General features: G+C 34.9%; 5 protein-coding genes, 1 non-coding gene and 1 pseudogene across 8 annotated transcripts; 2 read left to right on the plus strand and 5 right to left on the minus strand.

The window, feature by feature from the left end:
• Window positions 1-13,836: 13,836 nt before the first annotated feature.
• LOC137712114 (blue copper protein-like) lies at window positions 13,837-14,463 on the minus strand. The gene has a single exon (XM_068451257.1). It carries the CDS (start codon window positions 14,461-14,463, stop codon window positions 13,837-13,839), a length of 627 nt encoding a protein of 208 aa, XP_068307358.1.
• A 1,843-nt stretch (window positions 14,464-16,306) lies between these two features.
• Window positions 16,307-19,883, minus strand: LOC137713230 (probable protein phosphatase 2C 68). Of its 3 annotated transcripts, none has more exons than XM_068452510.1 (5): window positions 19,267-19,883; window positions 18,103-18,467; window positions 17,120-17,356; window positions 16,699-17,005; window positions 16,307-16,475 (listed from the first exon to the last, which is right to left on the minus strand). In XM_068452510.1, exons 1-4 carry the CDS (start codon window positions 19,565-19,567, stop codon window positions 16,742-16,744), a joined length of 1,167 nt encoding a protein of 388 aa, XP_068308611.1. In that variant the 5' UTR covers window positions 19,568-19,883; the 3' UTR covers window positions 16,307-16,475; window positions 16,699-16,741. The 3 variants fall into 3 exon arrangements, with proteins under 3 accessions (XP_068308611.1, XP_068308610.1, XP_068308609.1); XM_068452509.1 differs by lacking the exon at window positions 16,307-16,475 and adding an exon at window positions 16,487-16,594; XM_068452508.1 differs by lacking the exon at window positions 16,307-16,475 and having other exon boundaries at window positions 16,487-17,005.
• A 3,878-nt stretch (window positions 19,884-23,761) lies between these two features.
• Window positions 23,762-25,202, minus strand: LOC137713779 (uncharacterized). The gene is made up of 2 exons (XM_068453130.1): window positions 24,751-25,202; window positions 23,762-24,038 (listed from the first exon to the last, which is right to left on the minus strand). Exons 1-2 carry the CDS (start codon window positions 25,135-25,137, stop codon window positions 23,949-23,951), a joined length of 477 nt encoding a protein of 158 aa, XP_068309231.1. The 5' UTR covers window positions 25,138-25,202; the 3' UTR covers window positions 23,762-23,948.
• Window positions 25,203-25,806: 604 nt separating this feature from the next.
• Window positions 25,807-30,807, minus strand: LOC137713444 (DNA polymerase delta small subunit-like; annotated as a pseudogene).
• Window positions 30,808-31,237: 430 nt separating this feature from the next.
• Window positions 31,238-31,310, plus strand: TRNAA-UGC (transfer RNA alanine (anticodon UGC)). The gene has a single exon. It is a non-coding gene; the product is annotated as a tRNA-Ala (tRNA).
• Window positions 31,311-32,329: 1,019 nt separating this feature from the next.
• Window positions 32,330-37,786, plus strand: LOC137713253 (probable plastid-lipid-associated protein 13, chloroplastic). Its single transcript, XM_068452544.1, has 7 exons — window positions 32,330-32,746; window positions 33,355-33,476; window positions 33,561-33,644; window positions 33,788-33,884; window positions 34,466-34,682; window positions 36,234-36,286; window positions 37,482-37,786. Exons 1-7 carry the CDS (start codon window positions 32,465-32,467, stop codon window positions 37,554-37,556), a joined length of 930 nt encoding a protein of 309 aa, XP_068308645.1. The 5' UTR covers window positions 32,330-32,464; the 3' UTR covers window positions 37,557-37,786.
• A 4,563-nt stretch (window positions 37,787-42,349) lies between these two features.
• On the minus strand, window positions 42,350-43,031 carry LOC137712059 (VQ motif-containing protein 17-like). Its single transcript, XM_068451206.1, has one exon. It carries the CDS (start codon window positions 43,024-43,026, stop codon window positions 42,502-42,504), a length of 525 nt encoding a protein of 174 aa, XP_068307307.1. The 5' UTR covers window positions 43,027-43,031; the 3' UTR covers window positions 42,350-42,501.
• Window positions 43,032-55,333: the final 12,302 nt, after the last annotated feature.

Below are 55,333 nucleotides of genomic sequence, written 5' to 3' on the forward strand. Positions count from 1 at the left end.
GTATCATAGTCAATCCCTGGCCGAAAGTGTGCCGACGAGGTCATCAGTCCCCTAAGGGGGTGGATTGTGACATTCCGCATCGCCCAGGGGTGTGGATCTTGTAAGCCTTACATGTATATTCTCATCTCTACCTAGCACGAGGCCTTTTGGAAGGTCACTGGCTTCGGGTTCCATTGGAACTCCGAAGTTAAGCGACTTCGCGCAAGAGCAATCCTAGGATGGGTGACCTACTGGGAAGTTCTCGTGTAAGTTCCCAGAAACAAAACCGTGAGGGCGTGGTCAAGGCTCAAAACAGACAATATCGTGCTACGGTGAGTCAAGCTTGGGATGTGGTGGAGGCCCGGGCCAGGATGTGATAATAGGCCTCGCTAGCCGGCCTTAGCGAGTCCCCCCGAAACCTATGAGATTGCTAAGACCGTGCTCTCTCTCGTCCTTATGTGCTAGCCTCATTTCTCTAGGCATCGTTTGATCGACTCCTCTATTGTGTCTTCTTTTGCTTAACCCCACCCCCCCCCCCCCCCCCGGCGTCAGCCACCACTCTCCGTCGCGTCATCGTTTGATCGACTCATTTCTCGCGTCCTCATTTGCTTGACCCATTCAACTTTAGCCACCACTCCCTGTAGCGTCGGCTGATCGACTCATCTCGCGTGCTCATCTTACTTGAAGAGCTCACCAGACCATCCCACCGACCACTGAAACTCAAGTCACAGTCTTGCAAATAATTGTTGATGTTTACGAAATCATAGATTTTGTATTTCACAGATGTGAAGGTCCCCAATTTTTTATTCTTTTACCTCATGATTTCGGTTTTTCTCTTTGGTACTTGCTCTAACCCTCACAAGATTTGCAATTTCTGCTAATGGTGATTGGAATTTGTGCTGTTGTCTTGGAAATCTTTTTTTTTTTTTTTTTAACCAATTTATCTGTGAATTTGGTGTTATGATTTGTGTAAATTGCTCTTATTGTGTTGTTGGCGTTTAGCAATTTCTGCAATTTTTTTAGCAAAATGGGTATATTTCGATTTCCAATTTCTGCAATTTCATTTACGATTACTGTTAGCTCGACATTTCTTCATATCATCCAGTTTGCTTCTGTTTTGTATCCAATTCATTATTCGTATATGTTTTTTAGACCAAAATTCGGATAATATTTTTTTCATTATCCTGCCTCTTAGTCCGACACTGCACCAAACACTTCACTAATTTAGTTTAGCTTAGTCTAGTCTAAGCCAGTCCAACTTAGTCCTTAAAGCTAGTCCAATCCGAGATAGTCCAGTACAACAAAATATGTATTAGTAGAGCACATGCAGGCACTTAAAAATGCATGAGAAAGTTTGTAATACGGTGTGCTTTTGTTTTTATGTATTGATCCTACCATTGTCAACTCTACAAGCAATCTTACACTCTAAGTAATCTCGAGAGATGAGAGAGAAGTTAGAGAGAGAGAGAGAGATCTATGAAAAAATGCACTAATATTTCATTAACTGTGTATTATGATAATTACACTCAGGTATTTATAGTTTAACCTTATAACACCACTTCACTAATCTAAAAACACATGGCACTATCTTAGTCGTCCATTCCATCATATAATCTATCATCCTCCCTCAATCACATGCTGGGAGCAACCAAGTATGAGATTGGAACAATTAAAATGAAACTGTGGAGAACACAACACTTTGGTAAACATATCGGCATATTGATCACTGGAATTGACAAACTGCAACAATATTGTACCTTGTTGTACTCTTTCACATACAAAGTGACAGTTAATTTCAATGTGTTTTGATTTGGAATGGAAAACGGGATTAGTAGTAAGCGCCATAGCAAAAATATTATCATAATGTAGTAAGGGAACATCAGACTGTGACAAGTGAAGATCGTGAAGCAATTGTTGAATCAATACCACTTCTGCAATAGTAGTGGCCATAGCCCTATACTCTGCTTCAGTAGAAGACCTGCTCACAGTATGTTGTTTCTTGGAACTCCAAGAAATAGGATTTGAACCAATAAACACCACAAAACCAGTGGTTGATCTTCGATCATTAGGATCACTGGGCCAATCAGCATCAGTGTATGCTTTTAAATGAAGGGAACCAGGTGTAAAACATAAACCGAAATCCATAGAACCCTTAAGATATCTCAGTATACGTTTAACTACAGTGAAGTGTGATTCAAGAGGTTGGTGCATAAATTGACAAACTTGGTTCATTGAGAAGGCTATATTGGGCCTAGTAAACGTGAGGTATTGCAGAGCACCTACAAGACTTTTGTAAGTTGTAGCTGAAATAGGAGGACTGCCATGATTCAAAAGCTTCTAATTAGGATGGCAGGGAGTAAGACACGGTTTGCAATCGTCCATATGAGCCTTCTGTAACAACTCCTTCACATACTTATGTTGATGAACAAAAAGACCCTTTGCCTGATATTCAATTTGTAACCCAAGAAAGAAATGTAAAATACCAAGATCTTTCATATCAAACTCTTTGGTCAACTAGGATATCACAGATTGAACAGTTACATCATTATCACCAGTTAACATGATACCATCCACGTAAAGAAGAAGAACAACAATGAAGTTACCAGTAGACTTGACAAAGAAAGATGGATCTGCATAGGATGTCTTGAATCCTAACCAAAGAAGAAACTTAGAAAATCTCTCATTCCAAGCCCTTGGAGCTTGTTTGAGACCATACAAAGACCTTTCGAGCTTGCAAACATAATCAAGATGCATTTGGTCAACAAAACCCTGAGGCTGAGACATATATACCTCTTCATCAAGAAATCCATGCAAGAAAGCATTCTTGACATCTAATTGCTTGAGTTTCCAACCAAAAGAAGCAACCAATGCTAAAATCAACCGAACTGTAGTATGTTTCACAACTGGACTAAAGGTCTCATAATAGTCCAAACCGGCTTCTTGAGAAAAACCTTTGGCTACCAATCGAGCCTCATATCGTGCCACTGACCTATCTGAATTTTTCTTGAGTTTATAAATCCACTTACATCCAACACAATTTTTGTTTGCAAGTAAAGGAACAAGTTTCCATGTATGATGTTGTAAAAGAGCATTCATTTCTTCCTTCATAGCAGCTTGCCACTGCACAGACTTAGAAACATCTTGAAAAGTAGATGGTTCTTGGAGAGACACTGAATCAGTGCACTATTAGGCAATATAAGCTTTCTTTTGTAAATGCCAGACTTAGACCTAGTCTGCATTGGATGACAGTGAAGAATCACAGATTGAAGATCAGTAACCTGAGAAGTAGTAACATCTGGATTGTCCTCAGTATGTATCACTGAATGAACCAAAGACTCCCTTATTGCAAAAACAACTAAATCACAAGTGCTAGAACCATTTAATGAAGAACAGACAAGGTCACATTGTTGAGTTGATGAAGGACTGGACTGAGTAACATGGGAACCAGGAGCAATGAAAGATGGACCCACACTAGAATAAGGAATTGGAATAGAAGTAATAGGAGTAAATTTGGTAGGATGACCAACTAAAGAAGATTGTTTAGTTGTAGGTGAAGTGGGCTGAGATGCAACAGAAAATCCAGGAAACTTTTGTTCATCAAACATTACATGTCTTGACACAATGAGTTTATGGGTGTGGATATCATAACATATGTATCATTTATACTAAGATGCATACCCAAGAACAAGCACTCAGTAGTTTTGGGTTCCAACTTAATGGATCTATATGGTTTCATAGATGGATAGCAAGCATACCCAAACACTCTGAGATAATGAAGTGTAGGTGAGGATTTGTATAAAACTTCAAATGGAGAGTTCACGTGCAATATAGCAGTTGGCATCCTATTAATAAGAAAAGTTGCAGTGGCACAAGCATGGAACCAAAACTGAGAAGGAAGAAAAGCTTGTTGAAAAAGAGTGATGGCAGGTTCTATAATATGTCTATTCTTTCTCTCAACCAACCCATTTTGTTCAGGGGTATATGGACAAGACTTTTGATGAACAATACCCTTGTCTTTTAAAAAACTTTGAAATTGATGACTGATGTATTCCCCAACCCCATCACTTTGGAATATTTTAACCTTGGCATCAAATATATTGGATATGAAAGCCAAGAATTGAACAAATGTATGAAAAACAGCTGTTTTATTCATCAATGGAAAAATCCAAATGTACCTCGTACATTCATCTATGAAGGATACATAGTACTTAAATCCTTCTATAGACATATTAGGTGATGGACCCCAAACATATATGTGAATGACTTCAAAAGGAACAACAAATTTTGAAGCAACACTAGGTAGTTTAGTGAACTTTCCTTGCAAACATGCAACACAGATTTTGGATGGTGAAGTACTAAGTACAGACACATTACATTTATTTAAAGTAGTTGACACAACGAGATTAGTTGGATGACCTAATCTAGAATGCCACAACTCCAAAGAGACTTTCTGACCAAGAAAAGCAGCAGGGAAGGAAGCTGGAAAAGAAATGAACCTTAAGGGTTTGAAAACGAGAAGAGGATATACAACATTGTTAGTCAGTCATTTGTAGAGGATTTGCCCTGTGACCTTGTCCTGTATACAAATGGAAAATTCATCAACAATATAGCGACATTTGTTATCTCGACATAACTGATACGTTAAACATAAGTGTTGTGATAATTAAGGCACATGCAACATAGATTTAAGATGAAACTTATGTTGTGATGTAGAAATACAAGAATTGCCAATATTTGCAATGATTAAACCTTTACCACCAGCGCCAGTAACAGTCTCAGATAATGGATAGGGAACTGCTTCTTGTAAATTTGAGAGATTAGAGGTCATGTGATTGGTAGCACCAGAATCGACCAACCAAAACTCTTGTTGAGGTGCTGAAGAAGATGCCACAGTTCTAGCATTCATAACAACAAGTGGTGATGGATGCTGATAAGAAGTCCTAGGTTGTTGTGGATGTGATGCATAGGTTTGTGGAGAAGTAAACGGTTGAGAAGAAGGCATCACAGAAGACTGATAGTATTGAGGATAGTTATAAGACTGTGATGAACACTGAGTAGAAGCATTTTTTCGATCAAAGCAAATGGCAGCAGTATGGCCAACCCTGTTGCAGATTTGACAACCCCATTGAAAATAGTTCGAAGCAGAATGACCCTTTTGATCACATATTTGACATATTTGAGAAGGACACAAAATGAGACCCAGCTAACCCAAATTGTGACTAGAGAGGAGTCTGAGAATTAGAGTAAAATTTCTTCCCTTTCCCTTTGGATTTATAATTATTGCCTCAAAAATTGTTATAGGAACCAGAGGTATGTTGAGTAGCATAAGCAACTGGTGCAGGAAACATCTGAGGATATGAAAAAGCTGACAGGTTTTGCATGGATTGCATAGGTTGCAGGGGTGACAGATTTTGCATAAGAGGCATAGACTGCATAGGTGATAGGAATGGCATAGACTGCATTGGATACTGAGTAAAGCTAGAATGAGGCATAACAGATGATCCAGAAGCAGAACCTAATTCATACACCAAACCAGACCCATGTGCCAACATTGCAGTCATTAATGGAACTTGTTTGATAGCTTCATCTAGAGTAGATTCTTCAGCCTTCAACTAAGAGCGCAATTTAGTCAAAGATACCAAATTCTCTCTGCCCCTTATAATAGCCTTAATGGTATTGTATTCAGATGGAAGTCCTCTCAATGCAACAATGGCAATATCCTCATCTGATATAGTAACACTAACTGCAACCAATTGATCCCTGAAATCTTTGATGCGCTGCAAGTATTGATCAATGGTTTCAGGTCATTTTTTAATATTCTGTAGATCAATCTTCATTTGAACAATACTAGTACGATTGGTACTAGCAAACCGCTGACGTAAATTAATCCACATCTTTTTAGAGCTTTGACAGCCAATTATACAGGATAATATAGAGGAAGACAAGGTTGCAGCAAGAAGAGTCATCAAAGCCTTGTCATGAATTTTCCATACTTTGTATGCATCAGAAATCGTTGGAACCGTATCCACAATCCCATCTTCAGAATCAGTCTCACCAAATTTCTCTGGACATGGAATACTGCCATCAATGAAACCCATAATTCCATTTCCTTCCAACAAGTCCATTTGAAAATTCCAAGTAACATAATTGGTGTCATCTAATTTCACAGTTACAGTGTTCCCCACACTTGGAATTAAGGACGAAATCGATGATTGAGTTAGCACCAACAAAGTAGGATTCACCATTGTAAAAATCAAATTGATGGAGTGCGAAGCAATCGAAGAATCAACAAAGAAATACAATAGTGAACGGACACAATCAAGAACAACAATCAACAAATACTCGCAAGGCAGAACCAATAGCAATCCCCAATCAACAACTGTGAGAATCAACAGCTCTAAGCAAGTAATCAACAAATAGACAAGATGTAGAAAGAAAACACCTCGCAATCAACAAAACTTGGAGTGACGAAAGCAAGTCACAGCAAGCATCAACTTTGACAAAAAATCCACAAATTGGTTAAGGTTTCAACCATCGACTGCAAACAGAAAACTTAATCACCGACAGAAATCACCAACGAACAGGAACAACGACATCACAACCAAAGAACATAGGTAGTGAAAGCACAAGGATCTTCAACCGACGGCGGTGGCCATGGTCGACTCTGATACCATGTCAACTCTACAAGCAATCTTACACTCTAAGTAATCTCGAAAGATGAGAGAGAAGTTAGAGAGAGAAAAATCTATGAAAAATGCTCTGATATTTCATTAACTGTGTATTGTGATAATTACACTTAGGTATTTATAGTTTACACCTTATAACACCACTTCACTAATCTAAAAACACATGGCACTATCCTAGTCGTCTATTCCATCATATAATCTATCAACCATAAGTTCATAACCAAAATTTCTTTTTCTTCTCACTCTTTATATTCTTATGGAGGATGGAGAGTCCTATTCTTGTGGACGATGAACTCTTTGTTGTTCTACATGGCTTTTAGAGTACAACGGTGTTTCACGAATATGAATTTTGAGCTATCTGTTATCCGGGTTCCAAATTCAACCGTTCTTTTTGGAATCATTCAAGTATGCAACATATATACCTAATGTATCTGTTTCAGTTTATCAAACTGTGGATATAGTCTTAAGGGGATGACTCGTTGAAGATGTAAAGTCTCGCGATGGAAATCTTACAAAATAAAATACAATTTATGCTTTCGACCAACAAAAAAATAAAAAAAACAATTTATGCTGAGTACTGGTTCCTCTACTAATTGAGTGGAGACATTTTGTATAAAACTCCACACCTTGTTTACATATTTTTACCTGAGTTTTCTTTGTCATTTATACGTTTTTTATTTTCACAAGTTTCTGCAATTTTAAGTACAGTTGTAAACTGAGCAAATATATGGGCAACAAGGTTGATCCAATTGTGCAAATTTGAAGCCCTTTTTTTTTTTTTTTTATCCTAGACGGTATCTGTGACCATAAAGAATGACAATTCTTTGCAGTTGAAGCCGTTGTACAAACCGTTCATTTTAACAGAATGGTTAAAAACTCAAATATTTTTTCTATTATCAAGAAGTGTGGGGTTGATATTAGGAAGAATCTGTATGGAAATATTGTACTCAGTGGAGGCTCCACTATTTTCCCTGGAATTGCTGATAGGATGAGCAAAGTTATTACAGCCTTGGCTCTAAGTAGCACCAACAAATTTTGTATTACAGAAAGGCTTCTTCTATTTAAGCAGTTGCGGAATTTCCTTTTGTATTCATTTTCAAATTCGATTCATGTCAACTCCTCTGTGTTATGACGGGACACGAGCATGGAGGCGAGCAAATTATGATTAATATTCATTTTTTTTGTTACTGATTTAGTTTGGTTGAAATAAAAAAATCCCCTTCACTACTCTTTTTGTTGTTGTATATGCCTCATCTTATAGCTTATCCCCTTCACTAGGTTACCTTTCAATGTGTCCGAGTCTGTTTCTCAATTTCCTTTACAACTTTTACATTCTGATGTGTGGTGTTCTCCAATTATTTCTAATGAAGGTTTCTGCTACTTCCCTTTTGTAGTATCGATTCCCTTTGTAGAACCCCTTCAATAATACATGGCCCGCAACTGCACGAACTTGCTCGAATAGGTTGAAAACTTGCATGATGGCTTGTATTTGTCATTTATTTTCTTGTTATTGTCATTATGCTTTGTTTATTACTCATGTTATTAATGTTCTTGAACATTTGCTAGTATATTCCTTTGTTTATGTACTGTGCTTTATTTTTTGTGCATTTCCCTTTACTCAAAGATTGTTGACTGGTTAAAGGTCTCCTTTGATCCGTCCGTGATCCTTGTTCTTTGGTATTTAACACGATAAAATTATAAAGTATTTTTCTTCAAGGCATAGAAAAGAGCCTAAGTATAGATTTAACCCCTTCAAAATAACAATACTTTGAGAGAAGGGCAGTTTCTTGTGGCGCAAGCAAATGACTTATTAACAACTTAAAAATAAACAGTCTATTGATCTTGGCCAGCAATGACATGCCTGGAAAAAATCACCATTTTTACAAGAGACTATTAGCCTACTCAAGGCTTGACTAAGGCACCTTGTGCCAACAAGATCACCACTCGCATCCCAACTGTCTGTATCCTTACATTTGGTCAACTGTTTTTTTAATCCAAACTTCCAAACCCTTATTTTTCACTTGTTTGGCATCAACTGTAACAACGGCTATTTGACCGATTGTAAGAATCAACCCCCTGTTATTATCGACGTCTTATGACATTTTATACTCCCACACCAACATTAAAAAGCTGTCTCATTCCCATTTTCTTTGTACTTGGAAACAAAACATTGGTTCTTAATTTCTGTTCTTACCTAACTTCTTGTGTTACTTCAACTCCACACTAATGGCTTTATCTAGGCTTCCTCCAAAACGAGGCCAGGTCAACGTTAAGATAGTGTCCAGTCTTGTAAAGTTGGTGGTAAGAGTAGCTTCGAAAGTCGGGAGAGGGTTGAGCTGCCGGAGAAAGGTGGCGACACAGGTTGTGCAGGCGCCTGTGCAGCCAGATAGCGATCAAATTAATCGCGTATAGTTCATACAGCGTTGATGTCTTTAGCTGCGCTGCATAATGTTATAGTAGTGTACTGCAGTACTATATGTATTAGTAGAGCACATGCATGCTCTTAAAAATGCATGAGAAAGTTTGTAATACGGTGTGCTTTTGGTTTGATGTATTGATCCTACCATAAGTTCATAACAAAAAGTTTTTTTTCTTCTCACTCTTTATATTCTTATGGAGGATGGAGAGTCCTATTCTTGTAGACGACGAACTCTTTGTTGTTCGGCTTGGCTTTTAGAGTACAACGGTGTTTCATGAACATGAATTTCGAGCTATTTGTTACCCGGTTCCAAATTCAACCGTGCTTTTTGAAATCATCTAAGCATGCAACAGATATAACTAATGGATCTGTTTCAGTTTATCAAAATGTAGATGTACCCTTAAGGGGATGACTCGTTGAAGAATGTAAAGTCTCACGTCGGAAATCTTACAAAATAAAATACAATTTATGCTGACTGGTTCCGCTACTAGTTAAGTGGAGACATTTCGTACTCCACACCCTGTTTACTTATTTTACAAGTTTCTGCAATTAAAAATGCATGAGAAAGTTTGTAATATGGTGTGCTTTTTGTTTTATGTATTGATCCTACCATAAGTTCATAACCAAAATTTCTTTTTCTTCTCACTCTTTATATTCTTATGGAGGATGGAGAGTCCTATTCTTGTAGATGACGAACTCCTTGTTGTTCTGCATGGCTTTTAGAGTACAACGGTGTTTCACGAACTTGAATTTCGAGCTATCTGTTATCCGGGTTCCAAATTCAACCGTGCTTTTTGGAATCATTCAAGTATGCAACAGATATACCCAATGTATCTGTTTCAGTTTATCAAACTGTGGATATAATCTTAAGGGGATTACTTGTTGAAGAATGTAAAGTCTCGTGACAGAAATCTTACAAAATAAAATACAATTTATGCTGAGTACTGGTTCCACTACTAATTGAGTGGAGACATTTCGTATAAAACTCCATACCCTATTTACGTATTTTTACCTGAGTTTTTCTTTGTCATTTATTCGTTTTTTATTTTCACAAGTTTTTGCAATTTTAAGTACAGTTGTAAACTGAGCAAATATATGGGCAACAAGGTTGATCCAGTCGTGCAAATTTGGAGCCCTTTTTTATCCTAGACAGTATCTGTGACCATAAAGAAGGACAGTTCTTTGCATTTGAAGCCGACAAACCGTTCATTTATCGGAAGGGTTAAAAATTCAAATGTTTTTTTTTTTATTTTTTTTATCATGAAGTGTGGTGTTGATATTAGGAAGGATCTGTATGGAAATATTGTCCTCAGTGGAGGTTCCACTATGTTCCCTGGAATTGCTGATAGGATGAGCAAAGAGATTACAGACTTGGCTCCAAGTAGCACCAACAGATTTTGTATTATAAAAAGGCTTCTTCTATTTAAGCAGTTACAGAATTTCCTTTTGTATTCATTTTCGAATTCGATTCAGGTCGATTTCTCTGTGTTATGACGGGACATGAGCATGGAGGCAAGCAAATTATGATTAAGATTCAATATTTTCGTTACTAGTGCTTTGTTACTGATTTGGTTTGGTTGAAATCAAAAATACCCTTCACTCCTCTTTTTGTTGTTGTACATGCCTCATAGCTTATCTCGTAATAAAAATTAAATCGATATATATGTAATCAGAATAATCTTTATGTAGGAGCAATATTAAAAAAATATGAGAAATATAAAAGAATTCTAATAATAATACTCATAAAGAAAAGCACAACATCTATACAAGATTAATATAAACAACTAGAGAAAAAGTAAGAAAGACTAAAAAACTTGGAGATTGAGGCTTGCATAAATGCAATGTCCTAAAGACAGAAGTTTGCCCCTACTCTTGTGCTTATAGTTCGATAGATGTCCGTCACCCATAATTCAACACTCTACAATCCAAAGTCAATGCACTTCAATCTTAGGACTCTGGTGAACTTTATATATTTCGTACTCTCAATACACAACCCAGATTTTGACTAAAACATTGGAGAAAACTCTTTTCTTAATTCTATTTTTTAAAGACAATAGTTCTTGAGTATTTATAGAACCCAATATACTGTTTGCCGAAAAGATGTATCTTTTAGGTTTTAGGTAATTAAGTAATACCCTTTAATAGATACATTACTAAAAGGGATGACTCCCCTTGCAGCACCCTTTGATACATGACTTTTAACACTTAACTAACTCTTATTTTTCATTCATAATTTTTTTAATTAAATATTATAATATATAATTTCCAACAATCCTCCACATGAATGAAAAATTAGAAGAATTTGAGAGTACAGGTAGATACATTGGGAGAGATGTTTTTTGGACTTGAACCTACCCTAATGAATACTTATTGGGTTTACTTGGTAATGTAGTGGATGTGGAAGATCTTGAACTATTCACCGCAACAGTAAATTAAGACAATAAGGGATAGATATCTCTTATCTTAATATATTACGATTCATACGGTTGTGTTCATATGGGTCCTGAACAAATCTCGGATTTATGAGAGCTTTAGAGAATTTAGCCATCTCATTCTCATAAAAGCGACCCTCTTTTACTCTCACATAGGTGACCATTGATTAAAAATAGTCTAATTTATTCCTCTTATTTATGAGATATCATTGTCATTAAGTATAAATATACACCCTAAAACTTCTGCAGACAACTTCTTCCATCATAGGAATGAGGTATATAGTGTGTTAACTTCTTTGAATCATGCCCAACCAGTTTGCCCATTGAACTTAGACCATGGGATCTCCAATCAACTAAGTTAGGTTTCTGCCCGACCGATTCATTAATTATGTTGGCTTTAGCCTCATTCCCCTCAATGATCAACTTACTCTCTAGTCAAACCTTTAATATTTGGTACATTTAGGTTGACTATCTCTAATGTTGTGCACAATCCATCTTATGAAATTTTATTTCATATGAGAGTAGTTATTTTCCAATGTTACTTAGGATATTTTCAATAATTTGCTAACACTAGGAAGTAGACTTCCCCACATTTAAGGTATTTGTAAGAAGGTCTCTAACCTTGTACTAAACAATTACTCATTATAAGAAATGACATTTTGATTGTCTCATTCAATTAGCAAATTACATTTCCATTCTTCTTAAGTAAATCTCATATTTCAAAATAGATAAGTTACCCCACAATTCTTCGATAGTTGTGATTAATTTTTAACGTTATCGTTAAATTGATCATGTTTTGTAATTTAAGAAGTAAGAAACAACTAAGATAGCCTTTTATCTTTCTTCTTAGGCATTCACGCCTCACTAAGCTGTTACAGGAAAAGCTTTTACAGGCTTTCACACTCTATCATCTGAGCTTTTAAATTATCATGGGACTAGAATCCCCGCCAAGGAATGTTAATCTTAAATTTCATTTAACTCTTCCTCGCTATGACTAGTAACAAGAGAAAGCAAAACTCTTATCATTGCAAGGTATTCCCAAACTTCCAACGTCTAATTCATCTCAAGGGAATTGGCTTTGGTTTTATAAGTGACTAACATGAAAATATCCAAGCCCACGCTTGCTTATTATAAAGCCATATTGGGTCTAATGCATTTTGCAAAATGCTCCCACACTTTTAGTGTCTTGTCATTTCTTTCAAAAAGATCCCTACACTTTTAATCCTGTCATCGTCTTTTCAAGACGATAATAACTCATCTAAAATGAGTTCAAATATTTAATTTGAATACAGTATCTTCTTTTGTTATCACAAAAACTTTCTTACCATGAGTAACCATTGATAAAACACACTCATTGGTTGCCATTGCTTACTAAATAAGCAACATCATGTCTTTCTGCAAATTTACAAAAGACCCCCAGACTTTTGGTGTCTTATTGTTCTCAAAGGACTTGGCTTTTAGTCTTGACCATTCACGATTTATGGCAAACCCAGTTTTGTGGTTTCCATTAGACATAGTTTCCATTCATACGGAACTATCTTGTACAACTCAAAGGTCATATTAACTCACTTAAAACTTTGAGATAGTTCACTATGGCCTTGAAGCCTTCGCGCATCTGCCTAATAGGGATTCACAGCATCAATTATATAGATGAAATTCCTTTCTGCAAAAGGAACTTTTCCAAGAACTGCTACGAGTTGGCAAAACCACATCTAACATCCAATCTAAACCCAATACACCACAATGGCCGTTCTGCACTTATTGTAGATGATACAAATTTTTAAACTAGAAAATTTCACTTGGTAACAAACAATTCTCTTCTAGAAAGAGTCAACGTCAAACATGGATTTTAGATGGATCTCCATGATATGCCTAACATAAGTAAAATCTTACTTGTAGGGATATGCATGTGCCTATGCAGTGTCAACGAACAGTCATATCGTTTCATCTATCTATGTGCGAACATAACCGATTGACACAAAGATAACTCAGATTACATGAAGATCTTTAAGCATAAAAGCATACAAAGAATATTATATCATGGCATTTTCATCATTCCTAATTATGCGATTAGTGACATTTTTGCAATATATCTTTCAGTATATCATTTCCAACTTGTTTGAATTTTTCTTCACTGCTTTACGTATACTGCATATACATCTTACAGCCCATAATCTTTCGAATCACATTTTCTAACAATTGCATATAAAAGAAATCTTTTCATATATGTAAGTTGAACCAGAGTGTATATAGAAAACAACTAAAACTAATGAAAGTACGAATTCGTTTACATTCAATCCGAATAAAATAAAGAATACATTTAAACAACTTGGGAACTCTTTTCGGCTTGGAACATCGATTCATTTAAACGGCGGTAGATAAAATGCGAAACCCAAGCCACCAACATAAGAAGCGCGGTAGCAGCCGCACCGACCATCACAAGATTAAGAACCGGGAGCGGTCGTGTGATTTTTGAGCTTGGTGACATTGCTTTAGCATTAGAAGGAGAACCTGATGGTGAGGATGGAGAAGGAGAGGGGCTTGGACTAACTACTGGATCTTCTATTTCGAGGGCATTGATCTTGATTTTAATCTTTTGGCCGGCTTTACAGTGACCAGGTTCACCACAAATAACATAGTAGGTGCCGGGTTTATCAAAAGTTAAGGCGGTAAAGGTACCGTAATGAGATAGGGGAAGTGATGGAATACAATAGTCATAATCTGCTTGAGTGACTATCATCACAAAGTCATATTCATGTTTGTAATTAAATATGAACTCGTCGCCCACATAGAATTTTTTCAATGAAGCCCACTCGTTGTAATCAACTGCGCCACTGTCAGTCCACCCTTCTAAATCGCCGCCAACCATGTAAACAGTAGCGGAACAAGCACCACAGAAAATCATCATGATGATCAAACTCACGGCAACAGTGTTTCTTAGAGCCATGACTAAAACAGTAAACAATAAACAAGCAATTAGGAAAGCAGAAAGCAAAGCGAGTGAATGAATGAAATTTAGATGAAAGGCAATAATGCGTGGGCATGCGTATATATAGATAGATAGATATAGTTAGTGTCCCAAACGGAAAATGTTTCCCAAATCCGGTTGGAAAACGGTTTATAAAATCAGACAAGTAGTAGGAATTCTATATAGGAATAATATTGCCCAAGCTTAACTAATAATCGAACTCCAATTTTAAGCTTAACTAATAATCGAATTCGAATTTTCTGCCGTTTTGTCCGCTGCTTTTGCTTCCAACTTCTGCTTGTTTCCATGTATGATGAAACATTTTATTTTAGGCTTATTAATCAAAATGCTCTCTGAAACTGTCATTGAGTTTCAGTTCTATATCCTCTTAAACTGATATTTTCAACTCTTTTGTCTTAAGTTACCCACTTCCATTAATGAATTGTTAAATTTAAGGGTATTTTAGACATTTCAATATTTACACATTTATTTATTTCTAGTCTACGCACTAAACAAGTCTCAATTTTTTATTTTTGACAACTCTAATTCAAATGCATAAATTTTGGGCATTTTTTAGAATAAATTATTTAATCAATAGAAAAATTCCGAGCAACAAAATCATTGTATTAACCAAAATAAGGGTTACATTTGTTCGTGTAGTCATTTCACTTGCAAGACATCCACGTATTGGCTCAAAACTTTGCAATTGAAAACTATTCATTACAACAAAATTATTATACCATTAAGCTATCCTATCCAAAATACTTCCCAAACCAAAAAACAAAAAATCAATTAAAGCAAATGTGCACAGTTTGAACAAGCTCATATGCCTAGTGGAATCAGTGCTCAACAATGTGAATTTTTTTGTTTCAAACTGTGCACATTTGCTTTAAATGATTTTTTTTTGGTTTGGGAAGTATTTTGGATAGGATAGCTTAATGGTATAATGATTTTGTTGTAATGAATATTTTTCAATTGCAAAGTTTCAAGCCAATACATTGATGTCTTGCAAGTGAAATGACTTTAAACAAATGTAACCCTTATTTTGGTTGATACAATGATTTTGTTGCTCGAAATTTTTCTATTGATTGAATAATTTATTTTTTTAGAGTTGTCAAAAATAAAATCGAGACTTGTTTAGTATGGCGACTAGAGGTAAATAAATGTGTAAAAACTGAAATATCAAAAATACCCTTAAATTTAATAGTCCAATAGCGGAAGTGGGTAAAGTGAGACAAAAAAGTTGAAAACATCAATTTCAGGGGACAAAGTAAGACAAAACATGTTTCAGAGGATAAACTGAGACTTAATGATAGCTTCAGGAGGCATTTCGTCTAATAAGCTTTTATTTTATTATAAATCACAATGAAGAAGCGAGAATCAAACTTAGGCCTTTGAATTCCATGATGCAAATTTAGTGCAATAAAAGAATCCAATTTCTCATTAGCATTTGGAATCTTTGATGCTGTCTTATTTATGACATGGCTAAAGACAAGACTTATTGACTTTGTGCTTGATTGTCGATAAAAGCATTGCTGCCTCACTAGCCCTCTCATTGTGACAAGAGAGATACAAAGAGGGGTAGTGACACCGGGTAGAGAAACATTTATCCCACTAGTGAGGCCTCGAGTCACCAACTTTGAGCCGCCAACAGAACCATGGTGGGTGTAGTTGTTATTACAATTAATTTTGAGGAAATCTGAAAGTGATAGGTTTACCGAATAATGGTAGACAACAAAGCATGCGATGAAGATGTCTTCACTTGCAACCCAAGTAATCATTCTTTCTGATAAAGCAAACAAGAACACAACAAATTGAAAGATTTCAAAGTAATGGTCTGCATTACAAAACAATAAAGCTCCAGAATTCCGCATTTCAAATTTACACCATTGGTTTTCCAGCAACTTGTTCATAAAGATACAACCATCAAACAGGGCGAATAAACGTTGCAGTACTTCGCTGGTTTCACATTCTTAAAACGCTTACAGTAACTGAAAAGGCGTAAAAAGAACAGATTTATTAAATCCAAACACATTGCACAGCTTTCGGGTGTATATAGACTCCAACTTATGAACCTCGAAAAAAATCTGAAGCTTGTCCATAGCTTTGCCTAGGGTGCATAGTTTTATGGAAACAAATCAGTTTATATAAAAGAAAAACCGGAAGAAAACAACCCAATGTTAGAAAAACGTTGGAGAATAAAACTTGCTGAACCTGGTTTCTTAAAACCGGACCCAGCCAATCGAGTTACGGGGTGTTATACTGACTTCACATCATATCCGTCCTTGAACATGTTAAAACTCGACGGTCCAACAGTGTCAATGAACCCTCTTATGGAAAGATCAGGCGCGGGTTGGTTCTTCCCCAGTAAATCGTGATCTATAAAAATGACAACAATCGTAATGTCATCGTGAAAGAACCGCCTAACTCCCTTTCCAACCTTCTTAAGGTCGTCATATCTCATCTCCCTTTTCCTAGCTGCCTCGCTCAAAGCTGTTTTGAGAAGCCTTTTTGCAATTCCCTGACATTTTTTAAAACAACAGAAGAAAGAACGATTGGGATCTTGATAATAAAGGCAAAAAACAAAAAGACGAAAGAGGTATTAGAAGGGAAAAAAAAAAAAAAAAAAACATACTGCTCGAGGATTATTATGTACAATCTCCACAGCTTCCTGATTTGTCATGTGCTCCCATAGCCCATCGGATGCAAATATTACAAATTTATCATTGGGCTGTAGAACCCTAGCACATACAGATGGTTCTGCTGTTAGCACAGGCCGGCCAAGGGGCTCAGGTAGGTGAAATCTCGGAAACGTAGGATCAAGAGAAAATTCTGGCCTCTTTAAGTATGCATCACCGATAGATCTAGACACCTGACAGCAAGCAAGTAAAGAGAAATTTAAGTAATTACTAATAACTTGTCAACGATGTTATCTATCTGGCAAATAAAATTTGTAGTTAGTACTTAACACAGGAACTGAATGCTGAATGTGCATACCAGTTGATTTTAAGCAACCGCTACTGTGGGGGAGTGAAAATGTTAAACATGCGTGTAATGAAGAAATACAACACAAAAACCTAGTCCTGCAGCATCTACGACATACATGACTGATGCAACTACAAACACTGATTCTACTCAGACCGAAAAGTAACGAAAGAAATGTATGCAGTTGTGTTTGCTAACAGACACGCATCTTGATGGGGCATGTGCAGATACTAAAGCAATCCTTAAGCATTCTGAACATTTATGTTAAGGTGATTACAGAATTCGTAAGTCAGAAATCACAAACTGACTCGTTATAGAAAATGGGTATCATTAACAGAAGGAAGTTGAGAAAAGTACAGAAAATATATCCAAAAACTAGAAATAAGACCAGATTTAGAAAGTAGGTACCAGGACAATACAAAAAAGTAAAACATATGTAATTACACAAGTATGCAATAGCTTTATAAACTATAATTCTATCCAAAAATCGACGACAGCAGGCAAAAACAGATAAAGAAAAAAAGGGATCATGCATATTTATATATATATACACATATAATTATTTATGCAACAAATAACGTGACGTGACAAAACCAAGCATGTCAGTTAAAGAGAGACGGAAAGTGAGTAAACCTGTATGATGCCTTTGATACGCCAAACGCCATGCTTCATAACAACAATATGTGAATCATCTGGATGCAAGGACCTGAGTTCTTGTCTAACCTCCTCCATGCTTGCATTGTGCTCCCTATTTAGCTGTTCAGCAGCTATCTTATTCGATCTACCTATAGAACCAATTACTGCTCGAGAGTCACCTAGATTAGCAACAAACAATGTTCCCCTCCAGATAACTCCAACCAGACAACAAGACCCAATTGCTGCCATTAATGGCTTTATTCCACAAGTCCTACGCACAAGAGTAAGGAACCCATCCTCCGTCGAAGAAAAGGCACTTCTAAGGATATCTTCAGATATGGTTCCCTTTTCTCGAGCATGTCCTGTAACAAAAACATTTAAATAAGTTGCAATTTGAAAAATCCAAAAGTACATGGTGTACAGAACAACTGCAAATGGAGGGGGAAGCATAGAATACGAAAAATAAGCAGTATTGCAACAGAAGCACGGCAAGCGCCCATGTTCTTAAACTATCCTCCTCTTCCACTTCCCCAATCACATATAGCTAAAAGGCTCTCTATTGGCATATAAAGAAGGGCCCTTGACTCCAGGGTGGAAGGGAAAAGACAATGCATCAAAGAAACAAAAATTTCAAATTTCACAGAATTGTACATTCAACTCTACTCGAACTATGCAGAACAAAAAAGATAAACATAACTCAACCTCCGATTCTCTCTTCTGATTTTTTTTTTTAGCATAAATAAATTAAACCTTTCAAATAACAGCGCTGTGTATATTTCAGCATCATCAAGACAAACTCGACTGACAAAAATTTACCCAGTAGAGAAAAATCCAAGACTCTGCTTTAAACCAATTGACCATCAAACAAACATACAATTCACATTTAAGTTTAAAAGAAACAACAACATCAAAGACAACACCTTTCAAAAAAACACAAATCCCAAACAATCCATCAAAACACACAACTCCAACAATCCCAAGAAAAAGCAGACGCTACGCCCGCAAAGTTGACTAAAGCAGTGTGCTCGGCTCACCACAAAAGCTCAAATCCCCGCAATTTAGATTAAATTAGAATATCGCTCAAATCAAAACAGGAAAATAAAAACCCAAGAAACGAAAAGAATCCAAAAACCAAGAAAATAGGGGCTCTGGCTCACTCACTCATGAGATTAAGAAAGAGATGGTCATTAATGAAGCGAGAAGCATCAGGTCCACCGTGTCCGTCATAAACACCAACAAAGGTGGCGTCTCGGCCGGCCTCCACCTGGCTGTGATCCTCAATAACTTCATTGGCCTGCACGACAGCGAACGAGAATTCTCCATAGCTGTGCCTGTCGAGGCTTCTGCACCACAGCAAAGGGTCCTCCAACGACGAGTCGTCCACCTCATCCTTGTTCATACGGGCATATCTCCGCAATGGCTTCCACCACGTACATGCTATCCTTGTCAGCCACGAAAACATCCCTCATTTCCCAACAACAACCCCGACAACTGCTACTTTCCTCTGTAATCCGACAACGCTTTCGTGGATTTCAGGTGCTCGTTGAGAAAATTAAAGATTTGGGGTCGCTTGTTTTTTAATGAAGTTTCAAAATTTGGGAAGATTTTGGAGGATTGGCAAAATCCAAAAGGAGTTGTGATTTTTGAGACAAAAGGTTCAAGAGGTCTGTGGGTTTTTTTGAGTCTTCCTCTGTCCTCTCTGTGCGTTTAGAGAGAGAAAGAGGAGGGGGAGAGAGAGAGAGAGAGAGGGGTTTTGCAGAGCAACAAGGACTGCGTGGAAGGGAAGGGGAAAGTTGACGAAAGAAAGCGTGTGAGAAGCGCTCTATTCTTTGTTTTTTCGAAATGGTGTTTGTAAATTCACGGAAATGTCACTGGTGTGATGACGAAAGCGGATTTGGCAAAACATTGTTTTCAAATTGTTTTTGTTTCTTTTTTTTCTTTTTCTTTTTTTTTAAGAATTCAAAATATTTTCTTTTGTGGGGTCTCACCTCTCACTTTATACATGTCACTATCACCAAATTGTCTTTTTCTCTAAATTTCTCGTTTTATTTAATTCGTGAACAATTTCAAAAAATGTAAATTAAAAAAATGATCGAAGGCTTTTTAGTGATGATGACATCATTTTTGTAATTTTAATATGAATTAAATGTAACTGTGAAAATAAAAGTATTTTATGAGGAGCTAAGATCATCTCGGAGTAAGATTTTCTTCTCTTCTATTTACATCCTCTATCCTCACATCTTCTCACAGATTATTTTTTGTTTTCTTCTAGCTATTAAAAAATGAATAAAAAACATTGACGTGGTTTAACTGTAACTGTTCAAATAGGAGGAGATGGAAGGGGAGAGAGATTAGGATGGGAGAAAATCATACTCCAACCATCTCCAACTTTTGGGTTAAAACATAAACTTTTTAACCTAGAAAATTTATGTTTTAACTCAGAGGCAATTTTTCTGTTCCCAACCTGAATTAAATTTTTAGCCCAAGATTATTAAAAATGAATTTAAGCTTTTTTTTAATTAACTTTTTTTTATAAAAAAAATGTAGATTATCCTCATTTAATTTTATGAACATTTTAACTTAAAAATATTTAGTTTCCGATGAATATTGAAAAATACTAAATTGCCACCATGAAATTCATGAAACACTAGAAATAATTCTTTTAAGTATTTTAATCGTTAGATTTAAATTTGGATTGTTATTTTTTTTTTACCGTTAGATTTTATCATATTAGATCTCAGCAGTTGGATTTAATAAATATATAAATTAAAAATTAAAAATTAAATAAATTAAATTTGGACCGTTGGATCAACCAACGTCCAATTAACCACAACTGTTTGATGAAGGAAAGAGTCGTTGGGCTCGGACTGGTGAATGATACACCTATGTGCCTTGGACCCCCGCATTGCCAGCTCCTTGAGAGTTGGGGTGTTAGGCGCGTCAAATTTGTCGTGGCTTGGTTTTTGGTGGGCGCGTCTACTCGCACTAGTGGGCCAACCCACTAACCCTTGCTAAATCCTGGTCGAAAAGTGCCCAAAAAAAATGAGTTTTAACCCAAAACTCATTTTTGCATCAAGGGTTTGGAGCAAGTTGGGTGAGTTTATAACCTAAAATTTGAGTTTTATTTCAAGGGTTGGGGCAGGTCTAAGAGGGCTAGTAGCTCAAGATATAATGCTTATATAACCAAACAAAATTACACTAGTTAGTTGGAGCAGTATAACGCCTCCTTACACCCAAATTCTAAGTTGGAATTAAAGCAATCAATATTGCTTTGTCAAAACAAAACTTCCTTAACGAAAACAATTACTTTATATGTATTTGTAGCCTTAATTTTTATCATGAATATTTATGTCAAACTAAAGATCTAGTTTTGAACTATTAAAAAAGTTTTTATTTCACTTTCTCCTCATGCTTAAAACTTACATAGCATGTACACAATCGCTGATATGATTAAAAAGAGGATAATTGATTAGCCAATGCAGATTTCAAAAGTGTGATTTTCTCTTTTAGCTATAATATTATAAAAAGAAAAATTAATAAAAAAGATTTGAAAATTTTGAGTTTTAACGATAAGAACAAAATAAAGAGTAAAATGAATAGTATCAGGTTTGACTTTTTAGTGTAAAAATATGATTTTTCGTTAAATTGAACAATATTGTAGGCTTTTCGTTAAAACTCCCAATTATAAATGGGGTGAAGCAAATTGTGCGTTGACCTTAAACAATGACAAAGTCTATGCCTCCTCTTCCCCTGAAATTGAGATTGTATGAAGCTTCCTTTTAGCATCATAAAACCTTTAGATTCCTACAAATTACAATATCCATCCCATGTGCAATGCATGTGCAACTCTCTTTTCTTTTTCTTTATGGCTTATGAAATTTATGAATAATCTCTACTAATTAATAAAACACTCATTGTCAACCAAAAATTTTTATAAAATTATCAATTTAACTAGGACAATACAAACAGAACATGAATATGAAATATGAGGCAAAAATGTAATTTCACACAAATATTTTTTTTTTTTTTTTAAAAAAAAAAAAACCTCACCTACATATAATCATAACATATCTATAATTAAAAAAATTAAAAAAAATTAAAAAAAAAAAAAATCCCACACCCACATTATCTATCACTCTCTTCCTCTCTCCTTCTATTTCAAAAACAAAAATAAAAAAATCTTCTCACACACAAGTGTGTGCCCATATACTAGTAATAATAATAATAAGCACTACAACTTATCTTCCCCAGTTATATCCAACTATTTAAAATTAGTCACGATTATTTATTTATTTAATTTACAATATATATATATATATATATATATATATATTTGAGTAAACTTTTTGAACAAAATATTCGATCATAATCATGATATGAGATCCAACCCTAGAGAACACGTGTGAGTGATCTGGGTAGGTGTAACCATGAAATGTAAGGTCATCTCCAACCGAGGGCTGACCAGAGGACTCGTTTTAGCTCTCTGGCCCTCCAAGATTTTCCAAGATATTAATATTTTAATGAACAGTAGAGAGTCATATTTGTCTCCATCTCCAACCGAGAGCCCGAGAGCCAGAGAGCTAGAGGGCTCGTTTTAGCCCTGCCACAAAAAATTGTCTCCAACCGAGGGTCAAACATAATTTATTATTTAAATTTAAAAACTATAACAACTTAAATTCAAATCCAACAACTTAAATTTAAAAACTACAACGATAACTGGCCAAAAAACCAAAAAAATTAGAATTTAAATTTAATGAATGGTTTAGGTATTTATAAGAAAAAAAAATAGAATTTTTAAGAATTTAAAAACAAAAAAAAGGCCCCAAAAAACCAAAAAAAAAAAAAAAAAAAAAAAAAAAAAAAAATACAACGGCTAGTTGACTAGCCGTTGTATCCAAATTTTTTTTTTTAAGCAATCATGTTGGTTATAACCAACAAGAAAGCTATATTTTCTGGCCAGCCAAGCAGCCAGCCCTCCAGCCCTCTAGCCCTCTCTGATTCCGTGAGACCCTTTCAGATTCCACAGCCCTCTGTTGGAGATGGTTTTTAGGTTATTTTCGGCTTTCTGGCCCTCTATACCCTTCGATTGGAGATGACTTAAAGATTATCAGGAAACCAACCTTTGTCCTTTTTTCAGGAAACCAACCTTTGTCTTTTTTTATGAACGGAGGAAATGCAGCGGAGGTAGGAGGAGGGAGGGACGGCATGTTGCTTTCCAAGAAATTAATAAAAAATTGAAGGCTCTCCAGAACACATGCAGCATGTGAGTAACTGTGGCTTTTTCGTTTCTGTCACAGCTTTCACTATTCAGGTTGCCTTCTCTCTCTCTCTCTCTCTCTCTCTCTCTCTCTCTCTGTGTGATAATCTAGAAATATGATGAATCCACTACAACACACACACAGAGGCGTTCATGGGATGATGGTACAGTTGGAGATTAAAGATGTCGTTGTTGCCACGGATGGGATCAGATTTGACTCATGAGTCCCATCAGACGGTTGTGCTGTCCTTATGGTCAACATCACATGTACAAGTGCTGCTCTTTTATTTGGCCAACAAATTGGGTTAGAAACTCCATTTCTTCTATATGGATAAGAGGAGGTGGAGAATTTTTATTAGTAGAGGGTGGACACGTTTCGGTTTAAATATTCGTCTTATTGGGTATGATTCGGATTTTGGATTGAAAATTAGACCGAACCGATTGTGTTAGGAAACTAAAACTTCATACCAAACTAATAAAATTCGTGATAAAAAAAGCATCTTTATACTAATATACAATGAATTTGAACCAAGCATTCCAAAAAGGGACGATCAGATTAATACTAAGAGGGTGTTTGTTCGTTGAGCTAGACAATGTCATTGATCAAACGCTTGTGCCTGTTGTAATGCTTTTCCATGAAAACCTTTGAAGCTCCTTCAATGGCCATTCTCCATGTCTGCACATAACATCATGACAAACACAAAAAAGCATCAATATAAGTTGACTTTTCATTCCCACTTGAATTGTAACAATATAAAAGTTCACCAGTTTTTATCAATGAAAAAAAACATAAGTCCGACTATAATGTTAAGTCTCATTCAGCGGTATGAGTTTTATGTAAGATATAACCGCTACGAAATTTTTAAATCCCTATATGCAAGATTTAACTATTTTACCCTCCCCCCTCCCCTCCCCTTAATAAAAATGGAGATAGGCAGGTTGGTTAGTTAGCTGGCAAATTGGACAAAGCTAGTGACAGCTTTACTAACAGGTCCAACAGGCTGCACCACAGAGTTGCCGTAAAACCCTAAACCCTAATGAACAATCTACAGATGATGGGGTTGGGGGGAGTTAGGGAGAGATGTTGGACCCTGCTCTACTAATGCTTTCTATATGCCTCAGATCACACAAGGACTGATGCACTGATTTCGGGTTTAGGGTTTACAATTTAGGACAAAAGAACTAAAGCGGTATTAGATTTTTTTTTTTTCACAAGCGATATTGGAGAAAAGGACAATCAATGCAGGACCTCATAATCTCATATCTATGTGTGAGTATAAGCATTTACTTTTTCATACAATGTGCCGAGTACGAAACTCCCTAACTGTCGCTGGTGTCAAAACACATTTTATGTAATGTAATAAATACAAAAATAACAAAAATCTAACCTTGTGAATTGTGCCAAAGATGGACTTGTTCCTGATATCCCTAGCCCTGAGGTGTGAAGCCCTGCCGCCATGAATCCCAATCTTCCTAAACAACGCCTTGCTTTTAGTCCCAGCAGGAAGCAGAGACCTCCTCTCCACCAATCCACTCTTCCCACTCAATGGGCTCTCACACCGCTGATCCCCATCCCCGTTCACCCGGCTTCTTTTCCGACGCTTCGACACCCTCACCGCCAGCTGTTTCCTCGCAGGAACCTCAGCCTCATCCCCGGAATCCGCAAATTTCCTCAGCAGCTCGTCGGAAGACTTCTTGGTCACATGTTGAACACTTGCAGATGCAGCAGCAGTAGTAGTATTACAAGTAGGAGTTGGAGCAGTGATAGCTTCCATTGTAAATTTGTTAAACGAGAGAGATATTGTGAGAAAGATAGTACGTAAAATTGCAATGTGGAAGCTTTATAATTTATATGTACGTGTTATTAGTGCTAATACTGTATTTGTGGAAATTGGACCGTTGGGGTTAGGACTTGGGGGAATTATTTGAATAATTGGGGGAGTGGGGGAAATATAGCCGTTACAAGGGAGACAAAGAGGAGCCTGGAGGTGCAGTGTATTATGATTTGTGAGCATGTGATTATGTTTTGGGAGTACCAAAAATTCCAATTTGGCATCATTGTATATGGTTTAGGGTTCCCATGTTCAATCCTGACACAAATTTTGCAGATGATGTGGTGGCGAAAAAGTTGGATCTGGGGCTTTTGGGCCAAGTAAGGGTAATAATAATGGATTGGTGAGGAATTGGACCAAAAGCCCACTATAAAAATCATCTTTTTTGCTCATAATAAAAATAGATCATCTTTAAGAAGGGGATTGTTTTCCGATTCTTATGTGTTGAACACATCGAAGTTTATGGTAACAAGCAATATTCTTAGGGTTCCGTCAACTTGTTTGATTCATACAGATGACTAAACAATCTCTAAATCAAATAATTTGTTTCTAGAGATGGATTTGTAGATGATGATAACGGAAATAACCAATTTGAATTATGAAGTTGTCACAGTAAAATAATATCACTTTGTCATGTAACAAGGAATTATTCGTTACATGTAACGAAAAAGTAAACGGGTAGTGAAGTCATTTGCACAATGAAGTGAGAGAAGTAACTAAGGAAATCTAATGCCTAATTGAAAATAAATACAATAAATATTACGAAATTTTAACGAAACACTTCCAGTACTGTTTACCACAATTTTAACTTTTCTTAGTACTATTCCCTACACCTTTATTTGTTCTTTTTCATTAAAATTAAACTTTTTTTGAACTTTTCGTTAGTTTTCCTTGAATATTACACTTTGTAGAACAAACATAAAGATATTCTACAAGCAAATGTTACAATAAGAAACAAATATACTGGCTCCGCAGATTCCATCCATTCGGATTTCTTGTCAATGGATCTCCACAAATGCTGTTAGAGGATGTCTTCAGAAGCCTGAAATTATGAATTTTGAATTTTAATTGAGAATATTTCAGTGAGCGTCTTAAGGTTGGTTTTCTGGGCATGCACTTCCAAATGTTCAAGAAATTCCATGCAACAGTATAGACTTCTTTTAACGCACGTAAAATATTCCAGAACTTCAAATACTGATAGCGTCAACATAATATAGTCAAGCATGTTGGATTAGTTAAAAATACATCGAAACGAGTTTTGAGTTATCAATGCTCCTATGAGATTACCTCTAGTTATTTTCAACTAAAAATCAATTAGCATGTGTATCGTAAAGATGAAGGATCGTGCCATAAAGCGTCATAATTTCATGTTACTTCAGAATTTGTATCACTTGATCTTATAGAAAGAGCCAGTTATCTTCTTTCTAATCTAAAATGGGAGTTTTATAAAACCTACTTCTACATCTCCTTGATTATCACCTGTAAAGAGAAAATTGACGGGAGGCAAATTACGAAGAAGTCAGAACTGTCATTGATAAACCTTGTACCTTGTTGTTATGAGCTGAACTGAGTCCCGAAACTGAGTGTATGGCATTCATGATTCCCCAAGTTTAGCTGTATAATTGGGAAGCATGAATGCAAGAAATTATTTAACAGACGAGACATGAAAACTCGTCTAACTTCACGATGACATCAAAATTTATTCCTCATGAAGTTTTCAGCATGCTCGAATATCAAACAGCTTACCACAACAGCAACTCCCGTCTCACAGAATTTAGGTATGCTAATGAGTCTGACCATCCGACCTTCAGATCCTGCAATTGGAAGTTTGTAGACTATTCAAGTGATGAAAAGAAATAAATAATTCATTTTTGGCATGAAAAGTATTTAGTAAATGATTACCGAAGTTACAAGAAAATACCCTTACTAAGCGACTATCATATTTATCCTGATTACCAACAAAGTAAACGTGAGGACAACTCTCGATCAGGAACGGATCCCTATCCGTGAAAGGATAGCACCCTGAAACATAATGATAACAAGAGAAACTCAAACATAAACCCATGGGAAGACCAAAATTACAAATGATTGTCCTAATTATTTTCATTGTTTAGTCTCAAATTGGAGACGAAGTTCAGCCAAGCTGAATTCCAAGCCAAACAACCAATTTAACATAACAAATTGATTCGTGTGACCAATAAAACTACACAGGCAAAAGATATAATTCATACCAAGAGTATTAGGTGCTGTTGGTGCCAGATGCCTCCACCTCAATGTCCTTTCAATAAAATCAAGTTTATCCATTGCTTCTGAATACTTATCAAAATCATCTATATTTTGCCCCGATGTTCCAAGAAACCTGAAAGCCACAATACCAGTATGTCAAAAGTAATTACCTAATAAGTAATACCAAAACAAAAATTTTGATCGATAATGCGAAAAGTCAAATTAGATCTACAATTTTACCTGACATCATCAAGATCAAATGATATCCAAAGACAAACCTGCAGCAATCTAGCACAAGTATATTTAATTAAGCAGTGTGGTTCATGATAGGAGCACAGATGAGGTATATTCACTAGTTATATGATTAAACAAACCTGAGTCAACAAAATATTCAGCTCCTTAATTGGCTCAGACAGCCTTGATTGATCCTTTGATGCTAAATTCTAGCAACAATGGACAAAACGACAATTAGAAAGAGAATTACTAAGTTTTGCTGTAGCATATGAACCTATCAGGCATCTCGATAGAAAATTTAAGAAACTATACAACAAAAGGTTTAGGCTTTCCATTTTATTATTTCAACAAAGATTAAAAAACTTCAAAACTATGTTCTTAGGCTTTTCAGTTTATAAGAAATCATTAAGCAATATATTCATCCTATTAACAGAAAGATCTAAATGGTTTACCTGTCCATTAAGAAGTCCACGAGGTACCTCAATAGAATTTCCAGCAATTACAACATGAACTATCTGTGCTGCAATACCTTGTTCCTATTTAATGTTCTACAAAGTTAGTATGTTAAGACAGTTTTATATATAATGCACAGCACACGATAATGAAGGATATTTAAAGAGCTGCTTCCAACACGAAGTCCTGTTATATGATCAACAAAAAGCTGAAACTGGAGAGGGTTTAAAGAGCTGCTTCCAACACGAAGTCCAGATACAAAAACAACATATTTGCCTTCTCCTGTGTGAAACAAAATAAAATTAGTATAAAATGGTTGAGGTAAAGATAATTGTAAAAGAACAAGAATACTAGAGGAAAATGAGAAACTAAATACAAGACATTGTAGCTCCTCCTTAAACAATATTTTTTTATAGCCAATATTGTCTAACATACTTTTGCATAAATTTGACCGTTTTTCAAATGTACATTTCTCACCAAATTCATAATCCTAGCATTAATGTGTCTTTCAATCCCTACAACAGTTTGTAGTATTCAACTTGCATGAACTGATTTTGATTCCAAAGTTATTAGACCCTTCTATAAAATTATTAAATATAAGATGAAGGTCTACAGAAAAAAATAGGCAAGAAAAAACATTTCTGCAAAGAAGAAAAATTGCAAAGTAATAGAAAGGGAGAAAACTCAGATTATACTTGATTTAAGTGGCAACTCTATCTGGGGTGGTAATCCAGCTTCAAGAACATCTAGGACTAAGAAGTCACCGCCATCAGTCTCCTTTCCATGTAAACCAACAATAGTCCCTATCAACATGTTAACATAGAATGAGCATGTGATGCACAAGCCAAGCCAGATATTAAGAAATTAGGGTATTTCTAGTTTCTTATGCAGTATACACATGTACTGTTCATGTCTTTTAAGTCTCTCTATGTTACAAAATTAATGCATCAAGTGTCATAAATTAGTCTTTAAATTAGCCTTTAGAATTTCAAACTATATTAATGTGGATCTTTCCATATTCATGTACCAATTAGCCTACAGAAAGGGCTAATTTAAAAAACAAAAAGGGAATAGATACATCTTTGGTGGGAGTGACTACAATACACCTTTGGTGTGATGCCAAATGCCGGAGTGAGCCCGGATGTCTTCTGTGTTCCCAGCTATTCCTATTGTCCTACATCAGCATGCTTCAAACATATTGATTCATAGTAGAATGTTAAGCAATTTGGATTCTTCCCTGTCAAAATGAAACAGTTCGAATAAATATTTTAATTTGACAAAGACCTGTTACATACACAGAAAGTGAAAGCACATTCCCAGAAAGCTTAACTCTTCCACTTTCATCTTCGAAAATCAGATGGTCATCTGGGTGCACAAAATTATAAAGCTTGACAAGTGGCGTCACAGTTCTCTGTAAAATTTACAATATTATAAACAGTAAATGAGAAAACCTCAGAAATTAATAATTAACATTGCGCAAGTACACTACCGTCTTAGAGTATTCATCAAGAACACAAGGCTTGAGTTTCATGCGCTTGTAGAGGGTTCCAACAATGATGCATTCCTTGTCCCTTTCCAATCCCAAAACTCTGCAAACTACAAACCATACAGAACACCCTATTATTTCAGATTGCCATTTTACCCGAAAACCAAATCATTAATACTTCACATTTTCACATAAATGAATGAAAAATCCCAACAGCTAGCCGAAGAAAAATCCTGCCTTCATTCTAATCCAATGACATGTAAGAAAAGTTGAACCCCATTCTTCCTATCAAAATCCTAACTTTCTGCAAGCCCCGAACCCCTATTTCAATACGAAGACATTTGATATGCAGATATCATAAAAAATAATAAATAACATGACAATCAATGCAAAAAATCTAAACTTTAAATGAATTATAGAAAACCAATTATCTTCCACGGGTAGCCAACTCAAAGACAAACTTACGGGTACCGTGCCATCAACTCCGTCAAGAACGAAATTTAACAGGAAAATCGAAATCTAAAATTCAGCAAATGTTGAATAAATACAAAAAATTGAGAACCTGGCAAATGGGGTTTCCAGTTAGGGACAAGGGAATAGAGGAGGGTCCTCATCATATGGAGGCGGGCGAAGTATATTTGGCTGTACTGTTGACCCCTGTACATTTCCTTTTGAATCTCAAACCTCTCGTCCTGCAATTAACACAAAATCACGAAGAAAATAAAAACCCAATAACAAATCGAAATTAAGAAATAATTCATACTAATTGCTACAAAAAAAATTCAGCTGTGGCTCGTAATTCGGGAAAGGTTGCTGAGAAACCCTAGAAAAAGAACTGAACTTTCCGATTGAGCATGAAAATTTTTCTACTTTCCCTTCTTTTCTCGTGTGTTATCTCGGTAAATAAACAAGTTGATCTGAGAAGTACAATTTCTAGAGAGGGAGAAACGGGGGGAGGGAGAGAGTACGGACCAGCAATTTGTAGGTGGAATGCTTTCTGTGGAGGTTCTTCTCCGAATCGATTTCCATGGCTTCCATGGCGGGAAAATAAGCAGCTGCAGCAGCAGCAGAGAATTTCACTGCGCTCGCTCTTTGAGGTGGCTTAGTTACTTACACATGTTTGGTACTGAGTTCCATGGCTTCCATGGCGGGAAAATAAGCAGCTGCAGCAGCAGCAGAGAATTTCACTGCGCTCGCTCTTTGAGGTGGCTCAGTTCCTTACACCTGTTTGGTGTTGGGCGGTTCTGAAACTGGTATCAAAAAAAAGTTGGGAGTTATTTTTGTGTTTGATAAACATTCAGTTTCAGTTTTTTTTCATAATTTTTGATGAAAAAAAGCTAAAAATAAGACGTTGTAAAATTCAGCTTTGAAAAATCAGTTTTTTTTTCACATCTATTTTATATAAAAGTTTACCAAACACTATAATATTGCTTTTTTTTTTTTTTTCAAAAGCACTTTTATAAAAAAATTTACTAAACACTCTGCTGCTTTATTTCACAACTACTTATTCTCACAGTATAGCAGAAGTAATATTTTTTTAAAACATATTAATATCAAACCTTACTTAGTAGGGCTTTTATATGGTCAAATAGAAAACTAATCAATTTCAATAAACTTTTAAAATATCCTTTTGAATTTCAAGTGGGGGATGTAGCTCACATGGTAGAGCGCTCGCTTTGCATGCGAGAGGTACGGGGTTCGATACCCCGCATCTCCATTCTCTTTTAACATTCCCTTTTATTATTATATTTTGATACTAATAAGAAAACAATTTTTTGGGTAGGTTCATTTTAATACTTTTGATTCTTTATTTAGGTGTTTATAACAACTAAATGTCTAAATTCTAATTTTATTCAAAAATTATAGAGAACACTACAAATTCTTCGAGAAGGTTGCATAACTTATATAACTACATTGTTACTTGTTTGTACCATATTATATTAGCCTTGTAACCACTAAATGCGAGTTAATTAAAATTATAGAGAACACTACAAATTCTTCGAGAAGGTTGCATAACTTATATAACTACATTGTTACTTGTTTGTACCATATTATATTAGCCTTGTAACCACTAAATGTGAGTTAATTAAAATTATAGAGAACACTACAAATTCTTCGAGAAGGTTGCATAACTTATATGACTACATTGTTATTTGTTTGTACCATATTATATTAGCCTTGTAACCACCAAATGCGAGTTAATTAGGAATCCTCAGTAAGAATCCTTGCTTAGGCACCCCTGCTTCCTCCAACTTGGAACCGACTTGCTCAAGGACACATGGCAACACTACAACAACGTTCCTAAAATTTCACATCAACCATGGACAACGTTCCTAATCCAGGCTTAGTCCTCTACTTATGTTTAAATCCTTGTATTATTTAAATAATATATTATTAATGAAAATTTCTTTACCCCTGAATGTAAGGGTAAACCACGTAGGTATCATGTCGAATTCTCTACTCTTATTTTTTTACATATCATCATTACGTTGTAACCCAAATACTCTCGCATAGGTTACTTTAACACATTTATGTTGACTCAAAATCCACTCAATTTGTTCATCAACATGATTAAATTATTTCTCAAACTAAATTACAATTAATGAATACGTATAAATAATTTCCTATATAATATATTGTGGTGAAAAAACTGAAAGTAAATTGACATCATTTTTCTCACTGGAGCACATATATGACATCACTATTACCTTATTTTTCCAATGACGAAAGTACCCCTCTCTCAGACACCCGAGCTTTCCCACTTCCCTCGCAGCCGTCAACCACCAACCTGTCTCTCCTCTCTTCCGACGATTCAAAACCAGTACACTTCTACTCTCTCAGCTCTCTCCCTAGGGTTTCTCTCTCTCTCCAATGGCGTCGGTGCAGAGCCAGCTCTCTGCTTTTTCTTCCATAGCCTCGTGCTATTTGACTTCGTCTTCTTCGCCGTCGTCGGCCTTCTCTTCCACCGCCACCACTGCACTGGTTTCCGTCGGCAGGTCGCCGCAGCGTCGTCTGAAATTCTACGGAGACGGGAGAATTCGCCTCCAGCGGTCCGTATGCCGAGCGATGGTTCAGCAGGCCGTTCCCGGAGCTCCTGCTGCCTATGCTAAGGAAATGGAGAGGCTTTCCGCTAAAGAATCGCTTCTTCTCGCCGTGAGTCTCTCCAATTTTAATCTTCTTTTTTTCATATATAATATGTTAATTAGGAGAGAAGTCGTTAGCTCTTTGCACTAATTGGTTGTTTAGGAAGTGGTAATGTAGGAATAATGGCAAATCTAAGGCACTGTTTTGTTGCTATTTTTAGATTATACTCCTAAGCACAAAATTTGCTTTCTCCATAGCTGAATAAGCACCTTTCGAAATTCAAATTACAAAAGTGCTAAAAGTATTAAAATTTAAATTGTTCGAATCCTGACAATATATAGCTCCATTCAATATATCTGGAAATTATATATTTTGATTTCGCAAAGTTTTGGACTTGTTAATGCATTAGTGCAAATGTCTTGTTGTAGAACTTTTCAAGTTATCAATCAAACTCTTAAAAGTTAAAGTAGAGCTCCGCTTGTGCACTTGGGACGTTACAATTATTGCAAACCTATTTCTCGATTCAATAGAAGTCCAAAGAGGTGAGGTAAATAGGCTCCCATCCCAAATAACGAGACATAAGTAAAAAAGCCATACGATTTACATGTTTCTAGCGACTCACATGGCATCATCAAATGATACAAGTCTTGGGTTAATGTGGAAACCTTGTGTTTCAGTTTAAGGATGCTGGGGGTTTTGAGGCTTTAGTCACTGGGAAGACAACAGACATGGAGCGAATTGATGTGAATGAAAGGATAACTGCTTTGGAGCGGGTCAATCCAACACCACGTCCTACAACGTGAGCGCACATCTGAACAGTGCATTACCACATTTTTTTTTTTTGGTTTGGATGAGATGGTCACTTGTTTGTTCAGCTACCCAGGTCGCCTTTTTTGGAAGGTCGATGGAACTTCGAGTGGTTTGGATCTGGAAGCCCAGGTCTTTTTGCTGCCAGATTTTTGTTTGAGTAAGGGCTGCGCACGTTTATCTATTTCATTGTTTGATTGGTTCAGAAAACTTTCTTGGTTTTGGTAAATACTTAGTTTGAAGTTTGAATTAAAAGGTAGCTTACTGTATTGGTGCAATTAAGCAATTTCTCTATTGGTGCAGGAGGTTTCCTTCAACTTTGGCTAGTTTGACAAAAATGCAGGTGGTCATCAAGGATGGGAATGCAATGATTACGGCAAAATTGAAAGTGTTCAACTCGGTATTTATTTTTTCTTTAAAAGTTATCAGACCGTTGTGTACTTTCAATTATATGATGAAGCACTCAGGATAAATACTGCACTTGTGACATATCCATGTCAATTCACAGCTCTAGCACAATTTTAAGGACATTGAACTTACATGAGTCATATTTATGCTGTAACAACAGTGTATGTTTAGGGCAAGTTGGTCGTGTTTGCATCAGAACCTTGGATTGCATGTGCAATTTGTTTAGGTACAACATCACAAGACCAGCCAGTAGATCTGTGTAAACTAAAGTTTGCAACTTCTTTTCATCCTTTTTCCTGGAAACTTAGGAAAAGTAGCAATTTTAGCAATTTTTTCCTTCTAATTAAATTCGTGTTATATGATTGCTAGATACAAATGAAAGTGAGAAAGGGAGAGAGAAAGAAGTACAAGTTTTAGTCTGCTAGTATTTTCTAAGATAAGAAATAGTCAATACATACTTTTGATTTAGGCATGATGTTACCTATCATTTCTTCTATTTGTCAGTTCTGTTTGAATTTTGAAGTAATTTTTCTTCTGAGCATTCACTATGCAACTCGCGCTGGTGCTGTGCAGATAGAAAGCAAATTTACTTTGTCAACCAAGTTAACTGTGGAGGGACCAGTTCGAATGAAAGAGGAATATGTTGAGGGGATTCTTGAGACACCAAAAGTTATTGAAGAGACAATACCAGACCAGCTAAAAGGTGCACTTGGTCAGGCTGTAAACACAGTGCAACAACTTCCTCTGGCTATTAGGGATGCCTTTTCCAGTGGGCTGAAAGTTCCTTTAAGTAAGCTTGATGCTTTTATTAGCCAGTTATTTTCTTTATCTTAATTGCATGGTTGAATCTCGAGCTCCAGTAAACTCCTTTAAACGTGTTGTCTGAATAATATCTGCTATGTTGTTGGCTTGTAATACACAATGAAACAGTACTTGTATATGAAATCATGGATAACCAACTATTGGGATAGAAGATACTTGTGAATTTCTTGTATGAAATTTGAAGCACTCCAATCAACTCCTTTAAATGCATAGTCCGAAGAATATGTGCTTTTTGTGGTTAGGTACTATTTAATAAGACAGTATATGAACGTTTGAAACTGACTATTTGGGATAAAGATGCTTGGGAGTTCTTTTTGCCTATGAATCCTAGCCCTCCCTGCATGTTAATTTTAGCATGTGCTACTACGTTATAAACTTATAAGTACATAAGGTTCTCCACCTTACCATTTGCAACACTATTGTGCTGTATTTGGCATTGCAGTTAATCAGCTGTTAGGTCTCCTTTCTGTAAATCCAAGGGTACCAATAGTCTTCCTTGGGGTACTAGTTGACACTTGGTCAAAATCATGTGTCTACCCCAAAATTTCTGAAAATGGTGTTGCCGTTAGGTTTTTAATTTATTTCATTTTATATAAATATACAAGAAGTTATAAATTCAGAAATGAGATTCTTGTTAATCTTTCCTTTTATAATAGAAGTTTTCCCTTTATTTCCCTGTTAATTGATTTAGATGGAGTTAAGAGAGCTATAACATTTGCTTTCCTTGGACGATGAGCTTCTTTTTCTTCCCTCTCAAAATGATTAATACCTAAGTCTCAAGGGGCACAGTCATTGATGGTATATGGTAGTGGTATGATATCTTGAAGGAGACTTTTTATTTGTAAATGTAAGTCTCTCTGTTACATTCTTGCCAGTTAGAATGTTTTTTTGTTGGTTGTCCTAAATACTAAAGTGCTCTAATGCACGGCCCATAACCAGATTCTTTTGATTGAGATTCAAACATTGTGGCATCAACTACTGCAGATATTTTATTTTGTCCAGTGAACACTTTTACCACTCAAATGCATCTCATTTTGCATGCAGTTTCCAAATTTTTTCTTCTTTCCCCTCTTCCTTCTTCCTTCTTTGCATGCTTGATCTGTTTGCAACATAGAATCTAGAATGTTAAGGGGCTGTTTGGTATCCTTCTTGGATCCAATTTTTAGTTTTCAAAACTGATGAATGTAGCTAAATTACTTAGTACTTATGAGTTTCAAAAACAAAAAAAATGGGATCCAATAACCCTCGTTCAATTTTGTAGTAGCTTATGTCGCACCTTGCTAATGCTCAATCCAATAACCCTCATCCAATTTTTCCTTATCTCATCTTTTACGCCTCTATGCTAACCTAGTTCTATATGAAGTGTTTATGTGCTCGTGTTATTTGTATTAGTATGTGCCGCTCCCTGCTAATGCTCCATCCAATATGATAAAATAAAGCATTTCCCGTACTGATTTATCTCTATGTTCACCCAGTTCTCATTATAAATCCATGCTAATCATTTACTTTGTGCCTGCAGCTGGATCTTTCGAGAGACTCTTCATGATCTCCTATCTTGATACCGAGATACTTGTAAGCATTATACTGAGTATTAATTTTGTGATTCAGCTTCAATTTGTTTCACATGTGATTTACTTCGTAAAAAGTATGACCCCCTATCTCACTATGATTAACAGAATTGCATAACTACAAAATAATTAATCTTCTTAGTTTGACATATCAAAACTCGGTGTATTTAAAACAGATGATCAGCTTTTGTTTTAAGTATTTTAAAATATAGCTAAATTAATGTTAAAATATCTCGCATGGGGAAGTTAATTTATAGAGGAAGATAGAGTTATTTCCCTTTTCTTGGTGGCAACTGGAATAAATTTACTAAAGAATTGAGACTCCTCTAAGCTTTCTAAAAGTATTTAATCTGGTTCATTTTCATGTGTGTACTGGAAAGTTTTCTACATTTTAAAATACATTTGTAAAGAGTGTGCAACTTGTAGATGCATGAATCATGATGTATGCTTTTTCTTTTGGTAAAATATGTATGACGTATTCAGAATCATCTGTTATCACTAGATAGCGACCTTGGCTATTCCATTAGTCTGTTGATCGTGCATGAATATTATTATCAAAGTCAATGGCAATCCCTTTTTCTGAGCTTTATTATTGTGTTTCGTGATTACCTTAGATTTAATAAGATATGAAAGAAGTTTAAATTTGCTCCCTTACCCTTGACCATTTTGCTAACCTTAGAATTTAAGTGTGGTTTAGAATTAGTTTCAGTTGTAACGATGAATTTTAGAGGTTTTACCTCTGAAATTTCAACTCTTTTCACTGTTTTTATGTGGACGCTCTCTGGATATTGCTATATTATCAATCTTACTTAGCATGTAAGACTTTCTGACTTTTAAGAGTCTACATCGACAGCGTTGAATACTATTTCCCCAAACCCTCGCGCACAAGTTTAGGGGAGTCAAATTTAGACATTTGAATTTTGAGCGATTTACCTCATCCAACTGCTTTGCTCATACGGTTTATTGTCGATGCACCAAGTGAGAGGAGTGATGCATCGGTTAGGGGCTATTAGCGGTACACTGTTCATTACTTATAATTGTAGGTGGTAAAATATTTGGTATGAGTAAGGTGTATGCATTAGAAACATTTTCCCTCGTCATCACCATATAAGATCGTTTTAATGTTCGGTATATTGAAGTCGCTGTGTAGCGCGATATACCTTGTAACGTTTTGAATTCTGCAACCGGTTTTGATACAGATAATACGAGATGCTGCTGGAGTTCCTGAAGTGCTTACCAGGCTGGAAGAAGGCATCATAGAGTATGAAAGCTAAAGGGTACTTTATGTAAGGGACTCAATTTTTCTATGTTTTTTTTCCTGCATATTTCAAGTAAAACAACTTCTATACTTTACCACTTCCTCTCTTAGTATTTCCTTGTTACCTCCCGAAATCCTTCCAAATAATCGGCGATGAGGTATTAAAATTAGGGGCAATGTTTATATCTCTGTAAAATACTAAAATTGAAGTGAATGGACCAAAAGTTGAGTCTGGTTTGGTTTGTTGTCCCCTGCAAGTCTCAGCATTTTTAATGTGTCTTAATTATTCTTGTGATTAATTAGGGATTAAAACTGGATAAGAAGAGGGATAATATTTGTAAATTAAAGGTTTGTCAAGTGTAAAATTGTTTGACTAAATTGCTCCACGCTGTTTGACTAAGATGTGCTCTCTGCTGCCGTGCTAATTTGAAATCAAGAGGTTCGCAGCCTCTCAAGCTTGGCCTTACATTAACTGGAAGGGCATTCCAATTTTTTATTCAGGAAATGAATTTCACGCACTCTGCTTGTTTCTTAGGAGGGTGTAGTCAAACTAAGATTTTAAAGGATTTTAAAAGTGATAGATTTGATAAGATTTAAGAGGATTAAAGATTCCTACAAAATTCATATGGATTTTCAAAGAATTTGAATGGATTGTGGTGGAATGATTTGAAATCTTAGGGGGTGAGGTTGGATTTTTTTTTAGTATTGGTTATATATACTTTTGGCTCTCAAATCCCACAAAGTCCACTACTTACTGAAATCCTTCAAAATCTTAATTTTTTGAATACGCTTAGAATTGGATGGATTTTAAAATCCTTTAAAATATTTTAATTGACTACACTTAGATTTTAAATGATTCTAAAATCCTTTAATTGACTAAACCTAGATTTGAATAGATTCTAAAATCCTTTAAAATCTTTTAATTGACTACATTATGATTTTAAAGTCTTTTAAAATCCTCTCAAATCCAAGTTTGACTATACCCCCTTATTTCACCATTGAATGATTTGATCCTGTTATTCGAAACTCTACTTGTCTCTTAATTAGAAATAGAGTTATCATTTATTATTTTATAAAATAAAAAATACTAATGTTTTAATACGAATTGTCTTGGTTATTCAGTCTATAGGTGGAGATGCACTTGGACAGTTATTGTTCATTTAAGATGATTGAGTTGCCTATTGCCCACGGGGCCTTCCTATACTGAAAGTGCTCTTAGGGTTGGGAGCCTCCCTCTCCACGCTACTTTGGCCTCAATTTTTCATAATTGTCTCCTTCCGGACTCTATCAAACACATCGACCGGAAGAACATAGATAAAATTAGACGGTAACAAAAACGTAAAAACATATTTTATGGATAGTGGGAATGGAACACAATATTCCGACGTAACCATAAATGTTCTTTACTACTTGAGAGATGTCAATGAGTTTGTTGCTTAAGTATTTAAGAGCATTTATTTTTATACACGAGGCCCTACACCTCCCTTATAAACTTGGCAGAGGGAGGAATCAAACAAAAAAGGGAGGAATTATAACTACTTTGCAGAGGGAGGAAATGAACACAACACATATTGTCGTAAGGACTCTCTAACTACTTACAAACTATGGAAATTAATATGTATTATGGCATGGATGAGTACGGGACGAATGTACATTAAGACCAAGGTAGTCTCAGGACTACACGGAGTCTAGAAAATACATATATGAAGGTCTTCTGAGAACTCTACGATTGCTTGGTATGAGTTTTTTTTTTGTGCCTACAAGATGTTTGATGTAATGTCTGCTAGGCATATCTTGACAGGTTGTGCACACGAAATTTTTTCTCGAGATCACTCATCAAATTGCTTTGGCATATGCAGTATCTTTTGACTTGTTCATGATATAGTTTAACTGATGACAACAAATACATCAAGTATTAGATGAAATACGTTAACGTATAAGTTAAAATTTCTTTTTGCGAGCTTCACGCTTGATCAAATCCAAGAATACTTGTACTTTAATACCAGCGAAAATTCAAATCATGAATGTACCACTTAAATAAGTCATCATCTTAGAGGTGTACGGTCGTTGTAAGATGACACTTTTGGTGGTTTGAATAATCCCAGTCGCACCGGACATCTTAATTATTTAGGTTCAATAAATAATATATTTAATATGTCACAATTTGCAAATAAAAAATTCACCAAAAATGCTAACTTTTTCCAGTATGAGGATAACGGTAGAAGAGATTAATTTTTTAAATCAAATTTATACATTTTTAATATAATTTTTTTTTTAACAAACGATATTATCAACATTAAGAAAGGCGGTGGACTTAAACTCACAATGAGCTAACAATAATGTGGTTCAAATTCGCTTTTGGTTATAATTGAACCTAAGATCTCTTACTTACAAATGAAGAGAAATACTTCTAGCTCGTAGTACTAAATTACAACTCTTTAAAATTGGGTTTTTTTTTTCCTTATAATTTAAGAAGTAATTTTATAGGTAGCTCTTGGTGATGGTACAAACTGGTATTTATTCTAGGGGTGTAATTTAATGATTGGCTCTCTTTCAAAGATTATTCATGCACAAAACCAGTTATGTGATTACTTCCGTTTAACCTTTTTTTTTTAAAGGGGGACAACACTGGTGGCGAACTACGGTCGTTCACCTCTTTCAGACCTACAAAAGATTAGTTGAGAATTGTACCCTAGTCATGACCATGATCAAACAGATTTATAACTTACAAAATACATCCAAAACCTCTTGTTTTTTTTCCTTTAGGGAACTACTATACGCACTTTTCCATGAGATCACTTGTCGTGATTTACTTGTTTAGCCATTTGACAATTTGCATTTTCGTATTAACTTTATCTAACCAAGTGTGTTATTTTTTACATTTATAGACAATCAAACTACATAAAATATTAATGATTTTTTGTAAGAACAACCTTTAAAATAGAACTTAAAATATAAAAGAAAATTAATGAAAAGGACTTGAAAACTTTGAGTTTTAACGATAAAGACAAAATAAAGGGTAAAGTGAATAGTATCGTGATTTATTTTTTAGTGTAAAAATATGATTTTTTGTTAAAGTAAACAGTACCGGAAACTTTTCATTAAAGTTCCCAAAATATAAATGGTCCCTATCAAAGAACTTTAGTCTGGAGTAACCGTAAGATGGAAGCCCTTTTGTACAATAAGGACATTGTTGACAAAGAGTAGCTTGATATATCAATATATTACCACATACGTATAAACATATATTGTCCGTACACATGAGATATTATATACAATAGTGTTGCAAAATAGACATAAAACATAAATAATCATTCATCACTACTCTTGCACTAATTTATATAAGCGCTTCATGTTTAAATTATTAAAACTACATATTTGTTGCTTTTAAAGATTTAAGTAAAAAAATTCCTATCATTTTGGTGCCACTTGTCTCATAAAATTTTTTTTTTTCCTAAAATTTTTCACGTTAAAAAAAACTATTTATTTATTTAGAGAAACTAACCATCCTATAATCTAGCTTTTTTCAGTCACACTAAAAAAAACCATGAACAATATAAATATATCATTCATAAACAAATATAAATGTACCACTATAATCGAACAATTAAAATTGTGTCTGAAACAAAACATAACAAAAATGGAAATAAATGTACAGATCAACAATTGTGTATAAAACCAAACGCACTAAAGTTGAAATTAAACGTACCAATCAACAATGTGTATAGAAGAAAACATACCAATTAATATATTAGATTATCAAAACGTATCAACACGACTTAATTAAATTGAAAGAAAATATTAACACCCATGTATTATGTATTTGAAAAACTTACCCAATAGATATGGTTGAATCTTTAAATTAAGAAAGGGACTATAAATATAGCAATTAATTAATTAATATTATTGAGGGGGTTTTTGACATAAAAATTAATTTAATATGAATTGAAAAAGTTAGAAACTAACAAATGTTTAATCAGCCACTTAGTAATGTGATTTAGTGGTATTTATCTTCACTTATAAGTGAGAGGTCTTACGTTCGCTTCTAACCAAAGACAAATTTGAATCATATTATTGCTAGCCTATAGTGAGGCTAAACTCACTCCCTCTTTTTTAGTGTAGATAATATTGTATGTTCATAAAATAAAATAAAAATGTTTAATCAAGAAAAATTTTGAGAGAATTTTCTTTGATTTTTCCTCTAGACGGTTAGGGTTTTAACAAATCAATCAAGTGGGTTATGTGGGTTATGCACAAGAAATGTGTTTAATTTCGTATTGGGCAATAAAAAAATTGGAAGTTTGTCCGAAGGACTAACCATAACTTAACTTAGGAGTGTATCTGCACTTAATTTCCAAGAGACGGCTTGTGCTAATTAATCAGGAAAAAATAATTAATTGCAACAATACTCTTGCAAGAAAAGTAATACATTTATATATCAAACACCCTATAGTTTTCAGCACGTTGTTTTTAATAATTCTGGTTGCCAAACCCTAATCATCCACCTAGACGAACAGGTGGTCCCACATACATAAGACAAGTAGCAAATCCCACATCCAAAAAACAACGAGACAAAATAATAAAAAAAAACCACAGCTAAATGTTAATTATTCGATTCAAAAACTCAAAAACAAATAAATAATTTATAAGTAATATCATAAATTTCTGCTTCTTCCAAATGAATGCAACTGGAAATATCTCTGCAGAAAAACAGATGATATCTCAAAAGAAAACGTTATTTACACAAGAAATAGAGAGAGATCAAAGCATCATAAAAATTGGGAAATTAAAAGGCAGACGGATAGACAAAGTAATTTCACTAGAATTAAGTTAAAACCCTCTAAAATCCCAAGAAAATTAAACAAAATATTTCAGACTACTCTGATCAAAACCATACATCTTTTTTTCTTTTTCATTTTTTGGGGTGAGAATTCCACAGAAAATATTGATTTTTTGACCTTCTAGACAAGTTGGGTTCCTTCAAAACCATGCAGGAGGTGAGAATTTGGAGCATCCAAAGTGGGCAGCAAAGGAAGCTCACCACCAAATTCCTGAATAAACCCCTCCAAGTCTGCAAATCTCTCAAGAAACCCACCAGAGTTTTCTGCATTCCACATCAGCCCTTCTTCTCCCTTAACCCTGTCTCTCGATTGGTCCACAAATCCCCTGCACCCATCTCTCATCTTGTCAGCCATGATCAATGCATTCTTTTTGCTGGGTTTGGGTTCTTCTCTGCTAGGTATACTTGTTGGGTTTTTCTTGTTGTTCCTCCTGTTGCTGCAGCCGCCGTTTTCCGATGGTTTTCCAGTGAGTCTCTGAACCAGCTCCCTGAAGTTTGCCACGTCAGTCTTGATGATCTCTGGGGCAAATATGTGAATAATTCGGATTTTGGGCTTGAATTTTGATATTATCTGTGAGTCTCTGTGGATTGCTGGAAAGTTTGAGCAGAAAGTATGCTTCTTGGTTAGTGTTTGAGCCTCCTCCATGGGAAATGCCGAGAGAGAGAGAGAGAGAGAGAGAGAGAGAGAGAGAGAGAGAGAGAGAGAGAGAGAGAGAGAGGTTGAGAGAGATGGGGGGATTGAGGAAGTTGGTGTAAATATATTAATGGAGGGGTGGTTAATAATTAATTAGTTTAAATTAGGAGGACAAATGGGAAAAAAATAAGAAATGAGAGGGGAGAAAAAAGGCTGGCTTTGGGAGGGAGGGGTTGGATGAATCCTCTTGTGGCAAAATGTTAAAGAGTCAATAGAGTATTCAATTGAACTCAATGGTCCCCTATCTCCCAATTGGGATTTTATAATAATTTTGTATGTGTATATTAATGTTATGTTTTGTGGAAGATGTGTAAACTTGTATAATGTATTTTAATTTTTTATCATACTTGACATGCCCAAAAACATCCCCTATATTTTCCATTCAACTAGTAACTAATTAGCCAATTGCAAAATTGTAAGGTTGAATCATGCCAACGATGGTTGATTCAGTTGCTAATGATGTGCTTGTGGTTAACCTCCAATCAAGTTCGATTCTCGTTGCCAGCAGTTTTCATTGGCGCGCGATCTATTATTTTCAACGTAAATCCATACAAGTGGTAGGTAGCAGTTAGGTGCCACGCGTAAGTCCTTATGACTTGAGGTTGTGAGTTTGCCCTAATGTTGGTGGTGAGAGTAGCAAATCTTGCCCTAAACTTTTTCTTACCAAAAAATTAAGGTTGAATCACTTAATACATTATTTAGACATACAAAATTAACACACTTTCATAAAATTCGCATGCAATATTAAATTTTTAGATAAAAAAATTAGATACTTATGCTATTTTAGTCATCTGAATTAGGAGTAAGAATAATCCAGTTTGGTTTAGTTCAATTCGAGATTGAGGTAAGAAATCAAGCTCCAAATTCAATACCTTTTTATTTATTTTTATTCTTTTAATTTTTTTTAACACAAAATTAAATCATTTTTTGTGTTTCATTTTGTAAAACTTGCGTTTACACACACTTCTCAAATTCTATAGCCATGTGAAACGAGACACATATTTATACGTGAAAGTCGAAACAAACATAAAGTATTTTTACTTCTTATAATCTAATGAAACCAAAACTATCAACCTAACAATCTTAATTACAAATTTCAACCACCCAACATTGCATATTCATTTATTCTAAAACTTTCAATTCTCAAACATCATAATAACATTCAACATTCCATCAAAGTAAACAATCTAACAAGACTAGCTATGAAGATCCAAGTGCCACAAAATAATAAAATTAAACTAGTCGGTTTGGTTTGTTTTAGGAAATTTTGAATAAGTCAAACCGAATCAAATTAAACTAAGTATATATCTTATATCACCATATCGAAGTACTAGCGGCCAAAGTTTATATACAGATTACTTATATGTGGAAAAGTTGAGGTCGGGGTTGAAATGGTATCTACCATTCACTTATCCTCTCTCCATATCCATATGGATAAATTGGTAATTATGTCATTATGCATGAATATGGATCACAACACAAAACCGTGTAGGTTGAAGAAAAACAATGTCATGGGTTCATGGCTTGCACACAAATGTACGGCAGCGGTACCTAATCCCGCGTTTATAATTCTGGGCCAATGCTCCCAAGACCTAAAACTTGCTATAAGAAGTGAACAACCATATTTTTTTTAGGTTATATATAGCAATCATATTAAATTGTATACAATCCAGCAAAGCATGCTGGAATAGTTGAGTGCATGATGCATGTTAGCTGGGTAGAATCGAAGAAAATAGTTTAATTAGCTGTGTATATATACAGTTTTTCTATGCTGCAGTTAGTGCACTTGCGGAACAATAACAATATATTATCTGCCATATATTGACAACTTTAACTTCACAATATTCATAGTATCTACTATCACTAATAATAATGACAAACACATAACAATATCGAACACATATCCGCATTTTCTTTGAACGTGGTTAATTGTAATATAAGAAATATATCTCTCTCTAGATATAAGAAATTTCAAGTAGAATAATATAATACATTTCCCATTAACTTTATAGCATCTCCAATAGATGTTGAAAACAACCAAATCTCTATTTTAAAGAGTCAAAAATAAAAATAAATAAATAAAAATTTGCCTCCAAGAGATGTTGTAAAAGAGTATAAAAAGATAAATAAAAAAACTCAACGGTGGACAGCAAGGTGAAAAAGGAAGTAAGAGAAGGTTACTTTAGAAAATGAGAATGTTGAATTTGACTTGTTAATAATAAAATATTCAAATTTTGTTAAAAATTAAAATATAGAATGTTGTTAGAGATAAAAAGTTAGACTGAGTAACTAAAATAGTTTTTTGATAATGTTCACTTGGAGATGATGTTACTACAAGTGGTATTAGATGAGAGCACGTAAGCACAGATCAAGAGTTCAAATCATGCATGTAACTAAGGAAAGTAAAGATCATATTAATTTTAAGCTACCTCATCCAAAAGTTTGACAATAATTAAACTAGTTAATTTGGAGATGATATCTATTTTGATAAGGGCAACACCAGCTATTTCCATCGTGTTCAAATTAATCGACACACAACCAATATATATATATATATATATATATATATATATTTGTAACCATATTTAATATTACAATATATAATATATTAATTAACTTAATCTCACTACACAAAGAGAGATATGTTCAATGTTATATATTATAAAACCGTAGTAACGTGAACGTTTGTTAAATATTGGTCCAAGTTGAGTACTCTAACAATGGAAGATTATTTACGTGAGAGAATCTTGTCTTTCATAGTTATGTATATAAAAGCAAACTTGTACGGATGCGTGAGGTATATCTCACTTGCTAACTTGCAAAACCGACTTGGATGCGGATACATGTCTCTTTTACCATTAATTTGTCTATTTTGTTTCACTCATAGCTACACAGAATAGTACCATAGCCGGTTCTAAGTATTATCACTACTCACTTATGGAGTTTTCGATCACAAATTAACATCTATGCAAAACCCAAACAAACTCATTTTTTAACTCTCTCTCAATTACGAGGTATCCATTTTGATTATATATATATATATATATATATATATTGAGTACGCGAGTCATATTACGATAAATTATATATTCTGATTTTACTAAAGTGAACCGAAATTCCTGCTGACAACGGTTGAATAATGCCACTAGCTAGAAGGTGATGAATGCCATATAAAGAAAATGTTTAGGTGAGAATTTGGCTCGGTACCGTGGTCACATGGCATATGACTGCTTGCAGAATAATTGGTGCAACCGCCATGAGGCTTTTGGCTTAAACTTTTTGACCTTTTTACACCATCATGCATGCAGGAAAGGAAGTCACGCTAATGAGAACGCAACCCTAAAATGGATAGTGATGATTAGTCATTTGCAACCTACCTAGAGCAGCTTACCATTTTTTACTTGTATAGGTGGGGCTATTTTCCAACAGAATTTAGTGGGGCAAATTTCTAATGAAGTAGTGTGCCTGAACTCCACTGTGATGCATCCCAAATTCGAAACTCTTCATTCCTTTAAATTATTGTAATAGTTCGAACTCTCTCCCTCTCCTTAACAATAATAATTGAAAAAAAAAAAAAAAAAAAAAAAAAAAAAAAAAAAAAAAAAAAAAAAAAAAAAAAAAAACTCCGCTGTATTTTATTCAATTAAAGAAAATATTTGTGCACATACACATTGGTTCCGGGCTTTCAATCTGTGCTCTATACGCAAAATAACGTTGTCACATAAAACCGACACTAAACACAAGCCTTTGCGTTTTTAAATCAAAATACACAGTTTTTGAGTTTATATATGGATGAAGAAGAAACTAAGAATTTGTGGCATGAGAATAAAAAATAAGAAATTAAGAATTTTATTAGAGCTTTATATTTTTTCGGGTGAAAAGCATTATAAATAATTGGCTTATTTTTAGCTATGTCTCCTACAACTTTATTTTAATCTCACTTTTTCTCTTTTAACTAAAAAATATCGCTTTACTCATTGAAACTCAAAATTCGTTTCACTTTGACTTGTGAACTCTCTCTTGTCCCTAAAATTTATATGTTGCCTCTTGAAACATATGTGGGACCTAACACCCAATAAGACTACGTCACATGTGCAATCGAATTTGGTTATAAATCATTGTTATGTGTTATAACATTCAACAATCAGATAATATTGTTATTGTTATGTGTTCACCCAAATCAAACCATATAAGAAATTAACAGATCGAAGTCACTGTGTAGCGAATTTTGAGTTTTATAGGGTCGACTTTCATGTTTCAGGTGGCAAAATGAAACCAAAATTGTTACAGTGACAAATTGAGGCAAACTTTGAGTTTCAGAGAGTAAACGACATTTGAGTTATAAGAAGCAAAGTGAGATTAAAATCGAGTCCAGGGGCATAACTAAAAATAAACCTAAATAATTTGGCAGCCGGCAAATCAAACACATTTATGAAAAACTAGCATATGCCTGTATATTGTGTGTAAATATTTTTTATTTCTGTTTTTAAAATGAGAAGGAGATAGGAGAGAGAATGTGGGTTGGAAGTGGGAAGAGAGATTTTTGTTTGTTATTTTTTATTTTTTTATATTAGATATATGTTAAAATCACTTAAGGTTTTAATAAAAAAACAACAAAATTTAATTTTGTGAATTACATTATTGCTTTTTTTTCTATGATACAAGACTAAATAGTATTTTCATTTTTTTTTATTAACAAAAAGAATTATATTAATAAATAGTTTAGCTATATTTGATATTTGAGTGTACTGGTAAAGATCTTCCGTTATAATTCAGAGTATCATAACCGTCGGATGTGCACGTGATGAACTGACTTTCGTGATGATGGTGTTTGCATCATCTGATAACACGAGTCTCGTGCGTGCCGGCTTGGGCGGCCCACGGCCCAACTCATATGCATGATATGGTACATTCACAGCGAAGACTCAATCTCAATTACCACGTGGCGACGTGCCTGCCGTGGCTGTTTCCCAAGCGGGAGCCAATCCAACAAGTGCAAGGCCACTCTTTAGAATTTTGACCTTTTTAGTACCATTCATTTTAATGAAAAATTATATTTTTATATTAAAATTTTAATTCTGATACTATTTATTTTACTTTTTATTTTGTTATTATCATTAAAACTAAAAAATTTTAAACAATTTTATTAATTTTCTTTTTCTTTTTTTTTTTTCGTTTTTTTTTTTTATTTAAATTTTGGCATCCTCATTCATTAGGTTAAAATAAGGACTTGGTTGCACGATCGACTGCTCTCTTCTCTGTGAGGCTTAGCTGGATGATCCTGTTTGTCAATCGTATCAAATTTTTCCCAACATACGTTCTGCATGCAAAGCGAATACAGGAATAGTCGAGTTGAGGACTGAATTTAAAAAGGTGCAAGGTTAAAAAAATGTAGACAACTAAATTTTTTAGATAGTAATAATATTCAAGTCATTCATAAGTTCAATACAAACAAGTTACAATTATTTCCGACTTTGTTTCATGTTATGGGTTTTAAAAAAAAAAAGGGAAACGCAACACTGCCGCACCGGAACAGCAACAACCTAGCATAGGGACCGAAATCTTGGTCTTAGGAACGAATTCAGGCAACTGGAGGTGGGGCTGAACCTCCTTACGCCTTTGTGGCTTCGCCACTGCCCGCATGCTTGCATTTCCTTACCCAATCTCTCCCCCCCTTTCAAATCTTAAATTGCATTGACTTATCAACCAAAAACATAGCTTTATCCTTTACATGATGATGTCGTCATTTCGATAAATCTACATATGGTTATGTGCATTTAAAAAAAAATTGTATGCTTCCCTGCTGACAATACGTGACGAGCTTTTAAAATGGTAGTAACACTCACCATCTAATTAGGGCTCTAATCTATTAAATTATGACCAATAGCATCCTATATACCTTATATTCTAGGTAACCGACTTATTTGTGGCTATATATAACATGTTCCTTCTCCACCAAGAACTATAGCGTGGCCGTTTGGCAGATGACAATGTGGAACATAACCTTATTCAAATTTTCATAAACATATGTACAACCTTAAGTATATATGCATGCATGCAGTGAAATAAAGAAAACCATATATGGAGGTCACATGTCTCATGTCTGTACGTGTGTGTGTGTGTCTATATATACAATTGAACCAAGAGCAATGATGACTAGGGTTGAATGAAGTATTAATTGAAGAATTGGAAATTTGATGTGGAGGATAACAAGGATTAAATATACCATGAAATCAACTGTTATAAATGAATAAGAAGAATTGAGCAAATGATTTATCTATGTTTACCTTGAACTTGAGGTACTCGATGAATTGAAATTGATTTACTAACGATTGAGTCAGCAAATAAGAAATGATTGATGAAAAGGATATTGGTGCACACATGCATCATTGACATTTGAAAATAAAAAATGTTTACAATTTTGATTTCTTTAGGTAAATATATATATATATATATATATTGCCATAAACAGACTCAAAGCAACACATGCAGATGAACAATATTGTTGTTGTATAGTTTGGCATATATAATGATTGTATGTATAAATTCAATTTGAAATAAAAGAGTTCTTCCATGTGCTCATGAGTTTGAATCTCATATCCACATGCCTGATTTCATCTTACTGCGTGGATTCTGAGAATGCAATACTATTACTGCACTGTTAATTTTCTTATTTCCACCAATATTATATGGAAAAGGATGATCACACTGTTTTTCTTTGTTACACTTTCTTGATTAATTCTGTTGGTTGTTTTTATTTAATTTTTCTAATTCAATGGCTATAAATAAAAAAGGTACACATGTAGACAGAAAAGGTGTATGTAGTAGTTATCTTTTTCTATACCATGCATATAGTAACTTCTGAGACTAGAGACTTCCTACCAAGGTAATTTGATAGAAGCTCTCGGTTTTTAATTAAAATTAGCCAGCTCCAATGATCTGTAAGAGAATGAACAGCTAAACGATCTTCAAATTTAATGGCTAAACAATGCATATGAATGGCCAAAAGATCTTCAAATTGAATGAAATTTTACAAATGTGATCTTTAGATGATGAAAAAAATGAACGGTTTCGATTATGATGTTCATACACTAAAGTTACTCAAACCCTGATATATAGCTATTGCCTATTGGCCTGTGACTTCAAATTTTCAAGCAAAAGTTACATATGTTCTGAAAATTTTTCTACAATTTGGGAAAGTATATTGTTCTTGCTCTTTTAAATGACAAGTAGCATTAAAGAACCATATGCATGCAATATAATGTCACAATTTCCTTTTTCAATGTTATATAGGAGGATATTATATATTTTTCAGAAGTATATATGTTGGCAGACAAACATATGGCTCAATGATATTCTAATTTTTTTTTTATAAAAATAATCTCTGAATGATGTTTTAAAAAATAAATGATTCAAATTAATCGTCGAACATTACGGATTGAGCTTCTTAAAAATGTGTAACATAAATTGTGTAAAATGAGTGTGCCATGAATCTTCCCCCGCCCCATATGTCTATTCTAATTATTTTACCTTGTTTCTTTTTATGTGCCGTGTGTCAATAGTCGTCGACTACTTGAGTAAAGAAGTATTGCATTCACACAGTAAACCTTTTGCATGTCTGCTGTTATCAGTCGCTTTCATGGTCGATTTGTGGTCCTGCAGGATTTCACTCCTCTGATTACCCAAATGTTCTCGTCGAGGCAAATCCTTCACATGCATGGCAGCATCTCTCCTGTGAAAGACGGTCCTTGAGATTTCCCTGTACGAAATTTATAAAAATGACCATTTTTAAAGTGTTTTCCGAAAAAAAATAAAAAAACGTAAGATAATATGTTAATGTTTGAAAAATAACTAAAATCAAAATAAATTTTAGGACTTACTAATTGTAAGTATACAAATGTTATTAAATAATAAGTTTAAGAGCTACAAATATATTCTTCACTAAATAAATAAATTAAAAAAATAATAATAAAAAACAGTTCAATCTTATGTAACCAACCAAACAAGAACAAAGGTTTCAAAAACTCTAACTTTAAAGTTTCACTTGAATATATAACATTTTTATATAATAATAAAATTGAAAAATAAATCATTTTAAGGGTGTTATTACCAAGTATCTTATTGTGCACTCCAAAGTTGTATATTTGGAAATAAAGAAATTTATACTTATAAAGAGCACATAATGAGATTCTATAGTGCTAATAAAAGCAAACTTTTAATATACATCATTATTACATACAAAAATTAAATAACAATAATTTTTTAGGGCCCCTCTAAATTTGGGCCCTGTGTGATTGTACAATTCACTCCCCGGACCATCTCTGGATATGCAAATGCAATTACCTTTGATGTATATAGAATATGCTACCAACTTAATTATATGGCTTAGTTAGGAAGTGATTATAACTCTAATTAGTTTAGGGTAAAAATAGGATATGTATATATATAGGACTCATTGAGATTTAGATTTGATGTTAACAATTTGATTCAATTTTATATTGGGATACTTTTTTTAATACTTCTTTTTAAGGAGGACAACTGGTAGTAAGCCACAGTTATCCACCCCTTACGAGCCCGGAGAAGCTATGGGGAATTTCACCCTACTTGTGGCCACAGTCAAGCAGACTCATATATTTGGATACTTTTGAAGATATTATGTAGGCTTAGGGTTTTCTTTTAAGAATTTGATTCATAATTAGGTCTTTATATACACAGCTCTTGTAATTCAGTAGATGAGAATGAAGTGTTGACAATATGTAGTCGTTTTATTATGCAGTCATCTTAGCGATCTGAAGTATTCTTTGTTCTTTTAGAGCAAGTCCACATGTTTTAGGAGGGCAAGGGCAACAAAATTGTTCTTACTATTCACTTTGAACAGTAATTGCTCTTGTGCAAGTCCACACGCTTGTAAAGGGCGAGGGCAAGCACTATTCATAAATAAATATTTTTAATTTTTTATGGTTGTAATTTGCTCTATATAAAAAAAAAAAAAGATTGTCTAATTTCAATAAAATATGTCATATTATTGTTCTAAGGAATGAGGAGGGGCAACTAGGGGTGGACAAACAGGTCATAGACCCGCGGGTCGGGGCAGATATCTACAATTTGGGGTGGGTCCTAAATTTCGAAACACAAAACGGGGCGGGGCGGTTCTAGAAATAAGAGGGAATGAGCTCCCTGCTTGGCTTGTTTCTAGCATAGAATAATTGGATTGGAATTTTTTCTTCATCTCAATCTTCTCATATACTCAGACTCAGACAGAAAGAGTCATTCGTTTTCCTTTTTCCAGTTAATTCACAACTCGATCTTTCCCCCGACTCGCTCTCATTGTCCCAGCTTCGTCCACCGCCGTCATCATCAGCTTTGTCCGCCACCATCATCATCAGACCTCGATCCAGGGAAACTAAAATCCTCTCTCCTCTTTTTTCTTTCAATTTATAGCAAAAATTTTTGTTTTATGTGGCTTTAATTTTTGAATGCATGCAACGAATTGGGATGGGGAATGCAATCATGGTCGATGATCTAGAGCTCCTTGATTTCTAAGGTAACCTTAAACCTCTGTTGTTGTGTCTCTCTCTCACTCACTCTCTCGAAATCAATCTCTCTCTATCGAACTTGAATAGACGAACAACTCGAAACGACGAATCAATCATCTCCTTCGTCTGACTCGAACTTTTATTTGCAGTGCAGCCAAGCTCTGTTGACAGTCATTTTCAATTTTAAGGTATTATGTTTTAGGGATTTAGGATTTAAAATTAAATTAGGGTTTTCTAGATTTAGAGATTTAGTAAGGTTCTGAAATCTTGGCCTCTATTATGTTCTAATTTCTAATCATTTGTTCAAATGATTTGGGTGGAAGGGGTGGAAATCTAGGATTAAGCATTAGCTGGTATCAATTTGGGAATTTAACCATTGTTAAAATGAGATAATGGTATCTTTGAGAACTCTAATTTCAATGATTTGGTATTATATTAATATGTGCTGCTGTGCACAATTTGTGCTTTAATACTTCTGTAAGTGTAATCTGTGCTGCAGTGCAGCGGAGGCTGTAGCCCCCTTTTATTAAATGATGTATTTTTGAGAAAAAAAAGAGTTCGACCCGTGGACCTGCAAATAGGCCGAGTAAGGTCCGGTTCCAAAACAAAAATCTCTATACCCGGACCGCCTGCCCCGTTACAATTTAAACCGGGTAGGGTCCGGTTCCTTCAAAATTGGGCCTGGCCCATGCCCACCCCTAGCAGGTGCTTTTAATCTAGATAGCGCCATTGTAGTTGTCGTGGAAACCGTTGCTTTAAAGGATGACCTTTTGCACGCCAGGCGCAAAGGTTTTATGAACTTAATGGTGGAAGAGGACTCCAGGCTTGTGATTTAGGCGGTGCTAGGCGTTTGTGATACTCCTTGGCACCTTAAGCTAATTGTGGATGATATTAGATGGTTGGCCTCTGAATTTTTTTGCATAAGGTGGAACCACATCTTCAAGGAAGCAAACTTTGTGGCTGACGTTTTAGCTCACTTTGGCCTTACCTTATGAACCCATATTTCTGGGAGTATTGTTTACCGATTTGGGTTATGGAGACCTTTAAATTTGATTGTATGGGAAACGGTTGTATTCGTGGTTTCAAGTTTTAATAAATTTCTTTCTTGATAAAATATATATATATATATATATATTTCATATACATGGAATAAATGAAGAAGATGGTTGGGTATTTATAGAAAAAAAAAAATTGTATAGTTTATGGTTTATTTATTTATATTTTTACGGTAGAATAATCATGGTCGTTGAATTTCAAAATTATTTACGTTAGTTGCCCCAGATTGTGTCATGTGGCAGCTACATAAAATATGAGTTTTTTTTTTATCGTTGAAAATCCAACCGTCCAAATCAAATGACTGTTGAAAATCAAACGGTTTACTTGGAGGAAAATGGAGCGATTTGGCTCTGGGCTATACAAGTGGTTGGGCCCACTCACTCAATTTCTGTAGCCAACAGGCGCAAACCCAGGCAGAAGTTGCAGGGGCAGCAGAAAAGGCATAAGCCTTTAGCCCAATAGTGGACCACCTTTTTGGGGGCCGAAGATAATTCAAGCCAATTGCTATATCAATTGAATGACCGGTGGACTTGCTCTTATGCAATAATAAGAATAAAAATTGCAATTAGTTCTTTTTTTTTTTCACTTTCTTGGATTTGTAACCACAATTTGAAGAAATATGGAACAGTCATGTCTAGAAACTATTCTTAGTCCTTTCACAAAAGAAGGGAAAAACCTACTTTTTTAGTTCTTCACCATTAGAGTTCATAAACACCTATTTTTGAAAGGGTAATGCTAGGTAGATCAAATTTATAAATTAAATTTGTAAATCAAATGATGTAGCTGTAAATGATTGGACTATTACTTAAGTGTTGATTAACATGCTTGTTTCTTATTGTTGACACCGTGACACATAATTTAGTTTGCAAATTTAGCTTAGAAATTTAATCTCTCTAGTATTACCCTTTTGAAATAGCAAAAGCCGCTTCAGACAACGTTTAACGGTAACAGGCCTAGAATAGGACAAAGACTTATTGGGCTACCCGAACTAACCCATTCAATTCGTTTTCGGTTTTTACTTGTTGGGTGGGTCTGAAATTTGTTTCGATTTTATCTCAAATATACAAAGTCCACTTATCCACAAGCTTAGCTTGTTTATCCTTTTTTTTTCCTCCTCCATGGAAAAGAAGGAATTGAACTCGTGACTTCGGATGTAGAGAATAATCCGAAACAATTGTGTTACAAGCTTCTTGTACGTTTGTTTTATGTGAACACCAAAAAACTAGGAGATCTTTTACTCACTTGTTAAAAAATATGATCAATCATACATGTACCTTACTAGAATATAGACCAAGAAGTCTTTAGCCACTTTCAATGAAGTAGAAACGATGAACATTAATGGACAAAGATTGTTTGTGGCTGAGCAGAATCCGTGCGTTATCGTTTCAGTGTTTCCTTAGCCTCCGCTCCTTCACGGATTCATGATGGCAGATAATTTGGGATCACAAAAAAGGCAAATGTGAGTTAGTCTGCTGGTTAAAGCAGTGTCTGTGTCCGCCTTTTCAGGCCAAGTCAGTCAACCATTTCGAATTCATACCAAAATGAATATATTAAATCGACCAAAAAAAAAAAACTCATATTCTAAACTAAAAGACTCCTTTTTCATGGCCAATAAAAACCAACCGTGACAGTCTAATGTACTTTGGATTAGGCAAGCAGGTTTTGTT

This window comes from Pyrus communis, chromosome 13 (genome assembly GCF_963583255.1).
Source record: "Pyrus communis chromosome 13, drPyrComm1.1, whole genome shotgun sequence".
NCBI lineage: Eukaryota > Viridiplantae > Streptophyta > Magnoliopsida > Rosales > Rosaceae > Pyrus > Pyrus communis.

Bases quoted from the DNA above. Each gene is read 5' to 3' on its own strand.
- LOC137712114 (XM_068451257.1), bottom strand. From the start codon at position 14,463: ATGGCTCTAAGAAACACTGTTGCCGTGAGTTTGATCATCATGATGATT.
- LOC137713230 (XM_068452510.1), bottom strand. From the start codon at position 19,567: ATGTTTTCGTGGCTGACAAGGATAGCATGTACGTGGTGGAAGCCATTG. The intron at 18,468-19,266 runs GTGAGTGAGCCA...TTTTTGTTACAG, and splicing joins TCTCTTTCTTAATCTCATGA to GACATGCTCGAGAAAAGGGA. The intron at 17,006-17,119 runs GTATGTTTTTTT...AAAAAATGTCAG, and splicing joins TACATAATAATCCTCGAGCA to GGAATTGCAAAAAGGCTTCT.
- LOC137713779 (XM_068453130.1), bottom strand. From the start codon at position 25,137: ATGGAAGCTATCACTGCTCCAACTCCTACTTGTAATACTACTACTGCT. The intron at 24,039-24,750 runs GTTAGATTTTTG...TGTTATGTGCAG, and splicing joins TCTTTGGCACAATTCACAAG to ACATGGAGAATGGCCATTGA.
- LOC137713253 (XM_068452544.1), top strand. From the start codon at position 32,465: ATGGCGTCGGTGCAGAGCCAGCTCTCTGCTTTTTCTTCCATAGCCTCG. The intron at 33,645-33,787 runs GTAAGGGCTGCG...CTATTGGTGCAG, and splicing joins GCTGCCAGATTTTTGTTTGA to GAGGTTTCCTTCAACTTTGG. The intron at 34,683-36,233 runs GTAAGCTTGATG...TTGTGCCTGCAG, and splicing joins TGGGCTGAAAGTTCCTTTAA to CTGGATCTTTCGAGAGACTC.
- LOC137712059 (XM_068451206.1), bottom strand. From the start codon at position 43,026: ATGGAGGAGGCTCAAACACTAACCAAGAAGCATACTTTCTGCTCAAAC.